General features: G+C 39.9%; 2 protein-coding genes across 4 annotated transcripts; both read left to right on the forward strand.

Annotated features, from left to right (window-relative positions):
* The first annotated feature begins 5629 nt into the window (after nucleotides 1–5629).
* Nucleotides 5630–33700, forward strand: CEP78 (centrosomal protein 78). Of its 3 annotated transcripts, XM_074570597.1 has the most exons (17): nucleotides 5630–5760; nucleotides 8289–8565; nucleotides 8787–8962; nucleotides 9577–9649; nucleotides 10175–10278; nucleotides 11071–11245; nucleotides 13136–13249; nucleotides 13499–13563; nucleotides 17781–17889; nucleotides 18512–18529; nucleotides 19253–19388; nucleotides 20349–20394; nucleotides 21518–21661; nucleotides 27801–27878; nucleotides 29511–29677; nucleotides 31182–31335; nucleotides 32860–33700. In XM_074570597.1, exons 2-17 carry the CDS (start codon nucleotides 8313–8315, stop codon nucleotides 33382–33384), a joined length of 2337 nt encoding a protein of 778 aa, XP_074426698.1. In that variant the 5' UTR covers nucleotides 5630–5760; nucleotides 8289–8312; the 3' UTR covers nucleotides 33385–33700. The 3 variants fall into 3 exon arrangements, with proteins under 3 accessions (XP_074426698.1, XP_074426699.1, XP_074426700.1); XM_074570598.1 differs by lacking the exon at nucleotides 18512–18529; XM_074570599.1 differs by lacking the exon at nucleotides 18512–18529 and having other exon boundaries at nucleotides 5665–5741.
* Nucleotides 33701–40336: 6636 nt separating this feature from the next.
* PSAT1 (phosphoserine aminotransferase 1) lies at nucleotides 40337–59328 on the forward strand. The gene is made up of 9 exons (XM_074569949.1): nucleotides 40337–40466; nucleotides 42701–42761; nucleotides 43842–43911; nucleotides 45044–45249; nucleotides 46889–47061; nucleotides 48129–48298; nucleotides 51810–51938; nucleotides 54512–54649; nucleotides 55269–59328. Exons 1-9 carry the CDS (start codon nucleotides 40407–40409, stop codon nucleotides 55372–55374), a joined length of 1113 nt encoding a protein of 370 aa, XP_074426050.1. The 5' UTR covers nucleotides 40337–40406; the 3' UTR covers nucleotides 55375–59328.
* Nucleotides 59329–71739: the final 12411 nt, after the last annotated feature.

Below are 71739 nucleotides of genomic sequence, written 5' to 3' on the forward strand. Positions count from 1 at the left end.
GATTTTTTCATTGTGGCTTCTTGTTAAAGTTATAACAATAAATGACTTCCAGAATTGATCTTAGATAGTTTTCAGTACAAATTTTGGGGGAATAATGATTTATTTTCGAAGACTTTTGTAACTAGATGGTTGATTTTGTTTCACAGCAATTTTGAAAAACAGAAAATTTAGAAAAAAAAATGTAAAAGGAAGACAATGAATGAGAAGGAGAGACAAAATGGGAGAAAAGCTTTTCTGTACGTAGCTGACAGCGAGACAGAAAGAAACAACAAATTTATGCTGCAAGCTAGAAACCTAGCTTTTGAGAACAAAAAGCAAGCCAGTGGTAGACAAAAGGAAAAAAATCCTGTTTCCACTAAACAACTTCTGCTTTGCATTCAGGCTTTGTCACATGGACTTGGAGATCCCAGTCTACTGAAACGAGTGCTAATCCATGGAATGGATGGCATGGATGGCTATTGCAGAGAGAAAAGAACTGCATCTATTTGGCCTATATCCAGCTCAAGATTTCTAAAACAAAGACTATTTACCCTTGTGCTCTCCGCATTTTTTTTTTCCCTCTTTAATCTGTAAGCATTTTATTCTTCCATTTTGGCCTTTCTCCTTTCCTTTTCAGGCTGTCCAAATTGTATCTCTTTATCACTACTTCAGTCTCCAGTGCTCACTCCATGTTTCAAGAGTTTTTGTGCAAATGCTCATTATCAGAAGAACTTTCTTTATACCAAGTTTCATACCTCTTTGGATCTCTCATTGTGCCTTGCTATGAAAATTCACAAACAATGACACTTTTTTCTTTTTTTTTTAACTTGATGTGCCTTTGGACTGCCTTCAGTTAGGCACTAAGATTTTGTAGTTTGTTCTACACTTTTTGTGTATGTTAAAGTGTCATGTCCTGTTACAGTATAATGCAAATAATAAATAACACTGTGCACTTGTCATTATGCAATCATGCACTTCCAAGAAAAATATGATAAAGCTGTCTAATGATGACACAGTGAGATAATTGTTTCCTCCTTGCTTTAAGCAGAAGATTTCCAGGCTCTACCAACACATCTTTGCTTGAGGAACATTGCCACCTAGCAACAAAGTATCCTCTCAGGCTTCAGGACAAAAGCTATAAAGAACTACCCTAGCAGCAGTTCTTAAAACTTTTTCAAATAGTTTTGGAAATTTTGTTTTTGTCCTTTTGCCACTTAGCATTTAATGCCAGCTGGCATTCCGCACAACAGAGGAAAATTGCTAGCTATTTAGTCTTGGAAGCAGACTTTAAAAGGCTAGATACAGCCATAAAAAAAAAAAAAGACAAAATGTTAAGTTGTTACTTTAACACATACTTTGCAGTAAGGGATAATGTGGAAGAACACTAATAAAGTACGATGCCTGCCAGACGTCCCCATAAAGCCAAGAGAAAATATCCGCTGCCCACCCACTGACGGGGTAGAGCGCACAGCCCTTTTTTTCCCTGGGTGATGCCTGTAAGAAAGTGAGCATTGGCTACGGTGTGAGAGTGACAAATGATTGTGGTGCTAAATCAGCTTAAAAGAACTGGTATACATTAAACAAACAAACAAAATCCAAAGAGCATATGGCCTAGAAAGATACAGGAAGAAAACAGTGAAAACAAGAATCAGTTCAACAAATTCAGCAAAATGATGACTGGTGAAGAAGACAGCGTTTGCCAAAGTGACAGAACTAGGTCTGTTTTGGGACTGTTCTCTAGAGCAGAGACATCTGGTATCTCACCAAATAATTTCGTGTGTTTGAAGATCTAAGACAGTAATGGGAACTCTCTCTGACTGGAAAAGCAAGTAATGGTTACAGTCACAATTACAAAATATAGGGCATTTTACATAAAAATGAGAAATCTAGCCAAAGAGAAAAGATAAAACGCTACAGTAAAAATCCAAAGTCTCATTTTTTAATGCCTTAATGAGAGAAAATTAACTAAATAGCTTTCATAATGTTGTCAGAAGTGCTATGCAGGCAATGACTGAACATGAATAAAAGAAATACAGCAAAATGGCTTACTCCAAGACCTCAGTACCCTAAAAAATATGTTTTTACAAGCATGTCATATATATTACATGCTTAAAAATATTTAAATACTACTTCAACTGTATGGATAGTTACTGAGAAACAGAAAAAAAAGGTCTCATTATTGCTGAGTGAGTTGGGCTTCTAGATACAGCAATGAATAAATGCAAGAAATGAAGAAAAGCTACTAGAAAATGCGTTGTATTAGTATCTTGTCAATCACTAATAGTGTAAATCATCCTCTTTTCTAGTGTCCTGAGTAAGTATTGTTAAGTCTCAACTGTGGCAAACTTTGATGCTCTAATACATTTATTTTCTGTCTTTTATTCTATTTACATCGAATACATGACACTAGTATAACTATCTGGAAGTCTGTGACCACAAAAGACTATGGAACACTTTTGATGACAAGAAAATAATATGGCTTTTTTATCACTTGCAAAATAAGGGTGTAGTACATACCCCCTTTACATGAAACTGTGGTTCAGGTAGAGGTGGTCATAACTTGCCTGTATGGGTTTTTTTGGGGGTTTTTTTGTTGTGTTTTTTTTTTTTTTCCTAGAAATCTAGAACAGTTCTTGAATTACAATATCTTATTAAATTCTTTAGCAAATGATTGATGATCCAAACCTTTATGTTATTTTCAAAGCACACTGTGGCCAGAAAAGAGGATTACTTCAGTTTGTATGCTGTGAAAACCCTACAAATGAAAGATGGAGATGCAGGAGACACCTACTGCAGATTCACCATTACACATACTACAGCTGCCTACTGCATAGAGCTTGAATTTAGAGCCTACACAATGATTCATATACAAGAACACTTTTGACGCTTCCTCAGTACCCAGCCCCTTTGGCAGATGTGTCATATGTATCAAAATTTGATTTAAAAGAAAAAAAAGATGTAAAAAGGTATCTTAAAACTTAAGGGATTAAATAGAATGCAAAGCAAAACCAATCAATCAAATGCTGAGGAAAGGGATGCTAAGCGTTATTTTTTAAAGCAAACAAAGTTTGGTAGGGAGCAACTTGCAGCAGAGTCTCTGCAATATTATAAATTTCAGCTTTGCAGATGTCTATTTACTGACAAGACAAATTCCCTTTTAATTATAACTTAATTACGATCTATGCAGCCTGCAGTTTTAGAGATCTAGCATGATTGTTTCAAGGCTATATCCAATAAAGAACATAGACAATAGTTTTCACATGCTACAAAATAACAAGAGCTATATTAACAGTCTAGTCACTCTTCATCTTCCTTTTATTTCAGGCTTATTCTTGGTGCACAACACATGACTAATCAATTGCATATAGATAAGCTTCTTGTTTCATTTACATGGCAGTGACAGTGCTGCTGTGATTCAAAATTGATCTTGAAATCAGAGTCCCTACAGTCGACAGTGTAATTTACAACAAAATGCAAGGCTGGAGAGTCTCCATTATACAATGTCTGCCAACACCAGGTCTGTCCCTCATAGAATCTTCACAGATGCTTTCTATTTTTCATAGCTTAAAATGCATAGAATTCCAAGTTACTACTTCTGAAATACAATTATCAAGCATGTTAGATTAATTTTCCAAAGAAAAAAGGGACATGCCTAAACATTCCACCTCTAATTGATTTTAGAAAGCGTGGTTATCATCTTACACCTTTGATTTGTAGATAAAAGATGTTTGTAGACGTCACTCCACACAAAAGCAAAAGCCTGACTAAGTGAAAGGGCTGTCCAGAGAAATAAGACAAGAAAGCAATTAAAAGTACAAAAGTGATTATGGATATATTAATCAAAGCGAAAATTCCAAATGCATGTGCACTGGCAGTGAAGTAGTCCCCACTCATTAACCCCCTACCTGTTAAAAAGTGATTTAACTAAGTAGTACAAACAGTAAATCTTTAAAAGTAAAGATTCTTGAGAATAGTTAAATTTTATTTTGCTTAACTTTGGCCTGTGGCACCCAGAGGCACGACAAGCGGTGGAAATATTTTGAAATACAGTCAAGAAATGAAAAACTGTTGTTGCCATTTGGCTGATTATGGCCCTGTGTCCCTTGTATTTTATATTGATTCACGAAGTGTCACAGTGAAACAACTTGTATGGATAGCGACCTCAGGACTTCCTGAAATAATTCTTGTTCTGGCACATTCTATTATAGCATTCAGGCTACTTCAGTTGCTTCTGATTTCAGTTAAAGACAGCACGCAATATTACATCTGTGTGAACATACAGTGTTCTCACAGTGTTCTAGGGGCCTTAATCTGTTTCATTTCTCTGAAGTTTGATCAGCTTTAGTGTTTAAATCCTGCTGCCTACAAGCAGACTAGAAGCGTAACTTTTTAAATAACCAAATCACTCTTAGTCATGAATTTACAGTAATCATTTCCTTAAGTAGCTGGTGTCCTTATCCATGAATGAACTGCAAATGCTAGGATCTCGACTACATTTGAGTCATTTTGCCTGAAATGGTGCACCTTGTAATGCTCTCCACTGACTGCTAGTGAGAATGCTCTGATCTGAAGTCATAGCTATGTAAACAAACCTACCAAACCAAGGAGAAATGTAGCTGTGAAAGGAATTTGTTTCCTCTCCCTCAGACTGCTGAGACCAGATGCCTGCAGCTCCTGCTGTAATTCAAAATCTGTACAGCTCCTTACTTGTATGCATTGCTGACAGTAGAGCTACACAGCATGTTTAATGACATTCTGAAGGACAGTATGTTTGCTTTCTTCTAGCACTGCATTTAAAGCTTTTTATAGGAAACAGTTGAATCATAGAACTGCCTGGGTTGGAAGGGACCTTTCAGATCACCAAGTCCAACCCAACACTGCCAAGTCCACCACTAAACCATGTCCCTAAGCACCACCTCTACCCATCTTTTAAATACCTCCAGGGACGGTGATTTCACCACTTCCTGGGCAGCCTGTTCCAGTGCTTGACAACACTTTCAGTGAAGAAATTTTTCCTAATATCTGATCTACACCTCACCCTGGCGCAGCTTCAAGCTGTTTCCTGTTGTCCTATCGCTTGTAGTTTCCATTTAGCTGTACAATTTCTCTCTAAAACCTCTGCTGTGTTTAGATGCCTCCTGCCTAGCTCCGCTCTAGAGACACGACGCCCACTGGGGATGAGGGAGAAAGGAACGTATTAAGCTCCCTCCGCAGGAGCATTTATGCGGCGGTAGCGACTACGACAGCCAAACGTACCTGCCGGTTCCTCAGGTGCCGGTCAGCCGCAAAGTGCCCGGCCGGGGCTGGCGGCTGCCGGGCCTGAGGGAGAGCGGAGGCTGGGGGAGTCAGCCCGCCTCACCGCAGGGCTGCGCTCAGACACCAGCGCACGGGAGGAGGCGGGAGGAAGGGGAGCAGGCTCTGGGGGAGCGGGCTGGTCACCCCCGCGCCGGCCGCCGCCGGCAGTCGGAAACACACCAGTGCCGTGGGGACCGCCGGTGGGGGCCGTGCGGCCGCCTCCCGCCGTGGCCAATGAGCACGGGGCGGGGCGGAGCTGAGCTGAGCTGGCCGTGGCGAGGGGTGGCCGTTGGGCGAGGCCATTTTAAACGGTGGGAGGCGGGAGGCTGGCGGGGCGGTGGCCAATCGGGCTGGCGGCCTGTCGCGCAACGTGGCGACGGTTGGGCCGGCGGCGGTGGTTGCGGCGCCAGGGGAAACGGCCGCGCGCCTGCGTGAGGGGGAGCGCCGTGTGGAGGCGGGCGGCTGCTGTAAGGGCCGGCGGCTGCTGTAAGGGCCGGCGGCGGCCGGCGGGCCGAGGGCTTCGGGTTGGGGGAGGAGGCGGGTAACTCCGTCGCGGTGGCGTCGGTGCCGCCGTGGAGGAGCGGGCGGCGGCTGGTGGCCGGGCTGGCAGGGGCGAGCTGAGGTCCCTCCCGGGAAGGTGGGACCGGCTGGGGGTGGTACGGGGCTGGAGGGAGCGACTGTCGCTCCCCCTGTGTCCTACCCCCCTACCCCTCCCCGAGCGCTGCCTTTCTGTCCCCGTGGGTGATGTCGAGCAGCGCAACTCGCAGTTCACGCCGGTTTAACGGTGTGCTTCGTTGGGGTAGCGGAGCACTGAAGTAGTTCCTCGAGTTGGTGACAATATTAAGTGGGTGAAACATAAACCCCTTGTTTTACCCCAGTTATAACTAGAGTTGTTTGTTTACGTATTTATAGCAGCCTTCCAGTACCTAACGGGGGCGTACAGGAAGGATAGGGAGGGACTCTTACCAGGCAGGGAGTGAGGGATTGTAATGATAGGACGCTGGGTAACGGCCTCAAACTGAAACAGGGTAGGTTTAGATTGGACGTCAGGAAGAAGTTCTTTTCTGTGAGGGTGGTGAGGCACTGGAGCAGGTTGCCCAGAGAAGTTGTGGATGCCCCATCCCTGGCAGTGTTCAAGGCCAGGCTGGATGGGGCTTGGAGCACCCTGCGTCTAGTGGGAGGTGTCCCCTCCCACTAGATGATCTTTATGGTCCCTTCCAGCCCGAACTGTTCTGTCATTCTGTGTATGTTGGGTGGATGCTGTATTATATACTTAAGTGTTTAGTCCCAGCAGGCCATGCTTAATGAAATGTATAAGCAGAAAGTAGTAACGTAGTGAAGCTTCCTGTGTGTGACTGTCTTGCCATTCTGGGTGTGGGGCATGGTCGGTGTTAGTACGGTCAGTGGTCTTGGGTGGAATTTTTTTGCCTCCCTGTAAATTTGCCCAGCTGTTCCTTGAATTGCTATAAACTTACAGCTTCCTAAAAACTCTTAGCATGGAACTGGGTTTCTCTGTTTTACTATGTGCTTTTTTCTTTTTTTCAACTTTAATTTGACACTAGGTAGTATTATCTGATGGGTTCTTGCTTCTGTATTGAAAGTGATACTAAATAATTGTCCTCTGTGTACATTCTCAGAGCCAGTCAAGATATTCTAGGATTGTGATGGATGCACTAACTTCTGCAGAAGAGTTTTAGTTTACATACTTGTTTCTCAGTTGGAAGTTATTGTGGGTCTGGTATGTTTCTTTCTACCTGCAAGTGGGTGAAACGTCAGTACTAGGGCCAGGAGCTCCTTTCTTTACTTCGGTTAGAGGTGTGGTGTTCAAGTGTTGCAATGAAGGCCACCATGAAAGAATATTGCTCAGCTCTGGAGATAAAAGGGTAGTATGTTGTGCATTGATACATCACCTGAAGTCAGTAGTGCTATACTATTGATGGTCACTTTCTGAAGGTGAAGTGTTGCATTATAATTTAGTCTATGTTCTTGTGGTCGCAGTGTGGTCATTAAATAATGCTAGTAAATCAGAGCTGAAATAAAAGGGCGTAGAGGAACTATTATTTGAGTTTCTATTCCTATTATTATTACCGTCAGTCATCTAACTACTAATAATGTGATTTTTTTTTCTTAATTATATTGTTATGAATGGCTGTCCTCACATGCTTGTACATATACAGTAATTCTTGTCCCATGTTGATATTGGAGTCTTCTAGTCTTTAACAGTATGAAACAATGTTCACAATGTGAACATTGTTTGATATCCCAAGTGGGATACTTGGTGCTATCTTGAGTAATAAATAAATAGATAAATAAATGGGTCCTTTAAATATACTGACAAATATTCCTATTGAGACTGTGGAATTAATTACTCTTAGTAGGTGTGCCATAGCAGTATTTAGAGATTCTACTTGGGAGTTAGTAATGTTTTGCTACATGGGTACTAATGTGTAACAAAGACTTATAGGCATATATATATATATGCTTGAAAAGTGTTTTCTTGAATTTACCGAGATAAGTATATAAGGTATGCAATAGCAAAAATATTTAGTTACTCTGTATTTTGAGAATTTAGACTTCTGATTCAAGTAGCAGAGAAGCTCACAACTAGTTCTCTGTGGAATAGTCATTTGTATCCCTTGATGTTGGGTCAGGGAGTGTCCAAGGCTTTCAGGAGTCTGCAGACCCTGGCACTACGAAATTAACTTTTAAGAGGAAAAGAAGAACTTTACAGCAGTTAGTGCTTGAACATTAGGCCTTTTGTGTTTTGTATGGGAGAATAAAAATGCAGGTTTGTTGTTTGTTTGGGGTTTTTTCCACCCCCTTATTCATTCAGCTATACTTACAGAGTTGGTAAGCATCAATGTTTTAGCTGCCACATCAAAGACATGCAAATTCTATACAATATAAATGAACATACTCATGTTTTGGTTGTGCATGTTGAATTGAGATTGTTGTGATATCAATTATACATTGCAAAAAGTTTATATCTTTTTTTTTCCCTTCCCTTATTTTAGAGAGACATTTATCACATAAAAGAAATGATTGAGTCAGTCAAAATAAGAAGACAGTGCATGCTGGATTTCTACTCACATTATGAACATCTTTGTGCTCTTCAAGGCTCTGTCCCACTGAAAGCTGTGAAGGCTAACCTGAATCAGGGTGCTCTTGATCTAATTGTAGATAGTATCAAAGCTGCTGATTGGGCACCACTTCTGAATGCTGTCAAGCATAATAAGACTCTGACTTCTATTGGAATAAGAAGTTTTCATCAACAGGGTCTTGGAGAATCAGGTTTGTAGTAATGGCTATAAAAGATAAATATGTTGATGTATGCATGTTAGAATTTGTGGCACAAACCTTTTGAGTGATTGAATACATGGGGGGAGGAATTATAACACCTAAGGAATTATTTCTATTTAAGAAAAGCAGCAAAAAAGCAAGGTGTAATTATGATTGCTTTTAAGTCAATAGGGACTGGATTTTACTGATGTGTAATTTCTGTTGTTTACTAGGTGTTGAAAGATATAAAACTTACTTTAGAAGGAGAATTCCAGCAATTCGATCAAAAGACTTGACTGGCCAACTATGCAAAGCTGTCAAAGGCTGTCTCAGTATATCAGATGTACTAAAAAATTTAGAACTGCAGGGTTTGCTTCTGAGGGAGAGAGATCTAATACTTTTAACAAAGGTGAGCATATATTAGTATACAAATAAATGGAAAATATCCTTAGAACGTAGAGAAGTAGCAACTTAATTTTATAAATACTTGTCACCAACAAGGATGTTTCTCTTCTAAGATGTCTGTATTGTCTATTGTATGAATGATTCTGCTGAGACTTTTAGTGTAATCTAGCCTTGCTGAACCTGTTAAAGCACATAACTTTCCCTTGCCCTGATTCATCGAGGCTTACTAGAAGGTTCTTAGCAACATCTCTGCCATTCGTTCAGGGCATATAACTTGTGACTCAAACTACTGTGCATGTATGTGACAAAAGGAAAGTTGTGGGACACCAAGGAGATGAAAACAGGTCTTCAAGATGCGTTGGAACACTCTAGTTTGCTTGTTAGTGGCTTCTAGGAAAGGAGGTTGCTCCTCATTGCCCACAGGCTACGACTCCTCCTGTGCTAAAGAAATGAACCAGCTTAAAATGAGCTTTAAGGTTCACTTGACCTTCTTCTGAAACCCTTAGAGTTTCTTGTAGGGACCACAAAGAGTTCTGAGCAGTTTGGGTGACAGGGTCTTTTCTCTGTTTGTATTTTTCCTTTTCAAGCCAGTTAACAAACGTTGTTTTTATTCTGAAGGGCTTGGCCACAGCTTCATCTCTGGAGAGTGTTTCTTTGGCCCACTGTCCAATTGGAGATGGAGGATTAGAAAGTAAGTTCGGAATCAAAAGTGTGTAAATATACTTCTCTCTTTTTTTAGTCCTTTAAATAGATAAGAAATTCTTTCAGTATTTCCATTCCTGTTTTAAATTTGTCTATAGTGATTAAAGTAACAATCTTCACTTTATTGTACAAGAGTTAACAACATTTAAAGACTTGATTTTCTTCATTTGATGCTAATAAGTAACCATACTAATTAATAATGATGTTTATACTTTTATTTAAAACAACAGTCATAATATCTGTTTGAGGTTAACTCTTTCTTGATTTGTTAATGTCTACGTAGTAAACTGAAATAAAATATGTTCTAGCTTGTTCAAAACACTTGCGCTAGATAAGTTTAAAGTGTTCAAAGATTATATATATTTAAAATATACCTTGTGTTTCAATACTAGTTCTTTGTCAAGCCTTTGCCTATTAAAGCTGATTCAGTTTCCTAATATGACAACAAAAAAGTGTGTTCTGATAATCTGGCTGTGGTATGTGTAGATAACATGCATGCTTTTTTTTTCTTCAGCAATCTGTCAGAGTGTAAAGAATTCAGCTACTATCAGATATGTAAACTTCACAGGATGTAGCCTCACATGGCGAGGGGCAGAACATATAGCAAATGTATTAAAGGTAATTTAAACACCTTTCCTAGAACCAAATATTCACAAGAATTTAAATACATTTGGGGTTTTTTTTCTTTTACTTTCAAGTTCTAAATACATCAAACCACTTTGTGAGCAGCATATGTGAAGTTAAGCATCTGAAGTTAAGTATGTGAATAGTCCTTCTGAAATTTGTGACTTTGTATGCCAAAAGTAGCTTAGTTTACTGATGGGGGATTTAAATATGATATTTCTTAGTAAAGATCAGTTAAACAAATAACAGTTCAGACTGATGTATTTTCTTTAAATGATGATTACGACTGCAAGTGCCTGACATCTGTTTTGGGGAGTACTTCTTTCATTGTCACCAATTTTGAAAAATGTCTTAAGTATTCTTAAACACTGGGTAAGAATAATTGAGTTTACAGTGTAGAATCTACTAATTAACTGATTAGTAAGCTTGTGACTAGTACAATATTCTAATTAATGTTAACATTGGTTTGCATGAAAACACATGATTTCCTAGTGTGTATTTCCTATTCAAGATGTGTTGAAAGTGCCTGTCTGCCAAAAGAAGGTAATAAGATGTTTTGTAGCCCTATATAATAATTTGCATGGCGAATTGGATGATCAGAACAAACATAACTTAACTATAATATTTAGAAATTACTTGTATTTCTTGAACTCAGAAATGGTATAACCGTGTTTCTTATATCAGCACTCAAGCCATTAAACATCAGTTACAAAGATAACTTGTGATCTTCTTGTCATCATAATGGCTTTGCCTTTGCACTTGGTAAGAGCTTCTTTGTTTGCAAAGCACCAGGCAATGAAAAGACATGGTGAAGCTTGGGCTGAAAGCCTACGTTACAGGAGACCTGACCTTGACTATATGACCGGCTTGAGGAGGATTACTTTCAACTGCAACATGCTTGTTGGAGATAGAGGAGCAAGTGCCTTTGCAGACTGTCTAGGAGAGGACCTTTGGCTAAAAGGTATTGTGAAATATTGACTCTTTAAGATATCGTAGAGGCAGGGAGAGAACTTAAAAAACTGTCAATTATAGCAAGTGGAGCCAGAAGAGTAACTCACTATTTAGTTAGGAAAGAGTAATCTTTTTTCAAATGAAATTTCTCTTCCTCTTTTGAATTGTCAAAGTGTCCACATAATATTGTGTCATCTAGTATTGTCTCAAGTATTTCGGAGAAGTAATTTTTGCTACAGTGTATGTGTACAAAATGTCTAATGGTGGTTGTGTAAGTCATAGCATTCTGGAATCAAATATTTACCTGTTGAAATTATTTTTTAGCTTGAGCAAGGTGACCAGATAACGTGCAAACTGATGGAAGAGGATCAGATTAGAGAGTAGTTAAGTAAACTGGACATACAGAAGGCCATAGGCATCCACAAGTGCTGAGGGAGCTGGCTGATGTCATTTAGAGGCCACTCAATAATCTTTGGAGGATCATGGTGTTGGGGAGGTGTGCCTGAGGACTGGAGGATAGCAAATGTCGCTCCTATCTTCAGGAAGACTGGGAAGAAGGACCCAGGGAATGACAGGCTAGTCAGCCTTGCCTGGATCCCTGGGAAGGTGGGGATATGCTGCCATCCAGAGGGACAACAGGCTTAAGAAATGGGCTGATGGGAACCTCATGAAATTTAACAAAAGGAATTGCAAAGTCCTGCACCTGGGCAGGAATAATTCCATGCACCAGAACATGCCAGGCACTGTGTGGCTGGAAAGCAGCTTTGCAGAAACCGTCCTGGAGGTCCTGGTGGACAACAAGCTGACCATGAACCAGCAAAGTGCCTTTGTGGCAAAGAAGGCTAATGATAACCTGGGCTGCATTAGGCAGAGACTTGCAAGCAGGCTGAGGGAGGTGATTCTCCCCCTCTGCTTGGCACTGGTGAGGCCATACCTGGGCTCCCCTGTACAGGAGAGAGCTGGAGCCTACTGGAGAGAGTCCAGCAAAGGGCCACTAAGATGATGAAGGGACTAGAGCAACTCTTGTTTCAGGAAATGCTGAGGGAAGTGGGACTGTTTAGCTTAGAGAAGGTTCAGGGTGGGCCTCATCAAGGTGTATCTGAAGGGAGGCTGTAAGGAAGACGGAGGCAACTCTTTACAGTGGTGCCTGGTGACAGGGCAAGAGGAAGCGGGCACAGACTGAAACACTGGAGGCTCTTCCTGAACATCAGGAAACACTTTCTTACTGTGAGGGTGACCGAACACTGGCACAAGTTACCCACAGTGGTTGTAGACTCTTCATCCTTGGAGGTCTTTAAGAGCCATCTGGACATGGTACGGGGCAACTGGCTTTAAGTGATCCTGCTTTAGCAGAGGCGATTCGGCAAGATGACCTCCAGAGGTCCCTTCCAACCTCAACCAGTCTGTAATACTGTGCATGCACAACGTGAATTAAATAACAAAGCCATGATAGTACACTTCATGGCGACCACATGGCTTATTGATGTATGCAAGCAATGAACTTGTAGAAGCATTGGCTCAGACTTTTTAAACCTGAGTTGTGAGTTTGTACATATGATGTAACTGGGCAATTAAATTAATTGGTGCCTGGGAATATCATATTTACTAAGAATTGTCAAGAGCAGTGACTTAACTGTGACTTTTATATTGCCTCATTTGTAGTTGTTTAGCAGTTACTTCTTAATGTTGATCTATAGTACTGTTTTAAATTTCTAGTTTTCTTCTCTGAAAGTAATATTCTTGTTTTTACACATGGCTGTTACTGTCATGTCCTCTTTTTCTCATGCTTCATGTTCTATGAAATGTAGGTTTTCAGCAGGTGTGGATTTATTATATTAGATGTTGACTACAGGTTATGCCACTGAATATTATTTTTCTTTTACCTCCTTAAACTTTTTAGCACTTGATTTGCAGCAGTGTGGAATATCCAGTGAAGGAGCAAGGTCATTATTAGATGCTCTTCAAACTAATACAACATTAGTGGTACTTGACATAAGAAAAAATCCATTAATTGGTATGTAACTGTATCTACCTTTGTCATCTTTGTGGTTTGTTTTGTTTGTTTTTTTTTCCCCAGTAATTCTGGGGGGGAAATAAACCGCTTTTAAGGAAAAAACCTGCAACAGTATTTAGCTAAACAGTGTTAAAATGGGGGAAGGGAGCAGGGTGGGTAATGGGTACTGCTTATTCAATGATCTGTTTGTTTGCATAAATACTTGTCTCATACAGGAAATTCTTAATAAGATATCTTAATTCATTCTAGATCACGTTATGATGAAAAAAATTATTGAAAGAGTTCTTATGAATGGAAATAGTGCTAATTCAGAGGTATGTGTTAGGCATTCTGGAGTGAGTTTGGGGTTTTCTTCGTAGGTGCCATTGCATTTTTTTTTTTAAGGACAAATTAATCTAAAACAGTTATTCTGGTTATAAACAGAAGTCTGACTCTTAGGCAGTTAAAAAAACAAAAAAAAAACCTAGCAGCAACATGATATTGTACTGGACATTTTGTATGATTTCTTATGTAATTTAAGATGTAACATGTAATAAAACCAGGATATCCACTTAATGAAAAGAAAAATTGAAATATTTGTGTATTTGGGCATTACCATGGAATGTTAAGTAAATACTACTGCTGAACTGCTGGAAGGCTTTCTATGACGTGTCATTCTTGTTAACATGGTAATAATAACTTTCATTAAAAAGGAAAGGAAATCACAATTTAAAACTTAATTTATTTTTAAACTTCTTTTTTGTCAATAATTTACATAGTTAAAATTTTTTTCATTTACTCAGGACTATCCTTTCCAATGCAAACCATATAAGAAACCAGTTTAAAGTACAGTACTTGCCATCTTTATTAAATAGTTCATAGAGAGTTTACAGTAACGTGCATAAACTGAATATCCGAACCATTTATGATTAGATATACTGTTTAAATACTGAATCTTTTGTTTATAACACAGAAATTGGATTCAGTTCCCAAAGGAGACAGCAAACATTTGAGTGTACTGTTGTTTTCACAGAGCTGCAACAATGCCAGTTCTTGTTCTGGGACTTACTGATCTTTTGGTTTTGAAAAGGCTTAAAGTCAGATCTGTGGTTCTATGGGGAATATCTAATAAACTGAGAAGTCTATGTGTAGAATTCCTTGAGGATTAATACAGTTCCCCACTTCAATCTCTTAAAGATGTTTTTGGAGAAATTGAGGTTGATTGTGAAGGAGTACTCTTTTTCCTTGGCAGATGTAATCAACACTTGCAAAATGTTGCAGGGATCATGTGAAAATAGCATCTGCCTGGAAATGCTCAAGATGATTGAAAAGTTGAACTGTGAGAAGAAGCAACTATCTGGGGAATCTCCCATATACTAAAAGATTACTCAACTCGGGACACTGATTTTGTATTTATCCAGGCAGTGCAGTATCTTAAGTCTTTGTGGTGAAGCTAGTCATTCTTCGTACCTTGTTAATAGTATAAATGAAAAAGGACTGGCCACCAGCTTGCTAAGTAACTTTGCTTCTTCCACAAATAAAAGCAGCATAGATCCTTTATTTCATAAGCTCTGTGAGTAGGCTGTTGTAAATAATATTTGCTGTTTATCGTGGGAACAGTGTAGACACCAGGGATAATCCACCTGTTCAGCAAGATGAACACAAACATTTGATTTTGATGTTGATGATCTTTTCAAACTGAAACATTTACTATGCTAATCTAGGTTTTACAGTTGGTCTTGAGATAGTTAGACAAGCCTGGATATTATGAAGAGAAAAACAGTTGAGTTTCTTTGAGGTAGTATCTTGTGCTCTATATTGAAAGTCAACAGTCGTTAGGGGATTTTGTTTTGTTGTGTGTGGGTGTTGGTGGTGTGTTTTGGAGTGGTTTTCTTTTGGGGTGTTTTTTTTCTAAGGAGTCAAAACTCAGGAATAAGTAAATCGTAGGAGGTGTTAATGAAGAGAAACAGTTGGTCACTGAGCTCTGTTGCAGAAAGAACTGCAGGGGATGTTTCTTCATGCTGTTAATAGTCAAAATTCATCTGTATGATTTAAAAGAAAGATAACATACAAGTAAAAAGAATTTAAGAGTGTTTTTGTGAGAGTCCTAATGACATATTCTAAATTCTGGATGTAACTAACACTCTAGTTTGGTCTGTTTTTAACAGATTTTAGTTTAATACAAAAATTTCAGATTTTCCATGATTTTTTTTATGGACGGTCCATTATAGCCTAAATTTACAAATTTGAAGAAGCAATGTTTCTTTCTTGTAACTTAAGTTTGTCAGACAGAATACAGTCAGCATCTATATTGCTTCCTTTTGTCATCTGTGTACTGCCTCCAAACCTGTGAGGCTTTAAAAGGATGTGCTGGTACATTTTTTGTAGTGGAGAAAACATGTGTACCTATCTTTCAAATTATTTAATTTACTAGGGATTTTTAATTTCTTTTACCTATATTAGTTGCTAGAGGTCTAGATTTCATATTCATAGAAAATGAAGAATAGATTGGACTATGCATAGCCTATGTCTAGAGACTTGTTGAACACAAGGTATAAGGTGTAGTTTTCTGTATGAAACTAATCTGTTGCTTACTCTTGCACACGTGACCTAAGTCATACCATATCTCACCCACAGATAGCTAAAGAGTTGCATGGATGATCATCCCTAGTACTGCCTCCTGTTTCATCTGCCTCTAGTTTCAGCTTTTTATCCTACCAAAGGCTAACTCTCATAATTCTCATCAGTAAAACTCAGCAAAGTGTCAAATTTGTTTTATCTGAGAAGTGGCAGAGATGCATTCTGTACCATCTCATGGCACCTGTTGTGTCAACTCCATGGTTTTGCTTATGCAGAAAATATATAAAGGTGCTGCTGTGTTGCTGTACAAAGAGAAGTTTGGTGGGCTTTTGAATGGCCTTATAATGATAAGCCATCACACCTACAAAAGATCACATCTTGGCTGCCATAAATAGCCTGTAATGTACTGTTGCCACTTGCTTAGTGGATACCAGTTACAGCAGCCCTTCCATCCTGTTCTGCATAAAAACTGGTTGTTTCTCTTTGCTTTTCAATAGCATGTAGGTGCTTGCCTTATGGGTTGGGTTTTCAAGTTTGCAAGAAGAGCTGCTACTGCTAATTGATGCCTTTAAATTTGGTGGGCAGCTAAAACAGAGGAAAGTTGTATTATCCTAGCAGCACTGTGTAGCTAGTATAATTGATTGTAATTGTAGATATGATTGAGTGTAATAGGTGGTGAAAGTTTGTGTAGATTCTGAGAGAGACTGAATAACTTAAAGGAAAAATTCACTGAAGGTGTCTATAGAACAAGTTACCTCCATAGTCTCAGCTCAAGGACTTAGTCATTTTTCAACATTGTCTTAGTATGTTTGCTGTCTTTGTACTTAGATGTTGTACAACAGGCAGCAGGCAGCTAGACAAGAGACAGGCTACTGGGCTAGACAAACTTCAGGTTTAACCTAGTATAGCTGCTTTTTTATGTGTGTAGTAAAATAAAATTAAGATACTCTTGCTCTGAAAAGTTTACAATTTAATATTAATCTTTCTGTCTATTTTTTTAGTTTAAAATGAACAGTTCATTTGTCTCAGGAACTAGATCCAACTGTAGACCCAGCAAAACTTTTACAAGGATTATTTGAATCCAAAGTGTTTTTTTTTAAAGTTTTTCTTGCCAGTGATAAACTTGGACTAAACTTGATTAGTTAGAGCACAGTAATGCATTTTAACTTTCTTGTGCATTAGGTGGGAAAAACTTTGGCATGCTGTTCCTAGTACTCTGATGTGGGGTTTAAGGCCCTCTGAGATAAGCTTTGTGTTAATATCAACTGCATTTCCTCTGTACTAACTAAAGCTTGATGCACACTGAAAAATAAGAATATCTACCTGGAATAATAAAACTTTCATTGGGGAAAGGGGAACCTTTAAGAATAGAGCTGTTGCTGCAAGGAAATGAAGTTTGAAGTACAGCAATTGCCTTTGATTATCACTGTGTCTTAATTTTAGTTTGGAGGCTTTTACTGTGTAAGAATGAATTTTTCATTACAGGCAGTGAAAATTAAACTTTGTATTTTTTAAAATACTAACTTTATTGGTAATACAAAAATCATGTTAGGGAAGCTTTTATTACTCTGGAGACTTTGGCCTGAGCCAGTCATTCCTAGCAAGCCAGCTTTCTGAGAATGAAAAGCAAAAGCCAGAGTTTCCTTTTTATAGGGTCAATGCCGTTTTTTTTACTATAAAAGGAGAAGTGTTTCGCACAGGAGAAAGGAAAATATTGGATGGGGTATTATACTGGTGTTCTGGGAACACTTTCTGGTAATGTAGCACTCAGGCTCGCATTGAATCTGTGTCTGAATTTGGGCTTTGTGGGATTTTTGTTTTTCCTTAATTTTACAGTTTATTATTAAGCTTTCTGTAACTAGCAGTGTTCTCCATATATCTGACAAAAACCCCTGTAGTCTTAAATGAGCACCTCTTTAAATGTCAGTTACTAAAACAATTTGTCTTTCTTTAAAAAAAAAAAAATCTCCAGTATAAGTGGCTGACATCTCCGTCTTCCAAGGATGCTTTGAAAACTAGACCAAAGAAAAGAACTATTGTCCTAGGAAGTGGTCGAAAAGGAAAAGCTACTATTCGTATTGGTAATGCTGTTTTTATTTTCTCTGACTATAGTAAATTTTGTCTACAAAATACTGTTTCAGTGTTTAAGAGCTTTAATTATAAAATACACAATGTGTCTAAATGTCAGTGTTCTGCAGCGTACTTACCTTAAAAAAATAATTCCATTTATTCTGAATTCAAGAATGTGTCTTCTACCTTCGGTGGTTTCTGCAGGAAACTTGATCTTGTTTTTAGTGCTGCTAGATATGTGGCTGGAAAAATGGTAGTATATGCTGACTTAAGTATGTGGAAGCATTGCATGTATTTATTCTGAGTGCATCCTCTCCACAAACTTTCACTTCTAGGAAGCTTTGTGGTAGTAAGTTGTCTAGTTCTTCTGATGTTATAACCTTTCTGTAGCAGACTGTCCTCTGCCAGGACAAACAAGCATGCGCGTTTTTTTACTGATGTACAAAATGTTCTAAGGTTTTATTTTTTTTAAAAACTTCATATAAATCTATTATAAATAGTATGTTTGAAATAACATAAGTATCTTGAATATTTATAATTAAGTACTGATAGCTGCAATACACTAAATATTTCTCAATGAGTTACTAAAAATTTCACTGTAATACATTTGGCTGTCTTTCATTTTTGCTCTAGTTATCTGGAAGCAGAGAGGTAAGCATAAATCATATCGAAGTTTTTGTACAAATAGACTGTGGTGATCAGGGTTATGGAAGAAGAAAATGCCTGACTTAATTATATTTGTGGTGGTTTCCTGTTTAGTTGTTGAGAACGACCTGAAATTTGTAATCCCATTATCACGGTTATGCATTTATATACCATTAAAGAGTTATTTGTTTTATTGGTTTCAGAGAAACAATAACGCGAGTTCTCACTATTGCTGGTATTCTGTAGAAGCAATCAACACGAGTACCAGCTTTAGCTTCAAGCTTTGCCAGTTGCAAAACCAACATTCTTCACACTAAAGCCACTAGAGGGCAGTTTGAAGCACATAGATAGCCTTATTGTCTACGTGGACTAAGATTCCACTTGAGGCAATGGAGTTAGGTATCTGTAATTAGTAATGTGAATAAACCTCTTCAGCTACAAAACTTTGCTTTCTTTTTTGAATAACAGCATGTCTTACATACATCAACCTAACGTAGCAGTTAAGTATACTGGCTTATAATTGCAAGCAGATAAGCTGTCCACCCTTCTTTTTGAGAAGAAAAACAAAAGTTTTTGAACACTTCAGCAAAATTATGCTGAAAAGTAGATTTCCTACAGTCCCTTTTATTACATAGGAGATTTTACTTATGAACAGTAAGCTGTGAATTTATATGTAAATAATTATGTATAATGAATTCCCTTCTCTTCTGTTCTTGCTGTTCAATACAGGATTACCGCCTAAAAAGTCTGTAAGTCCTGGGAAGAAAAATACATCTGTGAAAGATAGTTACTCACCAAAACCACTACCACCTGGCACAAAAGGCTTCCTTCCTTGGCGGACTGCAGAACGTGCAAAGAGATGCAGGTGAGGTTTTCATAGTACGAGGGAAAATATTAAAGCATAAAACCTGCATGATAACTGTAGTAGAAAGCAGTGTTAGTTTTTTAAAATAAATATTTGAAAGTTACCCACAGAATTCCATATTGCGTCCATAATTTTTTCTGTTTATATAAATTTTGGGGATGTTACATAAATTCTATTCCAGTAAGTTTTTAAAATACACAAAAAATACTCAGGTGTAGCAAAAAAACCAGCAAACAAAACACAACCAAACCCACCTTGATTGATTGTTCTCTTTTTACTAATGTTTTTTCAGGCTTACCATGGCCAAAGATGCAATTTAGTTTTCTAAGTTTGTAGTATAGTTGATTTGGCATCCAGTTCGAGATGCCTAGGTATTTTTTCCACCTCTTCTTTCTGCTCTATCTCCCCCAATGCCAACATAATTATTGTAATCACCTGAGCCCTGTAAAGTAAAATTAAAAAAAATAATTTAAATTGTTACACATGGAAGTCGAAATATTGTTATCATGCTGCCTTTTGAAACAGTTTTTGTTTTGTTTTTTAATGTATTCCCTAGACCTTGGCCTCTCAAAATGGAGGCTATAAAAGTGTTTAAACAAGATTACTTTTGCTCTGCTCTATCATAACTATTTTTATTAAACTTGTTTTTCAAAGTGCTGAACACCAAATTCTCGTATTGGCTTTAGTTCATAATAATTAACTAAGCAAAATTGAATTAACTAAGCCTATTGACGATATTAATGTTAACATCCAGTAATGTTGCTCTAGTTCATGGTTAAGTTGGAGTACTAATAGAACAAAATGAAGATGTAATGAGTGTTAAGGTTGTATCGTGCAGTGTCTGATGCAGTTTTTACTCTTACTGCTTCACCTGTGCTAGAATCCTGTGTTTGGAAATGGAAGTAGCAATATTGATATTATAAACTTGCTTTTCTCAAAAGTGTTTTTTTCTAACTTTAGAGGGGGACAAGTGGATAGTACTGAAGAATTACCAGTGAAGATTCAGGTACATTATCTCTCATATGATGGTTTATTTAGTAGATGAATACTTGAAAGATAAAAGTGTTCTCGGCAGAGTCTTATTGTCTAAAAGTTAGACTGGAGCATACTTTTAAAGTTTCTCTCTCACAGAAGTGCAAAATAATAGTTTATGTCAGCATTTGGTTGAAATTTCTTTGATATTTAGTTTACTTGCATTTCTGTATCACTACCTTTTGGTTTCTTAGCCTTATGAGCAAGCTGGGTTGGAGTATGGTCACAATCCCTCCCCAGGCAGTAGGGAGAATTAACAGCATTTTTCTCTGAAACATTCTGCTTCCCCCTTCCTCTCTTTCCTGCTTTTGCTTTTGGACTACATACTTGTATTTGCACCCATCTGTGAACCGCTGTAGTAAACATACCAGAGGAAAAAAAAATCTGCTCTTTTCTTCCTTCTCCTTCACATCCGTTTCCGTCTTCGCCCCCTGCCTCACCCTTCTGAGAAAAGATGGAGAAGTGTGTTAGTGTGTACGAATGGATTAAAATGGCTCACAGAAGGGTCTGATGGTTGCTGAAGACAGCACACGTATCCCTTGCTCTGGCATAGGCTTTCCATGGGTTGCATTCCCTTGGGGAAAACGTGCTCTGGCACAGGCTGTCCACTGGTCAAAGCACCTCCGGCCCACCCCCCTGCTCTGGCATAGGTCTTCCCTGGTCTGGAGCATGGGTATACCCCTCATGCTCCAAGCCTGGGGTTCCCTCTGCTCTTTGTCACTTTCTTGCTTCCCTCCTCTTCTTCCTATTTGGCATTTTTTACCCTTTTGTAATTAGGCTTTCCCTAAGGCGCTGCCATCTTGGCTGCGGGGCTCAGCCTTGCCGTGCAGTGGGTCAGTCAGAGCGGGCTGGAAGCAGCCCTGCGGCCCCCGCTGCCACCAAATCCTTGCCATGTACCAAATATATGCACACGTATGATTTTTTAAAAACATTGGTTTATGCAAATTTATTTCAGAATGGCATAGCTGGATAATGCGTATGCATTGCAAGGGACTCTGTGAAATTTAAATTAAGCTTTTGGTGCTATTGAATCTTAGATTTTTATTGCATAGTGTCATGCTGTGAGTGGGTGTGTTTTTCTTTTCTGATGTAATTAGACAGGTATTCCTGTGAAAGTGACAGTAGAAAGCGCTTCTACATCTGAAACTGAAGACACAGAAGATGTAGATGATGTCATCCATCATCCTGATTTGGCTAAATCGATAGATAAGATTAATGTAACAAAGTATCAACAATTACAGGTAAGAAGCATGTTCTGTGCCTTGAATTCTGTAAAGGCAAATTATATCAATTAAACCTAGAAAATTATGGTTAAGGTAATAACCAGTCACAGAGCAGGATTTCTGAATAACTTTTAATTATTCTTTATTATGTGACACGGGCTGCTGTTTCAAAAGATGCGTGTCAAACATGCACTGGATCTCCAATCTTGGAATAGTTCTAATGAAGTTGTGTACACTATAAGCATATTGTCAAATCGGGGCCATAATAAGAACTTTACTTAATACATACAGCTGCAATATGTGTAATTTTTCTGTTCCAGTCTGGAATAATGGTTCACAAATCTTTTGATTGATGTTATTGCCTATAGTATTTCCTTCCAAGTATTTAATTTATAAGTGTAATTTAATGTTATTTCCAAGAGTTAAAATATTGTCATGATTGTAGTGTAAAAAACCCCAAAATAAAATAACTGAAAGTGTGTTAAAGCTCTGTTTTATCATTGAGCTTGGTAACAAACTGTTTTAATTTGCTTTTTATTATTCCCTCTACTTTTTTGATGGTTCTGAAAAACTAGTAGTAGCAAGACTATTGCTGCAAATGTCTTGACAGGGATGGTTCTTATAAAAGGACGGGAAAACAAAGAGTGTGTTTTCAGTTGCTCAGTAACGCTTGCTGAGGTAATCAAGCACTATTATAAAGTAACACCTTCAGGCAGAGTAACTGCTTTTTTTTCCTGAAGTGTTAGGATCTGAATTTTGTTTGGAGTTTTGTTTTTGTTTTGTTTCATCTGCACTGCCTCCAGATGAATACTGCTGAAAATAAGACCTGTAGTCAGTCTGGTTTTGGTGGTGGTTAATATAGAGCATCACACTCGGTGAATCAACTGTTCATGCGTATAAATATTAAGACCATACAGCTGTCTTTATATAGGCAAAGTGTAGTTGAAACTTAACTTGTTGCAGACCTATATGTCATGGGAGAGTTAGGGTGGCTTAGAGTTGCCATGGAAGGCAAAAGGACTGTACAAATACTGCATAATTAACTACCTGCTTTTTTTTTTTTTCAGCTGATGTATACTTTGTCTTTAGACCTACCCTTTTTCTCTCTAGCACTTTTGTTTTAGGAAGATTTTCAAGGTTTTCACATGTTGCTGGGACCTAAAGTTGTATAGCAGCTTTCTTCTTTGTAGGTGATTCCATATTACTGTTGACATTGTGCTGTACAGTGGCTTCAACGCTCTCATCAAGAGCATTGTGCTTAGAATCATGGAATTTCATGTCGTATGCGTATTGCACCAAAAACTTCTATGCAGCAAGTACAGTGCTATCAGGAAACACTTGATGTATTTATGCTTGGTGTTTGGAGAGGGAGGAGTATTACTTCCAGGACACACTGCAGAGGCAGACAGTGTTTTGTGCTTTGGGGAAGGGTTGTCATATTGACCTATGTTGTCAGTGTTACCTGTAGTATTACATATAGAGCAACTGTAAAGAAGGGATAATTTGTGATTAATTTGAGCTTCCTGGGAGGTAAAACTACAAATTTTAGGAACCTACCCCAGAAGTGTTTCTAAATTTCCTGTGCTTGTAAAGGTCCAGATTTTCCTGATTTTCTGAATTCGAAAACCAAAATGCTTTTTTTAGGCCATGGTTGCATATCTGACAGCATTGTTTAAGCAATCTCAGACTGTTTCTATGCCTCACCCATCCTTTTTGTTCATTGATGCAAAGCGCAGTTTCACATAATGGCAGAACCAAACCAATAACTTCTCAGCATTGAATGGTGAGGTCTATTTCCTTTCCATGCCTTTGTGCTTTTCCATTTCTTGCTTCAGTCTTTATCTCTCTTGTGTCTTTTTCACGTTTATCTGATCATAAAGGCAAGTTGATTCCACTTGCTAATGTGGAGAAAACTCATGTCGTTCAACAAGTTCTGCACCTGGAAAAGAACAGCCCCATGCACCAATATATGCTGAGGGCAGACCATCTGGAAAGCAGCGTTGTAGAAAAGGCCCTGGGTGTCATAGTGGACACCAAGCTGAACACGAGCCGGCAATGTGCCCTTGTGGCAAAGAAGGTGAATGGCATCCTGGGCTGCATTAGGAGGAGTATTGACAGCAGGTGGAAGGGATGTGATCTATCCTTCCCCTGTTTTCAGTGCTGGTGATGCCACACCTGGAGTGCTGAGTCTGATTCTGGTTTCCCTAGTACAACAGTGACATGGACATACAGAAAAGAGTTCAACGATGATCCACAAGGATGGTTAAGGGACTGGAGCATCTCTGCTATGATAAAAGGCTGAGGGCGCTGGGCCTGTTCAGCCTGCAGCAGAGAAGGCTCAGGGAGGATCATATTAATGTATATAAATACCTGAAGGGAGGGTGCAAAAAGGACAGAGCCAGGCTCTTTTATCTGGTGCCCAGTGATAGGTTGAGAGACAGTGGGCACAAACCGAAACACAGGAGGTTCCTCCTGAAGATCGGGAAACACTTTTTCAGTCATTGTGAGGTTGACTGAGCAGTGGCACAGGTTGCCTAGAGAGGGCTGTGGAGACTCCATCCTTATGAGATATTAAAAAAAACATCTAGACCTGGTCCTGGGCAGCTTGTTGTAGGTGGCCTTTCTTGAGCAGGGGGTTGTACCAGATGACCTCCAGAGGTCCCTTCCAACCTAAACCAGTCTGATTCTGTGATATTTTTCCACATTAGTTTTCTGCCATCATAATGACTCACATTGGCTTATGTGATTGGGTGTGTTCCAGAGCTGGAGTACAGTAAGTAGCAGAAGTCTCTGGCTGAAAATGTGAGAGGGAAAGTGGAGGACCCTTTTTATCTGTGTTAATTGGGCTTAGGTACTGTCATTAAACAGCTCTTACTGCAGACCTACTTGAGTGGGGAGCTAACTTGGGGAACTGATCTAGATGAAAAGTAATCCAGTGTGTGTGGCTGTAGCAGGCCTTAGCACAGCCTTTCAGTAGAGTGGGACAACCAGCTTTGCTAGAACAATGATAGGATTGCAGAATGGGAATGAATACTAAGAGGTGGGAACTCCTTAAACTGCCACTGTGTTCTCCCCAAACATCCCTTGATGTGACTAGACGACCAGACTTTCACTTTAGTATGTAAGTCCTCGAGAACTTCTCTGCATCCTTCTACTCAAAACGGGGCTTTAAACTTACTACTTAGTGAAACAATATTAGTTGTGTTTTAATTTTTTAAAAAATCCCTTGGCTAACGAAAAGCTTAATTTCTGCTTACACGAAAAATAACAAGTTACAAATATTCTTTCCTTCCGCTAGAGGAACTCTGAAATGTCAGAATTGCCTCTGATGAAGAAGGTAGCTGAGGAAACTCCCAGATTTTGAAAGTTTAATTAGGGATATAAATGGTGAACTTCACTTAATACAGTTAGAAGGGTAGCTCTTTCTACACATTAATACTATGTTAATTATGTAGAAGTAGAGATTGCACTATAACCTTTTTAAAAATAAGGACAACAATGTAATCAAGTAGAAAAACATGCCTAATTAGTTACTGAAGTTTTTTCTATATTGTTAGTTTTTAAACTTCAGTTTTATACCTCTGTCTAGTGTTGAGTAGTCATATTGCATACAGTAATTCTGAGGGCTACAGATATATTTGCTATTCAGCTTCACCTTAAATGGTGTCAGTGCTGTCTTTCTGGACTACGCTACTAGAAGGCTCAGTCTTGTATCTTGGATGTATATTTAGCTCTGGTGTATTTTAATAATTTTTTTCTGCATGAAGACAAGCAGATTGTGTAGGCTAGTGAATTTCTCAAAAGGAAATGAAATAATAAAGCATACATAAACTTGTAATTTAATGGTGACAAATATGTTTGCAGAGGTGCAAAGCATCTTCCTTTAAATGTAGGCTTCTGATACTGCTTATGAGGAGATGTGGCTGCAGTGTTTGTCAGGTGTTTTTTGTGAAGTCAGCCCATAATATTGTGTACATCTACACAATGTCTGTGATAAATCAAGTTTAAACAAAACTACAAAACCTCCAAATTTCTGTTTAAAAAAATCTTGATAATTTAACTGTCTGCTAAGCCTTTGCCCTTTGAAAATACAAGGGCATTTGAAAATGCCCTTGAAAAAAACAACCTGCAATTTAAAGTGCTATGAACTTTAGAATTGTCAAAAATCTGTGCACAACAAAAGTACTATAGAACTAAGGTTTCTAAAGTAGAGTTGCTTGCCAAGAAAACCCTGCACCCTAGAAACTTTAAAATACATGTATACATATGCGCGTGCATACACAAGAAATGGAATGGTAAGAATTTTTCAAGTCTGTGGTACCTGTGACTGGTCTTCAAAGCTAGGTTATAGGATTTCAGGTTACATGTCAAGTTGTGAATGTAGAATATTATGGTTGCTACTTTCTGTGCTGTGCTTCTGTATCTATAAAATGATTTCTAGCTGCTATTATTTCCACAGGTAAATTCCAGTGAGATTGTGGTATTTGTTGAGGGTTCTCCTTAGAGATTCCCCCGTCCCCTGCCCCTTGCCTGGAGGTGATTTTGTTGCATCATGGCAGTGAGATACTGTTAAATCTCTTCCCAAATACCGTCTTTGAAATGTGGTTTTTCTGTACCCTCTGACCTCTGAGAGTCTTTCTCGTGTGTTCAGATGATAAAGAGATGCCTAGCTTTAGCTTGGTTGTTGCTAGTCTAGGGATCTTAGGTGTGGACTTCACTAGACAGTAGTGACAGACCTATTACCTTCACTCTGAGTGGTTGTCACTGTGAGGGCTGTATCTGGAATATTTTAGAACCTGCATAGAATGCGTTTGGTTGGAAGGGACCTTTAAAGGTCATCTAGTCCAACCCCCCTGCAGTAAGCAGGGACATCTTCAACTAGATCAGGTTGCTCAGAGCCTCATGAAGCCTGGCCTTGAATGTCTCCAGGGATGAGGCCACCACCTCATGTTTGAATCAGATGCAAAAGTCCCTCGTGTCCTACAGGACCTGTGAGGACCTCTTTGCATTTGTAGAAGGAGTATTTTTACTATGCATTCTGTCGTACACCAATCTTCTCAGTTGATTGCTTGTATGAACTGCACTATTAATGCTCTTGAATAGGCTTTTGACAGTAAACAAAGGATTTCAGTATTATTTGGATCTTTGCTCCTCTGTAGAACTGATTGATAATGTGTGTACAAAAAGCAGTGTCCTGTGTTGCATATATGTGCCTGTATACAAGGTGTATAGAGAAATGAAGAAGCTTTGTATACTGTTAATTCTGAAAAATAGAGCGGCTTGATAACTTTAACAGTTTTCACCTTTGGAACCAGAAGGCTGTGTTAAGGCATGCAAGAACAAAACCTTCTGTTTGTTCCTCCACTTGAAATGCTGTAATTAAAGATGATAATGCACTGCTATCATATGAGAAAACGTGGTGATTGCTTGTCAAATCCTGACTAGTGTTCACTGAAGCTGAGAGATTCACTACTTAGAACTGAAAGTTAAAATACAAGTGTAGGCATCTCATGAATAAGACTAGAATATATTTGTTAGATGTTTGGGTTTGTTTTTGTTGTTAATTCAGCACTAGGCTGCCTAACTCACTCAAACAGTTTGGGATTGTGAAAAATTTACTTTTCCTGCTGAAGAACTAAGTGAAACCAATTGGAGAGAGTACAGTTCTTACAGTTCAGAATTTTGTTTTCTTACTGCTGTATTAAGCAATAAAATCCTGGATGAAGAATGCACTCTGAAAATCTAGGTATAGCTACTAAGGAATTTTTAGAGCCCAATTTTAATTTTTAATGAGGTAGATGTATTTAGTTAAAAATGAGGTCTGAAAAGTCAAAGGGAAAGAAGTAGAGAAGAACACACATTCCTGACAGTAGTGTCGTAGGCCCAAGAGACTTGTGCTATAGTCTCACGTTATTTGTTGCTATATTGCAAATCTGTTAAGCGCATCACGCTTATTTACACTTTCCTGTGTTAATTTTTTTGCATCCTAGAGTTACATACTGGTAGGCATCTGTCATGTATTTTTGTAGAAGATATGTTATTGCTTGGAATGCTGTGTGTTAGTTGTTAATTGGACATGTTGACATTTTGTATAATATTGCATGTTGATCTGACATTTTGAGATAAATTTCACGATGGTTTATCTGTGTTATGATAGTTGGAGCTGGAAGAATGCATGGAAAAATTAAAGGAAGAACAAAGAGCCAGAGTAAAGGCTGAGGAACGCATAATGGAGGTAATGATACTTAACTGTTAATCATCTTTACTTTTAAAGGAGGCACCAATCAAACTATCCACTTGCTTAAGTAGCAGTAATTATCCATGACCTTTAATGTGGTAGCTTCCAGAGTTTCAGTTCAAAGTCACATGGATCATTTACTAGTCTAAGGGCAATGATGAAATCTGCATTAAGTAATGTGTGTTTGTTCTCCTGATACTATTCCAGGGCCTTGAACTCCAGGTCAAACTACTCTTTAAATGTATTTCATTCATTTGGTGTATTACTTATGGTCTGGGGCATCCTGATGTTTGCTTTTCTTGAGAAAGTGACTAAATCTGTTTGCAATTTGCAGCAGATGGGTAGTTCTTTGAGGTCTCCCACCTTCTTTATGATGACTTGCACCGAAAAGCTTTTTGTTGCAAATGTTTAATTTGGCTTATTCTGTCCCTTTGATTTTTAAGTTTTGTTTCTGCAGGCAATAAAAATGTCAGATGTTTTTCTGCATAGCATGTTGGCTGTAGCCATCAGTTGTTGCGAAGCGGAGTTTCGCGTTATGGAACCAAACTAACAACTTGTCACAGTTAAATTGTGAGGACCATTTCCCCTCCATGCATTGTTGCTGACCTAAAAAGATCCTTTTTCATCGATGAGCAGAATTTCTTGTAAAAGTTGAGTGTAAGATGGTGTAAACGAATGCATTTGGTTATTAGATGTGATCTGGAGTGGAATGAAAGTGGTGGTACCCTTTGGAACTTGAGCAACAAGTGGTGCCCCACAGTACAGGGAGCAGATATCCACAAAGGAGTCTGCACTCTACAAGGTTCATTGTAGTCCTCTGGTGCGGCCATCCCCATCCTCCTGTAATGTGAAGTGCACCAGTCGGCTCTGCTGGATATCTGTTGTTTGAATACTTAAATGGTTTTTAGGCTAAATACCTACTGCAAGAAATCTTTCTCTGTCATGCAAGACTGCTTGGACGTAGCACCTTGTTTCAGGAGAAGGGATAAACTAAGTAGCAGTAATCTCTAAAATTATGCATTTTAATGCTAGTTTAAGTTACAGTACACTACAGAGATCTATAGGTTTTTGTCCTTCTCTCATAAAAGATGAAAGAAAGTAAGCCTGTGGGATCAGTGCTTGCATAGCTGTAATCTTAAATGAGTATCTGAGTTAATGTTTCCCTGAAACACCAAATCCTGTGTATCCTACAGTTATTATTCAACTTTCAGTTTGTTATTGATTTGATTAATGTTCAATGTGGAGAAAAATTGGATCATCTTAAACTTACAATTTTGGGATGCACAGTGCAGGGGAGAGATACACTAGTATGCATTCTTTGTGATACAGATAGGTCAATATAAGGAGACCATTGGTCTTCATTAAGGATTTTACTAGTAAAATAAATTCTTTGGTGTTAATGTGTCCTATAATACATGCAAAATAACATGATATGAAAGCTAATTTTTTGCTCGCACTTGCTCTGCAACATTCTGTACATACTGAAGACAGTGCTGGGCCAGCAGTTTTGAGTACCTGCAGTAATTTCACTACAGTAGCATAGAATTGCAGCAGTGGATAAACAAACCTGCACTGAGCTCAATGTAACTGCCCTGAATATTTCCTTTTTTTTTTTTTTTTCCCCCATAGCTGGAAATTGAAAATGCAAGATTAAGGAATCTAAATATCTCCCTATCTGATGTTCTTCATGCACAGTCAGTAACCAACATGATTTTGGAAGATGAAGGTGTTCTAGGCAGCATTGAAAACTCTTTCCAAAAGTTTCATGCATTTTTAGACCTCCTTAAAGATGCTGGGTAGGTTGTCACTTTAATGAAGTCTTACTGTTTCTGCTGAGATCTCTTTACAAAATTATCCTCCTAGTGACGTATGCTGCCTTCTTCACACAGATCTCTAGCACTGTACTTGCAAAGAATAAAGGAAGAAAAATTAACGGTGTACCTACTGTTCAGTCTTTTCTCAGTGGCAAATCATGATCCAAGCGCTGTCCAGCTGAATTCATGTATCTGTCCTTAGGAAAGGCTTTCAAGAAGCCCATTCCAAAGGAAAAGAAAGCTTCTGTTAAAGCATGCTTCCAAGTCTTTATTGCATTGCCTGTGGCTCTTAGCATTCCCATGATATGAAAGGCTCAAAATGCAGTTGAACTGGCTTCAGAAAGTGACCTGTTGCCTTGGGCCCCCTTTTACTAATTGAAGTACAGAAATCTAGGTGGATGAATCTGACCTCTGTACTTAAATTCTGGATTATTTATTATTACTTGAAATATTGTAGAGACTATGGATGAAAGTTTGTTTTAAGGCTTTACCACTGTACCTGCAGTTTCTCAGAGGATGGTTCATCCTTCCCATTTGTCAAAGAATTTCAGCTTAAGTTCTCTAACGTGTTTTGTAAGGCTTATGTAGCCAGCCATAGCAATCTTGTCCAGGAGAATGAAGGAATGATATGAAGATACATTGTAGTCTACTCTGCATGTTCAGAGAAGACCACAAAAGAATTTATTTGCCCACCCTGCTTCCTGCATCCATACACCTCCAAATTTTAGTAACGTAACTTACGTAAAGTTCACCCTGAGACTGTCTAATTTTGTGCCAATCAGTTGGTAGAGTTGCCATTACTTTAAGAACGAATCTCAAACTTTGGAGGAAGGGAAAAATGCTTTTACATGACATAAAAAAATACATTTTTCAAATGGGCCCTGCATCTATTCATAATAATAGACACAGAATCCCAATCACAAAGACTGCACTTCTTAATAAGCTTCTATATATAATATGCTGTGCTATCAAATGATGGCTGCAACTTCTCACTTCTTATTGAGGCTTAACACACCCAAGTGTTACATTTGGCAAACTTGTAAGTTGGCAGGTGAAACAACATGACTGTATTTGTGAAGCATTTGATTGGATTTGGCTGTTAAAAATTATGCTAGTTTGGGAGATGTGCACCAATCCTCTGATTTAATGATGGAGTTTTAATCTTTGTTGCGCCTGACAAGGAATCTGCTTGACAGCATCCTGCTTTGAGATCAATGCTAACTGGGAGAACTCCATTCTTAGTCTCATAACACTGAGTGAAGACTGACGGTTTTGAACCTGCAGGCTAATTTGTGCAAAGATAGGAAAATACCTTTGGCTACTTGTTTTCATCTTTATTCAGCTATTATGGGCTTCTCAGAAAATAACGGAAAAATTAACTTCAAAACTTCAAACAGATTTTGTTTCTTCTTCTGGTTTTGATCATTTAAGTCTTTCACAAGCTAAGCATTTTTTGTGTCATTTTCTATTAAACGTTATTTTACAGGCTTGGACAACTTGCTGCATTAGCTGGGATAGACCAGTCAGATTTTGGTCTTTTGGGGCATCCACAAATGAATTCTACTCTCGCTAAGCCAGCTAACATGCTACAGGAGAAGTCCTTTGAAGAAGAAAGACAAGAACATACCCAGAATAGCAAAGTAAGTCTATAGAGGCAATGCTAGTGCCAATGTACTTGACACTATTTGATGTACTTTTCAGCTGTTGTCCCTCTCTGACTGAAAGTAATGGCTACCAAATGATCCATGAAGTTGTCATTGCAGTCTTTTGCTGTAGCTGTATTTATACAGATCATAATAATATAATGATTAATGTAAGCTTTTTAAGTGATTACCATTTGGAACAGAAACCATAGTATTTTATAAGGTACTATATAAAGTGCCAGTGGTAATTATGTTGTTTCTTATTCTGAAATATGAATTTCAAATAATGATATGCATCCATTAAAAATGGAAAAATACCATGACTAGGTTTTTTAGAAACATTTAATAATGATGTATAGTTGTTTAAAAAAACTTAGTGTGATAGTAGAGGGTAGTACAATACGCCTATTGAAAAGTGCGAATTTTCTTTTAAGTAATTGTGTATATGTCCAGTCCTGTTAGATTTCTGTGTGGGCCATGCCATGAATTTCAGAGAACTACAAAATTGCATTACTAACAACATAAGGGTTTTTCTGGATTTTTCAAGGGAGACTCAAGTTCCCTTAAAAAAAGTTTTTTGACTTTTAACTAAAAAGTTAAAAAAGGCTTAAGTTTTTAAGGCAATTAAAAATTAAGATACTGGCAGCCTACAGCCTTGTCCAACATGGATAAAACTGTCATGCTAAGACTCATTCTGCATTCCAGTGTGTTTCTTACGCCCAATATCTTCCCCATTAGGTGTTCCAAATTCCTCAAGAACACCATGAGATTCTGAGACATGATAAAAAGTGTTGGGTTTTTTTAATGGCGTGGAAAGCAATTTCCAGTTTTGCAGTTTGAATCCGCTAAAATCATTTGAAGTAACAGAGCAATTCTCATTAAAGGTTCTTCGACATTTGTTATAGTTTGGCTTGCCACAGTGTTTTCAGCTGATGGACTTTTCTAATGCGCTGTGCATTAACTTGTTCATGCAGTTTGTTTGAATCATTGTTTTTCTAATTCAGCTACATTTAGAAGCCTGAGCTTAAAGTGTTTTTTAAGTATACATGGCAAAGGACGATTACGAAAAGCTTCAACTAACAGTTATACTACTCTCACGCTTATCTCCTAGTATTGGTTAGTTCGGATTCTTGTGGCAGCTACGTATTGTGGGATAGACTATTGGGACCACACTACTGTGAACTGTGAGCAAATATAATGAATTGCAGGTATTTCAGAATGATAGGCACGATTAGGCCTTGGCCGCTTCAGTATAACTGATGCATTTGTGTAGTATAAAGTTCAGGCTAGATGTGAAACTGTAACATACCTACTCTGTGTCATTATCACCCTAGCAATCTTCTGAAACTTGCTTGCTTTGAAAGGTAATAAAGGTTGTGTGACTGGTATTATCTCTGAATCTTTTCTATATTATGTAAACAGTTTATTTTGCTATGCAGATTTTAGTATATGGCAGTTGCAATACTGGATTTTTTTTTTCTCTAGTTGCATCAGTATCTTCATTGGAATCTCTTGTTTCAGAACAGAGCTGGGGACCTCCAGGTTCCTCTTCCTGGCACGTTTCAATCCCAGATGTTTGTGAATAACGCCTTCTCTGCTGTCAGAGAAATACAAGAACTTCAGACTGCTGGGCAACAGTACCAGCCAGGCTCATGGAAGGAAGATGAAGCTCAAACAATTAGCCAAAATAGGGAGGATAAGCCTCGAAATCGTACTCCAACGTACTCTGAGAGGAGAGTCAAACAAAATGAACCAGCAAAAGGACACAACTCAGCAAGGCATTTGGTTACCAGTCTGCATTCATTTTCTGATTCCAGCGTACATATTAGAACTAATGGTAGCAGAATATCCAGTGGTGCTTCTGGTGAAAAAAGCAAAAATTGTTCCTCGAAGAAATATATTCCTAAAGCAAATGAAACAGCAATTCCAAATGATGGAGCAAGAGGAGACCAAAGTAGACTGCAGACAGTAAACTGCTCTGGAACTGATACTGTAGGATCTGGCTCCGAAATACAGGAAAGTATCCAAAGTGTTAGCAGCATTTGAAGTGGTTCTAAAATGTTTGGACTGTTCTTTACACTTATAATATTAAAAATAGATTTTGGATGCTTCAGTATAGTTTGTGAATTTTTTGTAAAGTAATGTAGGCTTTGTAACCTTTTAAAGGATTGCATGCTGTTTAGTATTCCTGTTTCATGCTTGCGTCATTTGTCACTAGATTTTTATTTTTGGCAACATGTAGAATGGTTCCCTTCAGTTTGTACTACATAAAATGGTTTCCTGGCATATGGACTTTATTGTGTACCACAGATCTCGTTATAGAGTATAAACTGTTTTGCGCTAATAAAATTAATTTGAGTACAATTTTTTTTTTCGGTGTTTATTTCCAGTGTATTGCAATGGAAGTGGAAAAAAATGGTTTTAGGGCAAACATCAATTCATGCCTAGCAGTGTGTGAATATGACATTCCCAAAGGTAGTGTAAGTTTCAGATTAAAAAATAAGCCCATATACTTCTTTTAGAAGTATTTAAATACAGTCATTCTTCTGTATTGCTATGACTACAGATCATAGAATAATACATGTTGGAAGGGACCTCTAGGTGATGTCTACTCCAACTCAATTAGGTTGCTCTCAGGACCTAGAGAAATGCGAGAACATAAAACTAAAAGAATATAATTGTTTTAAAACTTCTGGGGTTTTTCCCTCGGCTTCTTGTTCCTGTCCTTTTGCAGCTTCTGAACTACGGCACAAAGTAACATAGATTTTGATTTGCCTCACACGGCACAGAAAATCATATTGTTTTGCACCAGGAATAATAAGAAAACACACTTCAGTATGGCCCTGAAAAATAAAGCAGTATCTTTCCTTATTTTTTCACACTTGCCTGAGTGCCATGAGAAGGCAATCAGTCAAGAGGCTAATATAATAATTTCATGATTATTAGTTTCCTTCACTAACTACTGTTTTGTATATAAATGGGAGTTCTGTAAAATTAAACTTGTTAGGAAGGGTTGTAGAAATGAGGAAGATGTTAAACGTTTAAGCAAATTTTAGGAAAAGTGGTTTTAATTAATGGCAATTTTATTTTGTTAAAATAACTTCTTTCTGTGACTTTTTTCACATGCATGTGCTTCTGTCAGTCCTTTTTTAAAGGAAATTTCTGAAATTGCAGTAGCTATTGCTGGGAGACTAGGTAGTAGAACCAGACATACAATGCTTATCTTGATGAGAAGTTCAAGTGTTGAAAATTCATGGAAAGCTGCCCTTTAGAAAACCAGATAAAATTTAAATATTTTGCCTTTATTTCACAATTTACAGTGTTAGCTGAAATTCTGAATTATCATAATATTTTAACCTGTTTGATATGGACTATTTTTCTTGGCAATGTGCATTCCATTTGCAGAGTGAAGGGGACAGAGGGTGATGCAGCAATGTAAGGTATTTTTCACATACAGGAATTAGGCAAGATGATTTGGGCTGAACTCGGTGGTGTCGGAAATACTGTGTAACTTTAATTTTACTCTGTCATCTGTCGTGAGAGCTCTGGAACACAGAAGATCTGCAGAAATTCCTGAGTCCAATTGCTTGACAATTACAAAGAAACTCATGAATCCTCAAATGGAAACTTTCTACTGAGCAAATAGCACGAGATTACCTTGGCTATTGCAATATTGCACAAGTAATTGCACAATGAAAGTACATTATTTATACAGAGTTTGTCACTTCAGAATAATAGCAGGTAATATATTAATCTATGCAATTTTTTAGATATTTTTCCAAACATTTGAGGTCTATTGCTTCAGTCATGATTCTTTGCTTGTGATTTTGGTTTGATTGAACAATTACATGCAATCAGTTTCTTCAGCATTAAAATACTACGTGTTCCCTTTATAAAACTGAAACTCTAAAGCTAATCACTGAAATCGTGGATAAAATTATAAATTCAAAACGGTTCGGATTTGTGAGGTTAGGAATTATGAACCTTTTATTTGTCCCTAAAAATACCATAAGGATCTCAAAACAGTTTATGTATTGTGTGCCTATAAGCAGGTGGCATAAATAGCTTTTATGTTAAATACTACTAGTATTTGCTTTTAAAGTATGAATTATGTAAAAAAAATCTTCATTTAAAGAAAAATTGGCCAGGCAATATATAACTTAGTTACTTGGACATATTTTTTTCAGTGGGATTAGTACTTAACTGTCTTTTTTCTTTTTTTTTTTTTTTTAAATCAGAAACATGGACGATTCTCCATCTTGTCACTGGTGCTGTTGTATAGCACTCTTACTGTGAGAATGTGCAGTGCACACTTTGTATACAGTAGAACATTGGATCTGAAGCCAGTAGAGATTAATGGATGTAAGTTACCTGGGGGAGAAGTATTTTTTAAGGGTATCATGAATATTTGAGAAGTTTCAAGGTTTTCACTAGAAATTTAAAAATGAATTTCCAAAAATTATTTTGTATATATAAATAAAAATTATTTTGTATCTATATTTAAGGATAAAGTATTTTAACAAAGAAATAATAAAGAATTCGTGTGTATTTATATGTGCATTTTAAATTATTATGAAACCATTTCACCCTGGTTTTGGATACAAACTGTTTTAACCTCTTGCTATTAGTTAATGTTTTACATATTTGTCTGTGTTCTTGTTTGACATAAAAGCCTGAAATCGATAGACCAGCTACTTGCTAGTGAACATGTTACTGTTTACTTATAAAACTCCAGCATTTTTTTGTCTTCATTTGGGCTTCCCACAAATTATTTCTCACACTTCATAATTGCAATATTTGGAGACAGATCTCTGGAAAACAAAATAACCCCAAACCCTTGTCTGAACTACCTGCATCTTGTTTCAAGTCCCACCAAAACTTGCTAAGTGTCACTAGTTTGCTGGACCAGACATTGCAGCTGCCTCCTGAAGCAGCTGCCAGGTTGTTATGTAGTCAGCGTTATTTGTCTTTTAATAATGACGTCAGTTTGTCAGTTATTGTACCAGACAGAGAACTCGTATGTGCTTGCTCTCCTTGAGTGAGCTGATTCTTTTCCAGCAGCACTCATGAAGTCACGATGAACCCAGTAAAAGTTCACTGAAAACTCTGAAATGTTATTTAAATATTACACTTTCTCTGATTTTCTATAATGCTTTGTTTTGTTTTTCCATTTATGCATCATAGTAAATACAGCTCGTTCTGCTTTTGTGTGAATTATGCAAATTCATGTTCATCTGCAGGTACTTGTGACACTTGAAGGGTCAAGTGCTAGAAGCCAGAAGCATTCCTGGAAGTCACGGTTTTGAAATTCTGTACTTTATATTCAATGACTATGAATATTGATATAATGAATTTGTGGGGTTGATGTAACAAAAAATATTGAATCATAACTGCTGGTAGCAAACTATTAAAATAGGAGAAATCTTGATTCAATAGAAATGAAACTGTGACCTGACCTTTACTATTCCTCTTTATTCTCTCCAAATGAAAAGCATAATAATCCCTTGCATGTACCAGAAATGAACTCTTCTTTGTTCAGAAACTTTCTGATTTATACATACTTATGAATTTTATTTAGTCCCCATCAATGTACAATGTGAAGTGGATTTTCTAAAGCTCTGGGTCCAAGGCTTCCAGCAGAGTTGTCCTCTGATCTCATGGGAGCTGCTATTTTTGACCCGATTGGTCAGGATGGGACTTTCCTGAACTGAAAAACAATACCTGATATATACTCCTCATGCTCTCAGCCGATACCAGCATCAGCCTGCCTAGTGTTCTGCATTTTGTGTTCTAGCTCTTTGTGCCAGAGCTTTGAACTACACTTTTAATTCCAAAGTTTTAATTTACATTGTGGTTTGTGCCACACAGCTAGGATTGAAGTCTGATCCTGCTTGGATCAGTCGAAGAACTTCCCATAGCAGTGGCCAGCTTTCCTGACCTGAAGTATCAACCTAAACTATTTCTGACTGCTTCCACCACCCCTTCTTACCCTGGACACCTTTTTCTCAGCCTGGAGAAGAGATGGCTCTGGGGAGACCTTAGAGTGGCCTTCCAGTACCTGTAGAATCATAGGGTTGGAAGGGACCTCTGGAGATTATCTAGTCCCACCCGCCTGCCAGAGCAGGGTCACCCAGAGCAGGCTGTACAGGAACGCGTCCAGGCGGGTTTGGAATGTCTCCAGAGTTGGAGACTCCACCACCTCCCTGGGCAGCCTGTTCCAGTGCTCTGCCACCCTCAAAGTAAAGTTCCTTCTCATGTTTAGATGGAACTTCTATGCTTGAGTTTGTGCCCGTTACCTCTTGTCCTGTCCTCCTGTAGGGGGCCTACAGGAGAGATGAGGGAGTGTAGCGACAGGACAAGGGGTAATGGTTTTAAACCGAAAGAGGGGAGATTTAGATTAGATACCAGGAAGAGATTCTTTACTGTGAGGGTGGTGAGGCACTGGAACAGGTTGTCCAGGGATGTTGTGGATGCCCCATCCCTGGAAGTGTTCAAGGCCAGGCTGGATGGGGCTTTGAGCAGCCTCGTCTAGTGGGAGGTGTCCCTGCCCATGGCAGGGGGGTTGGAATTAGGTGATCTTTAAGGTTCCTTCCAACCCAAACTGTTCTGCGATTCTATGATTCCCCTGCAGCCTGGTGTTTGAAGCTGCCTCTCTGGGCAGACGGAGATAGTCTGGGTTTAATATTGGGAAAAGCCCATACCTCTCTTAAGCCTGTTTCTGAGACTCTATTAAAAATAATTATGTTGTAGTCACATCTATGTTGTTACTGAGCATTTCAGTTGAGGCTTCTATTTAATTAGAACTAATTTTAATAATTAAAAGTAATGTAGTTGTTCTGGGTGTTGTCGTCTGAGACATACTTCAAAAACACGTCTGCATTTTGAAGAGAACGTATCCAGCTTGTAATGTCCATGAAGTTTGCTATTATCTCTTTAGAACTGAGGAGGGTTCTGGTGTCTGAAAGCGAGTTTCGTGGGTTTTTCTTAAGCTATAGCCATTATTGAAATGAAGGCTATCTTTGTTCTAAAACCACCGTCTCTGTTTATGATCTTTTAAACAAAATAACTTGCGTAAGACAAAAATCTATTAACTAAATACCAGATCAGGCTGTAATCTGTAAATTCTTTTTATTGTTCTCAGTATCACCTGGCTTGACAGCAAAAGGAACAAATTCAAGTAGTCAGTATTTCTTCAGCGAAATAATTTGTAATGAAAAATTACCTTCTATATAAATCTCAGTGTTGACAAAATGATGGTCATCAACACTTTAATTTCTGAAAAAAATCTGGATTGGGTATACAGGTGATTAATGTTGATAATAAACTTGGTGAACATGCACAGGACTAACGTGGGATCGGCATTACGGGTAACCCTGGGCAGACTAAGGTGTTGAAGAGCTCTGCTTCATGCAGCCACATGTGAGAACCATTAATTTCATCCAAGATATTTGAAAATCGTGGGACTCCGCAAAGCCCATCTGTTTTCAGTCATGCTTGCTGTCTTGTTTCGTCGATTTACTGCTACTGCCTTGAATATCAATTCTGAAAACTGGTTGTAAGGCAGTAGTATATCTCTCACTGAAAAAATTAAAAGAAATTGGATGAGCTGAAGCCTTTCCTTCAGTTAAAACAGCTTAAGTGTATCAACTCTGCGTTTACAGCAAGGTATCTGTGGAAAGAATGGTTTAGTATTTCTGGATATTAGCCTAGGATTTGGCAGACGTCAAGGTAAGTCCCAGCTCTGCCATCCATCCTGTGAAATTAATTAAGTTTCACAGCTCTCCTGGTTTTATTCCCTTTCTATGAAACCGAAGTAGCAATTTGCCTGCAGTGGGCTGTTTGGGGAAACAGCGCACCTTAGAGAAAGCTGGGAACCTGCCTCTCCATGAGGAAAGAACTTCACAGAGAACATGAAGACACTTGGGCACTGTAAAACCACCTCTTCCAAGATTAAATACCCCCTGAAATTCATTGTAACTACGGATTACCGTTTTTAATTTCTCATGCTTTTGTACAGATTACTTTTGGGACAAGCGCCCCAGTTCTGCAGCAGCAACTGCATGGGGAAAAAACCCACAGTAAAGTTACCGTAGGACATTGTTTGTTTGTTTGTTTCTTTCTTTCTTTTTTCTTTCTTCCTATCCATTTATCTATCCGTCTATTTATCCATTGATCTATGCATCCATCCATCCATCCATCCATCCATCCATCTGTCCATCCGTCCATCCATCTACCCATCTATCTACCCACCCATTGATCTATCCGTCTATCTATCCATCTATCTTTCTATCACCCATCCATCTATTCATGTATCCATTGATCTAACCATCTATGCATCCATCCATCTATCTATCCATCTGCTGATCCATCCATCCATCCGTCCATCCATCCATCTATCCACCCATCTATCTATCCACCCGTCTATCCAGCATTGATCTATCCAACTACCTGCCTACCTACTTACCTACCTACCTATCTATCTGTTCATCTATCCATTGATCCATCCATCCATCCATATCCTTCCCTTTACCCATCTACCTACCTACCTATCTATCCACCCACGCGCCCACGGCTCTGTGTACACGCCTCCCCGGCCACGCACGCTGAAATCCCCTTCATCCCTTTGCGTCCTTCCCCGGAACCCACCGTTTTTGGCTCATTCGTGTGACAGAAGCCCCCCCGCCCGTGCCGCTGCCAGTGCCGGTGCCCGCGGTGGCGCTGTCGCGGAGGACGATCCGCCCGGGGGCGGGGGGTGGGCGGTGGCGGGGGCGCGGCCGCCTCGCGCGCCACAACCCGCTCGCGCCGCGCCCCGCCCCCGCCCCGCCTCCGGCCTGATCACGCTGCCTCCTCGTGCACGCGCTGCCTGCCAATGGGCGGCGGGGGCGCTGCCCGAGGGGGTGTGGCCAATGGGCGGGCCGCGCCGGCCTCAAGCCCCGCCCCCTGGGTGTATGTGACAGGAGCCAATGGGCGGGCGGGCGGACGGCGGGGGGTTTATATGGGCGGCGGCGGCGGCCGGCCCGCTGGTGGTCGGCGGCGGAGCGAGCGGGAGCAACGGGAGCGGCGCTAGCATGGAGTGCGGGCGGCAAGTGGCGAACTTTGGGGCCGGGCCGGCGAAGCTGCCGCGCTCCGTGAGTAGGGGCTGGGGTCCCTTTCCGGCGCGGGCAGGGGCACTGCGGAGGGCTGAGGGGGTGTCCTGGTCCCGCCGGCGCCGGGGCGGGCGGCCCTGCCGGCGCGCTGAGGGGGGGTCTCGGCTGGGCTGAGGCGTTGCGGCAGCGGCGGGGGCGTTCTGCCTCCCAGCCCCGCTCCCCGGGGGCTTCCACGGGCGCTGGCTGAAACTGGAAGCTCGAGTAAATAGTCATAAAAAGTGTTGCCGGCGTAGCAGTGAAACCTCAGTTCTTCCCTCCTCTTTCCACACAATTAACTGCCCCGGTAAGTTAGTGGGGGTTTTTTGGAAATGCACCCTAATGTGGTTTTAGGGCAGCTCTCCCAGATTTTTTTATGACTCTGATCATATGGCCATTCATCAAGTGCTGTACCAGTTTTGGGATGGAAAGAAAGTCCTCAGAGCTGCAGGGGTAGCTATGCTGTGTATATTATTTCTCAGCTGCTAAATAACATGGTGATTCCCTGAGAAGTCTTTACTTAAAAAATGATAATGAGGGTAGCGTAGACTCAACCCTCTGGAAAGTTGCATCAGCAGCCATGGATTATCCAGTTACATACGGAGAGGGGATGGCTTCTGCCAGATTGTATGTGTCTGACTTTGAATTTAAGAGTTATATATTGTGGAAGGTTTTTGTTCTTTTCTTAGTTTCCTTCATAGTTTTCTTCATTATTTTATGTATTATTTCTTTAACAAATTTTTTAGGGAAGCACACTGCAGGCTTTTTTTTCCATTTCTCTTCTCATGGAAACATCCTTTGTATAGTGTATGCGAAGAAATTCCCTGTTCTGTCTTGAACCTTTTGGTCTGAAAGGGGCTCTTGTTGGAACTGCTGCACTATCAGCGAGTTCTGAGGACTGGGTGTAGGGTTTGAGGAGCGCATAGCTGAACTCCATATTATTAACCTGTTTTCCCCTCTTGCAAATGCAGTTCCCTTACATGGACTCCTGTGTCACCTCTATTGTTTTTACTTTGGTTGTGGGCTGATGCCGCATATGGAGCACTCGGACTCGCTGGAGCAAGAAGGTGGACAGGGCTCTTCATGGCCATTAAAATGGCATATCAGATGTCTATTGTAAGGCATGTGCAGATTGTCAGATAAAGGATGTTACTAACAGAACTGTATCTTATCGAGCAGTTTAACAAGCACTTTCTAATAGTCTGTGTGTTCCCTTTGACTTTTCTTTTCCCCCCTTCTCTGGCATGAATAAGCTTGCACATGCAGCACAGTGGTTAAAACTTCACAATCTCTAACATAAAAAGCAGGACAGTTTTTTTCTGTTGACCTCTTGGTCACCAGCTGTTACAGTTGATGGGCCATAACAGATACCCTGTCAGCATGGTAGATTTCTTGTTCCTGCACTGTCCAGAGCATGAGGTTTCTTGGCAGATCCTGGGTGCATGCTTTTCTACTGGGGCTCCCTCTCTTCCTTCTTCCTTAAGGAGGAACTAAAAATGTTCTGGCTCTTACACGTGAGTGTGCTGAAATTGGAAGCTCCAGATCTGATGGTTAGACTCTTATCAACACTTTGTTGATATGCGAGAGCTACGGGAGAAGAAAGAAAAATGGAAGGCTGAAGCAGCAGATGACCTGGCCAGGGCTCCTAGGAGTGATCTGTGTTTCCTGTCTGTCTCAAAATTTTGCTTTATTTCTTGACTTTGAATAACATAGAGAAGGCTCATCTTCAAAAAATGCAGGACTTTATTCAATGAAACCAGGCCTTGTCCTGTTGGGTCAGCGTGAGGTATCTGATTCCTCAAGCTGACTTTTCTCCTTTGTGTTCCTTAATAACTTGGTTGTCCTCTTTGCAGAAGTCAAGTGAAAGAACACAGGGTGGAGGGGTAGGGATGAGGAGTTAAGATGCCTGATTAAAAAGAGTACGCATATAAACATTAAGTGTTCTGTAAAAGGTTGGGAGTTTCATCCAGCTCCTAGAAATCATTCTGAAATCTGGAAATGTAACTGTTGAAATAAAACATGGTCTCCACAACAAGTGTGTGATTTTATCATGCTATCTTATGAAAAGCCTTCAGCTACTGGATGCAACAAAATTATATTGGTGACTATACTTCTGTTAATATCACTTGCCAAGTGTCAGGTTATTGCAATGTGGAACAGCTGGCATACACATGATGCATCAGTGACTCCAGATAATGGAAAAGTCCCTTAATTTATTTGTGAGTTTTTTCTTTTGTTAGGTATTATTAGAAGCACAGAAAGAATTGGTGGACTACAAGGGACTTGGTATAAGTGTTCTTGGTAAGACTTTAAAAATTCTATATTTTTCAGAATGTAAATGTTAATAAGAGTTCCAGATCTTGGTATTTCATCTCCTTTTCTTTTCTAATACCTTATTCTGGTAACAGGTATGTCCAGAGAATACTTCTTCATAATACTATTCAGCGGGAGACCATAAAAATGATACATAGCCAGATGTTTAGTGATCTAAAACAAAGGACCAGAGACATAAAAGTTAACTAATAATATGTAAAACATTAGTACTTTTGGATCTTCAGGAATGTATACACAGATATACACATACTATACATGTGTGTATATATTTATATAGATACCATATATAGTGTCTTGTATTCTATGTGGCAAAATGCTTCATGAGTATTTGTTGTATAGCATCCTTCCCATCAGGAAGGCAATGCTGTCCTTTCATAAGGAGGAAGTGTCTTCTGTGCCATATCGGTAGCTGACTGGCTTTCTGGCCTCAGTTGCACAAAAATTTCATGCAAGAAGATGGTTGGTGTTTTGCTAGTCCTGTGAAACTATTTGGTTGCTAAAAGTAGAATGTGCAGTGTCCCTCTCTGCAGGACTGTGATTCATGTTTAAATTGTATACTCTTACAGATGGAAGAAAGAATATGGATATAATAAAAGGAATTAGTATTAAGTGTCCTTAACATTTAATTAGGATTACTGCATGAAGAAGCCTTGTTAAAATTAAAAGAATAAAACAAACCCTGTACCTTACTCTATACTTCTGATGGCATTAGTAGAAGAAAACATCTGTAGAACAAGAAAAACTTACGCCTTTCTAGGCAGTATTTTTTTTCACACAGATGTAGTTGTTCTTGGGGGTAGTAAAGTCATGTGAATGCCAAATGTGAGTGGACTGGATTTGCCTGGATCTGGACAAGGCTGGAGGTATAAGTCTTCTACGGGTATTTAGGAATGCTCAGCAAAAACAGTACGATTTGGAACTGGGAGTGGCAGCCTTTAAGAATTTTAGGTCTGTAGTGTAAAAGGTTTAAAGCTTAACACAATTTTTAAATAGCATTCATGTATTACCATTTTGTTTCATGTTACTACTTCTTCCTTTCCACCCAAGAAATGAGCCATCGGACTGCTGATTTCACAAAAATTTTAAATACCGCTGAAAGTCTCTTGCGTGAATTGCTGTAAGTGAATTACTTTCTGCTTATTTTTGGTTTATGCTTGTGCCAGTTGCATGAATAATGACTAATGTGGAAACCTTTCCTTGAAAGCAGCTGTTTGTGTGGTGGGTTTTTTGTTTAGATATTGTGTCTGATAGAGTAATAGTCTTGGAGAGGACATTGGTGTTTTCTTTGTCTGAAGCGGATTTATTTGAATGTGAGAAAGGGCTTCTATGAGGCTAAGAGGCTCTTTATGTATCTACTGTATACTGACTAGTTGACTTTCCTCTGAAATTTTAATTTTTGCCACCTTCATAGAATTCATGAAAGGCAGCATCTTTCCTCAAGAAATGAGTGGAAACAGTAGAAATACGTTCTCTAGTGGTAGAGGTGATCTGTACATTACTTGTCAGTCTGATTTTACTAACATAAACTCTATGGATGTGCGTTAGAATCACTGATCAGAAGCCTTTTTCCTATTTGTAGTATGACCCAAATTTAAAAGTTTGAAATAAATATATTGTGTATTAGAACTAATGTTCTTATAGTAGTTAATAATGATGATCATATAGTATCAAGGCTGACTCTCAGTCACAGCCAGAATTATTGACAGAGGGGTTTTTAAATTAATAGTTTGAAGAAGTAATTTTGGGGAACTGTATGAACAACTCCTTATGGCACTTGCTCTGCAAGTACGATTTACTGTACAGTTGCACTTCCAAATTGAAGGGTATCAATGCTGAATTCTACTGTGGGCACTTTGGTGTGAAGCTCTTAGCCTGACAGAAAAGCCACGAAGCTAGCAATAGACAAAATTACAAGTTAACATTAATTCTGCTGGACTATTTTTCAAGTTTGTGTGTACTATGATAGTAGAGCTACTCAAGAGTAAACTTGTTTAATGCTATCCAAGGGGGGGGGGGAAGCTTGTTTTCAGCAAATTTTTATCAGTAACATGTATAGCATTACTCCTAATACTTGAGTTGTTACTCAATACCAGTGCTGAAATAAGTTAATGGGGTTTTGTCTAATCTCTTGGCAAAGAATCTTCTAAAATGACAGTGTTCTTCCTCAGTTGCTCTTAAATGTATAATATCAAGTAGTATGCATCCTTTGTCTTCTGGGAATAATATAAATGGTTATTTCTTGCATGCAGAAATATACCAGAAAACTACAAAGTCATTTTCCTCCAAGGAGGTGGATCTGGTCAGTTCAGTGCAGTCCCACTTAATCTTATCGGTTTAAAGGAGGGAAGACATGCAGATTATGTGGTTACTGGAGCTTGGTCAGCAAAAGCAGCTAAAGAAGCAGAGAAGTATGCCAAAGTGAATATTGTTCATCCAAAACTAGGAGCCTATACAAGTAAGTTGATGATTACATCCATCCATGTGAATGCTTAGCTTTTAGAATCACTCTGAAAATTGGTTCAACTCAGCTGTTGGGTTACTGAATATTAACTAGTTATAGACTTGACTGCCCAGCACTCAAAAGATTGCCTTCCACGTCTCTCCATGTTCATCACTGGGATATGCGTTAGATGGTTTAACTGTCTCCACTGGAAAAGAATAGTGAAACTAGACTGAGCAGAAAATAAGTAGCAGGAAGCAAATGTGTATTGGAGGGAAATGGTCTGGGCTGTCTGATTTTTTTTTTTTCTTTCCTTTTTTTAGTTAACTGAGCTCTTAAGCTATTTGCAGGGATATTGCAAGGTATTTCATTTTCGGGTACACCCAATAATGACATTGTTCTGAAATTTAGAAGTATGTCTAGGGTGCTGACCTTAGTGGCTGGGGAGATTAGAGACCTGCGTTCTGTTACCTTCTTTCAAGGGTTCCCAGGTACTTATCTTCCCCACCCATGTATTGGAATAGGCAGTTGGCTCTGGAATAGAAGGGCTGTTTTCAGCTCCTCCTCTTGAAGCTTGTTACTGGATGTGACATAATCTGAATGACCACAGGTTAGAAGGAAGAAGGTGGTTAACTGTAATTAAGGCATTGGGAATTTTTATGAGAGTGTGTTTCAAGAACTTTTTAAGTGCATAATTTGTCAATGGATATACATAAATAATTCTTGCAGCAGAAATACAAGTTCTGGTTTCTACTCCTGCCAGCCACACTTACTTTTCTTCCCTCTGGTCCTAATTATAGTGTTTGAACTGGGAAGAGTGGCAACAGGAAAGACAAAGAGTATCCCCATACGAGTTAGTGTTCTAATCACCAGTTAGTATAGTAAGTTGGAAGATAAATTTATATCCTATGAGGCACAACAAGGAATGGAACCTGCCACTTACCAGTCTCGGTGAGCGTATTCACCATTTGGTAGCTGTAGATAAGGGGAAAGGCAGTAAATAATGGTGGAGGCAATAGCAGCATTTCTTCCTCCTCATGTTTTGGAAGAGAGAAGAAAGGAAGAGCAACCATTTGTTCTGTGCAAAACCTGTTCTGTGCTGTCAGGGCGTGCCTGTATATTGCCTGTTGACAGAGGAAATCTTAGTTTTGTAAATGAGTTGCAAAGCTTAAATGGTAGGTAGGTAGGTAACCTCGTGTTCAGCTTGGACAAGACTGAAATGTTTCTGGGGATGCACAGAAGCACAGCTTTAGGGAACTTTGCCAGTGAGAATTTGTGTGCTTCAGTGGTTCCAAAGGCATCAGGAGGATTGTTGGAACCAGTGCCTGAGTTCCTCTGAAATGGTGTTTTGGATCCCTAGGGCAGTAGTTTGTGGTCTGGGATTAAAAACATGATGAAAATCCCTTGAGGAGTAAGGGCTGAAAACTGGAAGGGTGTTTGCCAGTTTAATGATGGCTCGCCACAAAATTTTGGGAATGCACTGGTGTATTTTCTTTGCAGATAAATGATATCTTCCTGGTAACAAGACAATTAATACTTCATGCTGCAAAATTGGTCTGGGTTTGCACTGAATTCCCGTGTTCAAGTAAAATTGCATGCCAGGAAAGTTACTTGTCTCTAGTGACCTTTGGCTTTTTTTTTCCGTCTGTCTCAGACATTCCTGACCCAAGTACATGGAATCTTAATCCAAATGCATCTTATGTCTATTACTGTGCTAATGAGACTGTTCATGGTGTGGAGTTTGACTTTGTACCTGATGTCAAAGGAGCAGTCTTAGTTTGTGATATGTCCTCAAACTTCCTGTCCAGACCTGTGGATGTTTCCAAGGTACAGTATTGGACACAGTGGCTGCACAAAGCATTTTTGAACTTGAATGCATATAATTAGGCACTTTGAAATGTCCGGATGGCTAGAGATGCTGAGCAGTGGAATTAAGGAAATAAAATTTCTTAATCGGGTATCTGATGGTGGAGACAAATGTTGGAATTTAGACATTGAAATCTCAAGCTTTATCTGTCTTTTTTTTTTAAGTACAAACATTGAACTATGTTGACATTGTTCATGTTAATAGCTGTCAGAGATTGTTTGTCTCCTGTGGTCTTCACTAATGCTGTAGCTGAAAAAGATATCTTCTGAATCATATTTAGTCTGTAGATAGTGTATATGGCTATAGCAGGGATACTGTGAATCAGAATTTTTGATCCTGCCTGTTATGTGGAAAATCTGTAACCCCTTTTAAACTGCTAAAGGTTCCTGTGCCTCACCATTACTGTGTCTGTTTCATAGATAATACAGTTGCAGAACATAATACTTACTTATGTTTGTAAAGTGTGTTATAAGTGGGAAGTGTTACTCACTAGTGAAGTGGTGCGTCTGACCTTTCTTACCTGTCTATAGCAAAAATAAGGGGCAATTATTAGTGTGTTGATCTTGGCCTTTTCTGATCTGCCTCTTTGAACAGGTGTATTATATGATGCCTGTTCTGAAATACCAGATTGGCTGAAAATACTGTGATCTATGTATTAATTTATTTTAGTAAATTTTCTTCAAGTAGTGTGAAATGGCGACAGGCTGTCTTGAGAATTATTTGTGGCTACTAAATAAATATTTAGCAAATCATTGGGAAATTTGTTGTGATGATCTTCCTCAGTTGAATGAAGATACATGATTCTGATAATAGACATACATGGGATAACAATGGTAGCTGTAAGTGCACTTTGAAATCAGAGCTTCTAACTCTTCTTTAACCTACAGTTTGCCTATTTTCAACACATTCTCCAAGCTGGTCAGCTGAGTTGTATTCCTGTTGTATAACGATACTAGTGTATGACTCAGTTATAAGATCTACTAGTCAATGCATGTAGCAAAGCGTTCTTTTCTTTTTTCTGTTAAAGTTTGGAGTGATTTTTGCTGGTGCTCAGAAGAATGTTGGCTGTGCTGGAGTTACTGTTGTAATAGTACGTGAGGACTTGCTGGGATTTGCACTGAAAGAATGCCCTGTAGTACTGGATTACAAAACACAAGCAACGAACGGCTCTTTGTATAACACTCCACCATGCTACAGGTAATTTAGCCAACTATTCAGTATCTCTTATTCGGAAAGCTACAGCACTGCCATCTGCTGCTGTTACCGAGAAAAGTTTCAGAAGTTCAGTATTTGCTTTCAAGTCACTGATATGTTGCTGTTTCACATGATTCCTTTGAAAACATGGGAAGTGTCCAGCCATGTGACTGTTGTAGGCTTTGATGTTGTTCTGTGGGACTCTGCCATAAAGGACATAGTATTTTCAGAAGTAAATATTATATTGTCATAACTCTGGTGTAGAAGTTTCAGGATCCAATTCTGACTTGCATGAACACAACTCTGATCAATTCAATGGTGATGCTTCTATCATTGCCAGTAGGTAATTTGGCACTTAATCTTGCTTCTTGAACACTCAGTACAGATTTGATTCAGTTTTTTCCTGACGTTGTTCTCAGCAATTGAACCACCAAATCCCTGTAAAATATTTATTTTTTTTTTTCCTGAAAAGGCATTTAATCATTGTTTTGCTTTATTCTTAGTAGAACGTTCCTTATTTAAGTACAACTTCAGTGTCTGACTTGGAATCCAAAAATAAAATTGGTGTAGCTTCAGAATCATTGCTAGCAACCAAGATCATAAAATTGTCATGTACCTGGTGATTTCATATATGCAAGAAGCAGAACAGACTACAGCTTGCTCTTTTAAAATTAGTATCTCATAGCTTGTGATAGCTAGTGAAATGATGCTTTGCTACTGGAATATTTAGGTGTTGAGCCACTAGTATTTACCTATTCTTAATCTGGCGCATTTTTGTACCAATGTCCACCAAATGGTTATTTTAAAAAAGAAAATCTTCAAACCAGGTGTTCTTTTTTCCAGAATTATCTTTAATTACTTTGAAAATAATGATTTCAACTTTTAAAGATAAGGTTTCTTTTTGATTCAGGTAACTTGATAGTGCAATCTTATATTGTTGATGTTTAATCTCAGCTTTTATAGCTTTTTTTTTGTACATGCCAGAATTTGCAAACTTAAGTTACCTACTGATGTCCAACAGATATCAAATGCACTGTATAGGTATAAAGTACAGTGATTTCTGTGTGTAAAGCCTACCTTAATGCCATCACTTACTTAAATTCAGTAGAATTTTAAGTGGTACTAATTGTATCTTTGAATCTGCTGATTCTCACTATGGGGTTTACTATTGCAATGACATAGAGAGTTATCAAAAGAACAGTAAATCTTGTGAGCATATGTCTATTTTAGACTTTGCAATGCACAACTAGTTTTCACATGCATACTGTAGAGTATGTAGTACTCTTGCTGTCAGCCCGTCTGCCCTATTGGCTGAGTACCCCTAGTTTCCTCAGGGCTGGTGTCTAAGACAAGAATTAACCTTAAAATGTTTCCAGATTTTTGTCTTCTTTCTGAATGTAGCTTTGTAATGTGGACAGTATGTGTCTTTTTCCCCCAATGATTGATAAAGCCTCTGTTTCATGATCAATTATTTTTCCGACTGCCGAGTCACACATACTGTTTTGGACACTGTGTACTTGTACGTGCTGGGTTTTAAATCCAGCCATTCATGTTTTCCAAGTACAAAGCTATTTCCATTTGAAAAACCAAAGTTCCACTTAATCTCAGCACTGAACGTAGTATTGCTTCTCTGGTTTGAAAAGCAAAACAGATTAAACTCTTCAGTTTTATTTTAGTCACTGCAAAGAACTTCTGGAAAAAAAAGTGCTGCCTTAGCTATAACTCAGTGTCTGCTAATGACGTTAACAGGGTAGTCGTAGATTAAGGGAGAAGAAAATGAAGTTGGACTTTCTGGTCACTGTCTTGCCAGACTTCACTGCATGCTGCAGACCCACATTGGAGTACACTGCAGAATCCAGAATGTAACGCACACCAAAATGTTGGCAGGGTGCACATCTGTTTGGCTTAGCTCTAAATGCCTGTTTCAGTTTTTGTAAGGAACTGGCAAAGCTTCTTAGTTCTCTCTTTCTTTACTCCTTTCCTTGCACTCTCTAATAGTTTGCTGGCAAACAGGCAGGAAATATTAACTGAATTAGCAAAAGCTACTCCAGCAGGATGTTAAATTAAATTAAGGTGATGCTAATGGCTTTAACCTCTTGGCGCTACAGAGCTTGACTTCTTGACCCAAATCTGTTCTGCTGAAATTAACAATGAATTTGCTATAAAAGTCTCATTTCCAAGCTCCAAGGGTTTATTTTGCACTTAAAATTGCCCCGGAAACATTATTTTAACTGACATGAAAGAAGGGTAAAAGACTTCAGCTGGCTGGGTTTTGTTGATGACTCTAAGGCTGATGTCATTAAATCTTTCTTGTCCAAGAATCTTCATGCAAGGAAGTGAGGGAAAGAGGTAGATGTGGCCTGCGTATTTGGCAACGGCCTAGGCTATAATTCACTGAAATAGTTTACATTGGGGTAGTTGGCAGTGTGCTGTCATAAAGGTGGCAAGATTGTTCTCTCAAAGCTATAAGGTGCTTTGCATAAAAGACAGTCTGTAACCTCCATTATCCTGCAGTCTTTCTGCAGTGTTCAAGGATTTGATGCTGGCATCCACTGAGAAATTAAAAGTAGCAAAGTTTAAAACAGCCTCCTGCTAAATTTTGTGTTAGGGAAACTTGTAGGGTAATGTTCTCTGAGCACTCCCTTGGAATCTGTAATGAAGGGATTAATAAAAGCAAACTTTTTGGAAATATGCCATTAAAAACTTGTGAACAGTTTATTATGTAAAGTGTTGCAGTCGTGGGAAATGCCTGAACTTGAACAAGCTGAGTTTTGTAGCAAAAGCACAAAGGCAAAAGGCCTGGGGGATTTTTTTATGTTGCGCTTAGTAACTAGCATTGAAATACTTGGTCCCAAGCCACGTGATGCCAGTAGGCTTCCAGATCTCTGCTTAGAACTTGAATGGTAATGAATAATTAAGTGTAATACATCATCATTTGTTTTGCCAAACTTCACTGTTCATGTGGTGAAAAAGGTCTTTTTAGGCAGAAATGGAACTATAGTTTTTATTTAACATTTGTGAAAATGGGATTAGATTTCTGTCGTTATTAATGTATGTATATTCACCCCTGCATCTTTGCTTGAGCAGCTGCACAGGGTGGATGCTACTAACTTTTGTGCTAACTCTGGCTCTTTCTAGGACTTGACAGGCAGTTGTGTGGTCAGTGAACTGGTGGTCTGTGCAGCATGTTGGGAATGTCTTTGGGAGCCTGGCAGGGCTGCAGGAAACCTGCAGGACTTGTCCTTCTGTGGTACAAAGGATTAAGTTTGGTCCAGCAGATTTGTGTAGCATTTGAATTTCAGGATACTTCATCTGTGTCCAAAAAACATTACCTGCTTGTAATTGTCATAATTAGTAAAATAGTCCAGATTGAATTGTTAATCTTAAGCACACTAAAACCGTATATAACATTTTGTTGCGGAAACATCTTGTGGGCTATTAAACAGGACTGTTATTTTTTCTGTGGTGTGTCTTTTTTAAATAACCTGACTGAAAATGTTCTTTCCTCTTGCAGTATTTATATCATGGGATTGGTACTGGAATGGATAAAGAACAATGGCGGAGCTGCAGCTATGGATAAACTTAGTTTAATCAAATCACGAATGATTTATGATATTATAGACAAATCTAACGGATTCTATGTGTAAGTTGCTATGCTTTTCCCTTGGTTTCAATATTTGTTGCAGATCCAAACATATTCATAACTTTTAAGAGTCTGATTGTGGCATATTTTTCAGGTTACCTTTTCAGTATGTAGAAATTTTGAGGAATCCTACAGGAATTATCTGTGCAAACCATTCCCTTGACAACTATCCAAGGATGAGTCTCATTCCAGTAGCAAGAGCTATTTCAAGTTATCCTGTATGGCTAAGTTGTGAAGCATATTAATAACATATGTTCTAAACGTAATAAAATTCAGGAGCCTAGAAGAGTACAAAAACCAGATACACGGATTCTGGCTTGTATGCTTACTGAATCTTAGGGAAATACAGGCCAGGGAAATAAAAGTGGCTTGTAAGAAGTTGTAGAGACCACTTTTGCATCGTATTCTTCCTACCATCTCTTTCGGTAGTCAGAGTGTTCTTTTTCTCTGTCAAGCAGAGCATATTTATTAGCTAATTGTGCAAAGTTCAGAAACACTTTGCACTTTGTGAAATAGAAAGAGGAAGATCATACCTAGATATGGTCAAAATTTAAAAAATTTTCTTTATGTAAAGTTCAGTTATTTTTGATGGTTTTCCAAAGCAGATTTAACCCTCTGACTTTTACTTAGTGTTGCAAGGTACTTTTGAGCTCATAGGACCAAAAATATATTGAGTTAAAGGTTGATGCTGTAATTCAGAATAATCCTAATACTTGCCAAACTCAAACTAGGAATTGACTATGAAACTACAAAATATTTTCTTCTACCTTTGGTATAAAACCAACTGTTTTGGGACCTAATTAACTTTCAAATCAGAGTTAGGATAGGGCAAATTAAATGTGGATTTTAAAGTAAAGCTGGCTGCAACCATAAGTGGCAGGGGTGTAGTTTCATCGTAATATTTAATACGTTCTGCTTATCCATCTAGCTAATGAGAACAGCTTTGCCTTTAGCGTTGTCCTGATCAGGATTGTGATCCTACTCAACTGAAATCCTGAGGGTGTTTTTGTAAATGTCAGTAAGCAAATGAAGCTTTCAAAAAAAAAAAAAAAAATTTTGTGACAAATAGAAATCTGTTTCTGGCAAGATGGTCTGTAAGGCTGTGAGTGGGAAATGCAATGCAGATGGAATGGTAAATAGTCAATTGGGAAGGCAAAGCAAGCTTTGTGAACTGAAATGTATCTTATTAAGCAATACAGTTAAGACTGTAGGTTTTTTTTTTATTGTGCCTATGACTAAAAGGACGACTTATCTGAAGCTTCCTTCCCAGCTTAAATGTGCTGCCTAATCTCTGGCATACTCTACTGGGTAAGCAGTGTAACAAGCCATTTAGTGAATGGAGACTTTCTTCCACAAAGCGCTGTGTGCCATTTTCAGTTTGCTTTCCAAAGTCTGTGCACTAACTGCATTACATTGGATTGCCTAATAGCAACTGGATCTTCTAAAAACTGTAGTGTAGCTACAGATATTCAAATACGGGAATGCTTACAAGAATAGTGTTTTCTTGGTTGCATCTGAAGGAGAAAATTTGCATAGGCAGATATTACGATTGATCTTCCTTTTCTCTTCATAATGGAGATCTCTGTACGAAGGAACAGGGGAAAAACTAATAGAAGAATTATACCCATTCTTTGTCAAATAGAATGATAATAGGTATGAAATTTACATGCAGTTTATGAGAGAACTTATTCCTAATGAATCCTCGCAAGAATCTACATCACAACCTTAGGAAAGAATAAATCTTCAGGCTTCAGATCTCCTGTGTTAATAAAAAAATATATAAATATCTCCTTTGTAACTACAAGCATAAGAAAATATCTGTGTTGTGTCCCCCGCTCTCCTGTTCTTACCTTCACAAAATAATTGAAGAGAATTTTTGCTTTAAATGTATCTTGAATTTTCTGCTTTAGGTTAAAGGGAATTTTAAGTTATTTGAGCTATGATGCACCTGATACATGTTGTGGCCATGTATACAATGCAAGGTTTATTCTAGAGATATCTCTTGTCTAGTATTATTCAGAACCATGAACATAAGTAATGTAGAAGGTGGACAAAACCCACTAACAGAAGTCTCTAACGTCCATGGAAATTTCCTTATGTTGTGTTCTTATTTTTCCTTTATCTCTGTTTAGCTGAGCCAAGCTCAATTCTGGTAGCACTTGTGAGTAGCTAAGTAAAAATAAGTGTGTCAGTCTTTGAAGATAAAGACAAGAAACTGCTTGAAACTTAAAGTTCACTGTAACTAACCTCACTTACTCTGGAGAGTGGAACTGTCTGCCATGGGTGGGGTGGTAGTTTTTATTATGTTTTTTTAATGAGGTCTGTTTACAAGCCTCCTCTGCCTTCCTCTGGGGCAATTTTGAGTTTGTCAGGAAGGGTTAATAAGCCTTCCACTTACTGTTTCTGTTATTATACTTGGGTAAAAAAGGAAGGTTGCTTTCTTTCTTTTCAATTACGCAGGAATGATTTTGGTGCTAAAAAGATGCAATTATTCACTTCCTGAAATTGTATATAGCTGAAAATGTAAATTTAAGACAAAATGGGTTAATCATTACATTCTGCAACTTTTCTAGGTGTCCAGTGGAGAAAAAGAACCGAAGCAGAATGAATGTCCCTTTCCGTATTGGCAGTATCAAGGGTGATGAAGCACTGGAAAAGAAATTTCTTGAGAAGGCTGTGGAACTTAACATGATATCTCTGAAAGGGCATCGGTAAGTATTAGAGTCAGGTGAAACCCTTTCCTGTACAGAATAAACTGTTACTACAGTGATACAGCAACAGACACTGTGCCTTGGCTTACCAGCACTTCTCACTCATAAGCTGTTCCTCATACTGTTTTGGCATCGCTTGGGAATAGCGATCTAGAGATGGTAATCAGAGACTGCTGGTGGATCAACTACTGCTTAGGTCTTTCTCCTTAATTCTATTTTCTTCTCCAATTTGATAAATCTGGCTCTGCAAATGCCAAAGAACGTGACTCTTGAGGTTAGATTCTGTCATTAGATTCTGTCATAAAGCCTTTAATTACATGGCTTGTCAACCTGGTTGCAAGAGTTCCTTCCCACGTTCAGTGGTGTTTGTGGATTAAAAAAGATGACTTTTTAATGTCACGTGGCTACAGTGTTAGACCTGTAAATAACTAATAAATACTGAATTTCTCTAGATTGCAAGCTTCCCTTGAAGAATTAAATGTTGCTTCTCATTCATACAAAATGTGAATCTTATCCCTTTGGAGTAGGCGTAGGTTTGCATATCTGTGAATGTTATTAACGTTTTTAGATTTTACAAAGTCTTTCTCTTTTTTTTTCTCCCCTCCTCTCTTCAATTCAGATCTGTGGGAGGAATCCGTGCCTCTTTATATAATGCAGTGACTGTAGAAGATGTTCAGAAGCTTGCAACATTCATGAGAAGCTTCATGCAGATGCATCAGTCATAAATGCCCATGGGCTGGAGCCGTGCTGCGCATCTATGAAATAAAAGCTAAAGGGTTTGAAAGTTACTGTGGTACTGCACAGCTGTAGCACACAAGTTATATTTTCTTTTTGTTCCTGTAGCTATTTTAGTTAACTGCATGGGATTGATGCCCAATCTTGCAATTGCTTGGCAGCCTTGGCCTCACTGAAGGTGAGGATCCCCAGACTGATCAAGATTGGTTCCAAAATTTGCAAAACAGTATTCTTAATGTGTAGTTAAAACGTGAATAGCATTATAAGATGCTATGGGTCTGAATCAGTTTCATGCTTCTAATCAAAAATGACTTCTTCAGTGATGCCTTGTTTTCAGTAAACTTCAGGAGGCAACATTTGTCATAAGCTTTTTGTAATGATTTACAAATAGTCTGACCGCACAGTGAAGCGAGAACTAACATCAAGTGTTCTCTAGCAATATCTAGTTGGTTTATCAGATATATTCCAACATTATACCACCAGCAATATTTAGGAGTTAATAACTGTGTTCTTAACTTGAGGACCTTGCCTTCAGCCTTCTGCTCCCATGCTTAACTATTAGCATAAGTTCCTTCTAGTAATACACATTATGGTTAAAGTCTCTGTAGAACTGAGCCTTTTTTCATATTGTCATTTATTGGTTTAAAGCTAAGATACATGAGCCTGTAATTAAATCAATTTATAAGATTTTTATTTGGCTATGCATTTTGTATGTTAAACTTCTCTAGGTTATTAATTTTAGATTCTTATTTTGGAGTGTGCGTATTTTGCTTCTACCAAAACCTTGTTTTTAATTTGTTAACCTTGTGCCAAACTGGATTGCTCTATTCTGCTCAATAGGTCTGTGGCTTTCTCTGCACTGACTTCCTAGCCAAAAGTGCAGCAGACTTTCTTGTCTGGAGCTTCTTAAATGTCTTCTGTTTCTAATAGCTCTAGTATTTTCCCTGCCTCTTCATTGCTTCAGTTCTGTAGCTTTCTGTCTGTGGAGTTTTGCCCAGCTGCAGTAAATACAAGTTTTGACTTCTGTGCCTTTTCCTGACACTACATCACACTTCTTGTCCAGCTTTCTTACTTGATCCCTCTGGCTTATTCCAGACTTTGGTATTTTGGGCTAGAGAATGAACTGTGGTATGCGAAGGTCTACTGTAGTACCCTTGAGGTGCTTTTTTCCTTCTCAGCCTGTGAATTTACTGCCAATGACCATATAGTGACATTAGCCTCCTATTGTAATGTATGTGGAAGCTATCTGCTAGTATCATAGTGTTTAGTATTACTGCAGCTGGTTTCAGATTGTAAACTCTCCGGTACAGGATTGATATTTTTTGATTTTTATGTAACACTAGTACACTGGTAACAATTATAATAATGGCCTGTCCCTTTCTTGGTGGAACTTCACAGCAAGTTAGTGGATTTGTGCTAGGCTTGAGTTACATTCGTATCCGAAAAGTCATCATTTTATGACTACTGTTTTGAGATTTCTGTCAACTTAGTGTAACTCAAAGTAATTAAACAAATCAGATGAAGAAAATAAGACTTAATCACAGCATGCTGTGAAGTACCAATGTTTCTGAAGCTTTTGGTTTTCTCACTTTCAGAAGGATGAGAAGTCATGCATAATGTGTATTAAAATTTTAGATTCCAGTATCATCCTTTTCCCTAAAAAGTAAGCTTTCCTCATCTATGTTTTCTTTCTGAAAATTTTCTTTCCTACAACTAGCACAGAAACAAGAGTATGAAAAGGCTTTGAGAACCCTTTTTGCCCTGCCAATCATGGAGATCTAATTCAGGTTCCATATTAAGCTTTTTAATTTTCTAAAATTCTACTTTCTCCAAACTTTGTGTACTTGTTTTTAACAGTAGCTGTGGTTAAAAATCCCTCTTTCCAAAAGTTAGTCAAGCTTTCTATTTTATAATAGCCTTGTGTTTGCCTTAGCATGCACACTTTTATATGTGATTACAAAAAAGCTTGCACCTGCTGTATGCAGCTGGTTCATGAACCAACAGGGAACCTCTTTGCTGCTTCTGAATTGTGCCTAATATCTTGTCAATTAAAGACTTTTTTTAACCCAGAAATGCAATAGTTGTTAAACAGCAAAATGCAGAGTGAAGACTACAATAGCAGGTAGTGATTGACTGAATATCATGTGAGGGGGATGCAGGAATGCTGGGAAGACTGTAGCATGTGCTGAATGAATTAGTTACTTGATTTGTTTCAGACTTAACCATGTTGTACCCTTCCAGGCTGCATCCCTGAAGATGTAATCAAGGTATTGAGCCATGATGGATGGAGAAATCCCACTTTTTCCTCATCAGATTAGGAGGAGGAATTTCAGCAGAGGTTGCTGAGAGTCCTGGTCTGTTTCCCTTACGTCAGCACTTCCAAACTGGGTAAATAATTGCAGTGTTTGGAAGCAGGGGCTCTCTTTGTGCGATAGGAATGTTCCTAAGGCATTCAAAGGTGTTAAAATAGAAGTAAAATATCTGAGTTTGTGCATGTAGAGAGGGCTCTGTGAGATGAGCTCTTCTCAATGAACAGTGCTTTTGATTCCCCTTCTAGTGAGTTGTCTCTATTCCCTCTCCTGGTTCTTGTTCTTGTGTTTGATTTCAGAAAAGCAGCTACTGCTGTTTTCTTTAGTTTGTGGTATAGAAGTCCCTGGCCACCGTCTCTTCCAGGCCTGGCCTAAAAAGAGAAAGCTGCTGAGGAGGTTGTGCACTCCCTCTCTTCCTGCTCTGCACAGTGAGTAGTGCTTTAGCCCAGGTGAGAAGAACTGTAGATCAGGAAGGTACCCTGTCACAGGAGACTGTTGCTTGTCAACAATAGGGTCTTTCTGTGGCAATTGTGATGCCATCTCTAAACCTGGCACAAAAGAATTAAATAAGAATTAGAAGTCTGGATTGCTGCATCCTTATTCTAATTCTAGTGGGGATAAATAATTCATGTGGACAACAGTGTGGACAGTCCTGACGGTGTGTCAGCTGACACTCTGTAGTTATATTTTCTTCCTTTTTTGTTTACTCCTGTTTTTCTTTTCAACTTGTAACTGGCTTAATATTTTCAGATGTACCTGGGGATGTTTGGATGTAAAAAGTTTTAGCCTATTCTTGACTTTCAAATAAATGTTTGGATGAAACAGGAATAAAAGACATCATACACTGATGGATTAGAAGTTGTCAAAGTATGCCAAAAGCATTATTAGGTCTGGCGCTATATTGTTGTATGATTAATGTTTGCTGTATTTAATTCTCTGGATAGAAAATAAAATGAGGGTGAACCTCTTTGTATTTGATAAGGATGTACCTAATTAAAAAGTGAAATGTTACAAGGTTTTACATTAAATCAGTCACTTTAATTGGAAAGTGGTATCTCCATTCCTGTTGGTAATTGGACTCTTGATAATTTAAAACCAGGATTCATGACAGTCTGTGATAAATTCGTCCCTTTTAGGCTAAAGAAGCTAAGAAGTTATAATTACTGATGGATTACTGAATGGTTGGAGGAGTGTGATCAAAGAGATGCAAGGAGATACATGGAAGAACCAGTAGCTTGTGAAGATGTATTTATTTTTTTAAGTAGCTAAAGGATAAATGTGTATTTGATGTGACAAAACAAAAGCTGTACCGTTTCTGAAGGATTTGAATTCAATCTCCCACCTTTGCATTATGCATAAAAAGCGAAAAACGGAGTGTTTTAGTAAATGGATTAATTACAAAAATGATATGAAGAAATCACATGCGGAAGGTTGAAACTTGTTAAACTATTACAAGAGAAATTACCATTAAACTGCTTAGAATTTATAATGTAATGAACAAATCTGAGTGTGATTCTTTGTTTTAGTTCCATGATGTAAACTGAAGACACTTGAGAGACATATTGCTAAAACTAGGGATTGTATTAACAAATGCTTCTTGCTGTATAACTGAATAAATATTTTTCCATAGCATAAGCAGTTGGTTTTGGATTTCAAAGAAACTGTATGAAACTTTCAAACTCTGGTGCTAAACTTTGTAGCTGGGCAAACCAGAGCTGTGTTAGCACTTCCCTGCCAGTGTAGGGTCATGCTGTCTTGCAGCTTTTCCTCCCTACCAGGGCAGCCCTAATCATGCTGGGTTTGGACACATTTTTATTGTGAAAACAGACCTCCTGCCTTAGAGCTAAGCAGGTGTTAATGCTTGTCACAGTTGTGATTGTGCTTCACCTGCTGCCCCAGTACTGAGAGTTGTGTGTCAGATCTGGTCCCTGTATCAGGACTGAAATTAAAGATTTTGGCTGTGGAGATATTTCAGTGAGCCACCTAAACTGTAACTCATCCTTCTTGGTATGGCATGGAAGCTTGTCTTCAATCCCGTAAATCTGGCTGGTGATGTGAAGTAGTTTGAGCTAAGACAGGACATTGCTCTGGTGGTGCGAGGGGTCCTATGATCTGTCAAGAGAAAGTCTGACAGACATTGACAGCAGAGTTATGTGCTCTGTGACTTCTGTAGGAAGCATTGGACCAAACTGGTGGTGAAGTATGTGCAAGGTAAATGCTGGGTGACAGCTGGTGAAAAGGAGGATATAGAATCATAGAATAGTTTGGGTTGGAAGGGACCCTTTAAAGGTCATCTAGTCCAACCTCCCCTGTCACGAGCAGGGACATCTTCCACTAGACCAGGTTGCTTGGACCCCTGTCTAACCTGACCTTGAATGTTTCTAGGGATGGGTCATCTACCACTTCTCTGGGCAACCTGTTCCAGTCTTGCACCACCCACACTGTAGAAGGAAAAAAAATAAATTGTCCTTGTATCTAGAATGAATCTACCCTTTTTTAGTTTAAAGCAATTACCCCTTGTCTTCTTGCAATGGGCCCTGCTACAAAGTTTGTCCCCATCTCTCCTATAGGCCCACCCTTTAAGTTCTGAAAGGCCCCAATGAGGTCTCCCTGGACCCTTCTCTTCTCCAGGCTGAACACCCCCAACTCTCTCTGCCTGTCCTCATAGGAGAGGTGCTCCAGCCCTCTGGTCACTTTTGTGGCCCTCCTCTGGAAGTGCTCCAACAGGTTCATGTCCTTCTTGTGCTGGAGGCTCTAGAGCTGGATGCAGTACTCCAGGTGGGGTCTCACCAATGTGAAGTAGAGGGGCAGAATCACTTCCTTCACTTTGCTGGCTACGTTTCTTTTGATGCAGACCAGGATATGGTTGGCTTTCTGGGCTGTGAGCGCATGCTGTCGGCTCATAGAATCTTCAAGGTTTGAAAGGACCTTTGAGATCATCCAACCATACACACACAAAAAAAGCCCCTACAATCTCTGCCACTAGAGCATGCCCTGAAGTGCCAAATCTAGATGTTTCTTAAATACCTCTAGGGATGGTGACAAAACCACCTCCCTGGGCAGGCTGTTCCAGTGCCTGACCACTCTTTCAGTAAAGTAATTCTTCCTAATATCTAACATGAACCTCCCCTGCCACAACTCCAGACCATTTCCTCTGGTCCTGTCATTATTCACTTGGGAGAAGAGGCCAACACCCACCTCTCTACAACCTCCTTTCAGGTAGTTGTAGAGGGCAATGAGGTCTCCCCTCAGCCTCCTCTTCTCCAAGCTAAACATGCCCAGCTCCCTCAGCCTCTCCTCACATGACCTGGTCTCCAGACCCCTCACCAGCCTGGTAGCTCTCCTCTGGACACGCTCCAGCACTTCAATGTCCCTCTGGTACAGAGGGGCCCAGAACTGAACACAGCACTTGAGGTGAGGCCTCACCAGTGCCGAGTACAGAGGCACGATCACTTCCCTGCTCCTGCTGGCCACGCTATTCCTGATACAGGCCAGAATGCTGTTGGCCTTCTTGGCCACCTGGGCACACTGCTGGCTCATGTTAAGCTGGCCGTCCACCAGCACCCCCAGGTCCTTTTCTGCTGGGCAGCTTTCCAGCCACTCTTCCCCAAGCCTGTAGCGTTGCTTGGGGTTGTTGTGACCGAAATGCAGGACCCGGCACTTGACCTCATACAGTTGGCCTTGGCCCATCGATCCAGCCTGTCCAGGTCCCTCTGTGGAGCCTTCCTACCCTCAAGCAGATCAACACTCCCACCTAGTTTAGTGTCGTCTGCAAGCTTACTGAGGATGCACTCAATCCCCTCATCCAGATCATTGATAAAGATATTAAATGTCCAGCTTTTCATCCACCAGTACTGTCAAGTCCCTCTTAGCAGGGCTGCTCTCAATCCCTTCATCCCTCAGCCTGTATTGATACTGGGAGTTGTCCCAAACCGTGTGCAGGACCCTGTACTTGGCCTTGTCGGACCTCATGATGTTCTCATGGGCCCACTTCTCGAGCTTGTCCAGGTCCCTCTGGATCGCTCAGCTGCACCACTCAGCTTGGTGGTGTCTGCAAACTTGCTGAGCGTGCACTCGATCCCACTATCTGTGTCACTGACGAAGATACTGAACAGCAGTGGTCCCAGTACAGACCTCTTAGGGACACCGCTTGTCACTGATCTCCACCTGGACATTGATCATTGACCAATACCCTCTGGGTGTTACCATCCAACCAATTCCTCACCCACTGAACAGTCCACCCATCAAATCCATATCTTTCCAGTGCAGAGAAAAGGATGTTGTGGATGACCATGTAAAAGGCCTTTGAGAAGTCCAGATAGATGGCAGCCATATCTCATCCCTTGTTCACTGATGTAGTTGCTGCATCATAGAAGGCCACTAGGTTGATCAGGCAGGACTTGCCTTCGTAAAGCCATGCTAGCTTGTTTGAATCACCTCCCTGTCCTCCACGTGCCTTAGTATAGCTTCTAGGAGGATCTGTTCCATGATCTTCCCAGGCACAGAGGTGAGGCTGACAGGATGGTAGTTCTTGGGGTCCTCCTTTCTGCCCTTTATAAAAATGGGTGCAGTTTTTCTGTTTTTCCAGTCACTGGGGAGTTCACCTGACTGCCATGACTTTTCAAATATCGTGGAGAGTGGCTTGGCAATTACATCAGCCGGTTACCTCAGCACTCTGGGATGCATCCTGTCAGATCCCATAGAATTCTGTATGTTCAGGTTCCTCAGGTGGTCATGAACCTCGTCTTCCCTTACAGGGGGAGAAACTTTGCTCCACCAGTCCCTGTCTTGCAGTCCATCCACTCAAGAGGTGTGGGAAGAGAGGGTGCCAGTGAAGACTGAGGTAAAAATGTTGTTGAGTACCTCAGCCTTCTTGTCCCTTGTTACCAGTTTGCCACTTGTGTTCATCAGGGGGAGCTTGCTTTCTTTGACTTTCCTTTTCTGGCTGACATATCTGTAGAAGCCCTTCTTATTCTTTGCATCCTTTGCTAAGTTCAGCTCCAGCTGTGCCTTGGCCTTCCTGACCTGATTCCTGCACAACCAGGTAGCATCCCTATATTCTTCCCAGAATATCTATCCCTTCTTACCCTGTCTGTGCATTTCCTTCTTGCCCTTTAGTTTGCCCAGCAGGTCTTGACTCAGCCATGCTGGTCTCTTGCTTTTCTTTCGTAATTTCTTACACCTGGGGATCCAGAGCTGTTTTGCTCTATGGAAAACATCCTTAAAGATCTGCCAGCTCTGTTCTTCTCCCTTGTCCCCAAGGGCAGGTTCCCAGGGGCTCCTATTGACTAACTTCTTGAAGAGCTGGAATTTTGCTTTCCTAAAATTCAAGGTCCTGACTTTACTCATCACCTGACCCATGTCCCTTAGGACTGCCACCTCCATCATTGCATGATCACTGCAGCCCAGGCTGCCTCCAATCTTGACATCACCTTAGCTCACATCCCCTCTGCTAGAACTCTCTATTACCTGGCTTAAGAAATTATCCTCAAGGAGTCTCCTGGATTGCCTACTGCTTGCCGTGCTACTTTTCCAGGAGGTGTTGGGGTGGTTGAAATTCCCCAGCAGGACGAGAGCCTGCAAGCACAATGCCTCCTGTGGCTGAAGTGAGAAAGCTTCGTCAATAGGCTTCACTTGATCAGGCAGTGTGGAGTTTACGCCAACCACAAGGTTCCTTTTGTTGCCTTGGTCTCTAATTCTTACCCATAAGCTTTCAACCTGCTCATGGCTATTCTTCATAGACAGCTCTTCACACTCTATGCATTTCTTGAGGTAGAGGGCAATGCCTCCACCCCTCCTTCCCCGACTGTCCCTTCTGAACAGCCTGTAGGCATTGATAGCTGCACTCCAGTCATGGGATTTGTCCCACCAAGTTTCAGTAATGGCAACTAGATCGTAGCTTTCTAGCAGCAGCATCTTCCAGCTCCTCCTGTTTGTTGCCCATGCTGCATGCATTGGGGTAGAGGCGCTTTAGCTGGGCTGTTGGCTATATCACCTTCTTAGAGGAACACCCCTTAGTTGCTTTAGGGTATTTCACTGGTGTTTCTCTCTTGGCTTCTGTTACCTCAGGAGCCCCTGGTTCCCCTCCATAAGACTGGGAAGTGTAGTGTAGCCAGCTGTGGAATAATTACTAAAATAATCAAAAATACAGCATTGTTCACACTTTAAGGGAAGGTATAAAATAAAAAAACTTCTAGGGTAGAATACAGCCGCAGCTGGTGTGCGCAGAATTCAACATCTGTGATTCCCTGTACAATATTGCTTGCAAAGCAACATGGGGGATGGAGTGGAACGGACCTTCCCTGTCCCTGCCCTGTAATAATACAGCAGATACAGGAACGAGATGGTACTATGGAACTGATAAGCTGCATACTTACTATCCTGAGCCAACATTTTGTCAAATTTTGATGAAATGCTGTCCTTTGTGTGAACTTTGCTCATTATAATGTCATTATAATACCAAAACACACCTCCATCCCAAAGGCTACCTGCCTCAAAGGTGTGACCACTCCTCCTTGAGTCTGTGCCCTGAATTTTTTGTAAACTATACCTTTAAATGTGAAGTGAGAGAATTTTACACCAATCATAATAAAAGTATTCATGACTAAGGTCACTCAAACTCCACCTTGAAGGTAAAAAATAGTATAAAAAGAGCCCAAGAAAGGGGGGATAACTGGGAAGACACCATCGTGAACAAGTCAAGGACGACTGCATCACAGACTGCCTTTGACTTCGGGGACCAGTCAACGGGCTGAGCCTTTCTTTCCCCCCATAGGGATGCCTGTGGGTAAGACTTAGACTATACCGAGTGCTTCCTCGGGAAACTTAGAAATCTCTATAGAGAGTCTCTTTCCTACATTTATAGCCAGGCTGTACTGTTTATAACTGTGTTGCGTGTTTTGTATAATTAACAATACTTTTATTTGCACGTGCTTTGCAGACAGTGCTTTTACCACCAGCAACCGTAAGAACCTATGTAACTGTTGCTTAAATAAACTGCACTGTTTAAGTAGATAGTCGTTTCGGTTTCTCATTGAACGTGACCAAAGACTCAAGAGTGGCCGTGCTAGTTCAGGAGCACGACTAGACTGAAGGTGCAGTCCACTATTAGTGTATCCAAATCGTAATAGTTTGACATATTAAACGCAACTGGACTGACAGTGGTGAATTGGGCATCACTCAGAATGTAAACCTGGCCACACCTAGCCTCCCACCTCGGTGAGGACTGTTAGAACACAAGGGGGTTTATTTTCTGCCAAAACCCCAATTTGCCCCTTAATGCAACATCAGCACGTGTTGGAGCTACAGGCTGAGGGCCCTTGCTAGCACCACGTCTTTCTAACCTTGGTGTGCCATCCCACAGCTTGTCGTGGGCAATCCTGGTTATCATCCCCCTCCCCTTTCAAGCCTAGTTTCAAGCTCTGTCAAGGAACCCCTCTAGCTTGTGAGCAAAGACCATCTTCCCCCTCTGAGAAAAGTGAATCCCATCTGACACCAGCAAGCCTGGTGTTGTGTAGGCCATCACATTATTGAAAACCCCAAAATTACGTCGGTGACACCAGCCACAGAGCCATGCATTGATAGACTGGGCCCATCTGTTTCTTCCAATATCATTTCCTGCAACTGGAAGGAGAGAGGAAGAAATAGCCTGTGCTCCAGATTCCCTTACCAGCCATCCCAAGGCCCTGAAGTTGCTTTTGGTTGAGCTTGGACTATGTGTTGTGGCTTTGTTGCCACCCACATGGAAGAGCAATAATGAGTAGTAGTCCGAAGGCCGTACCAGGCTAGGAAGTTTCCTAGTGATGTCCTTCACACAGACCCCAGGGAGGCAGCAGGCTTCCCTAAGAAGAGGGTCTGTCTGGCATACTGGACACTGTGTTCCCTTCAGAAGGGAGTCATGTACAACTATAACCTGTACAACTATAACCTTTTCTTCCTTGTAGAGGTGGTCATGATATGGGGGGGGAGTAGGCCCTTCTGACCTTGGCAACACCTCTAGTGAAGGTGGATTGTCATCCACATCATCCATTGACTGGCCTTCCATATCCAAAGCCTTGTACCTATTGTACAGAGGCACCTGGGAAGGTGAGGTGAGCAAGGAGGGGGCTCGCCTGCTGCCCTGAGCGTGGACTTCCCACCATTCACTTCTCTCCTTTAAGGCTACTGCCTTCAGCCTGGCGGGGGAGGATACAGGATCCCCTTGACCTTGGATTTTTTCTGGTGGCTGTTCCCATTTCTGTCTCAGTGAGGGCAGAGCGTGGTTCCACCAACCTATCTCTTTCTCAGACTTCCTGAGGCTCCTTAACCTTTCTGCTTCCTCTCATAGCTCTGCCACCAGGCTGAGCAGATCATCCACCTGGCCACACCTCACACCTTACACACACACACTGCCATCAGCTACCAGTGAAAGGCTCTGGCACTATCTGCAGCCCGAGACCTGGCTGGCTGCAGGTTTTCGTGGGAGCTCTGTCTGGGTTGCCATATCCATTCTGCCGAGTGCAGAGGACATGGCTTTCTGCTGGGTGGATACCATAGATAAGTTCCTTCTGAGAAGGTGATGACCACCAACCGAACTCACCTCTTAAGCTGGTAGGGTCACTACGCCCCTCCTGCGCGCCCTTCCATGTGAACTGCTGCCCAAACTGACATGCCAAGGCTTTGGAATTAAGTTGTGTAAAACTAAAGGAGAGGGATAGAAACAGATGAAAAATGTTAAGAGGGTAATACAGAATAAAGTTTTTTATTTTGGAGTAGCCATTTTACCTATTGGTGTATGAGTTAGAATCACGTTAAGAGGTAGTCCTCTGCCTTGCTTCCTTGCCTTCCTCATCCAGGAGGGGTACTGCTTATTTTGTGGCTCCGTGACTACTAATACCACCGTAAGGGATGTAGCAAAAATGTGTCTAGAGTGGGAAGCACAGCGGAACACACCTGTGTATGTTGGTTAAATGTGAGGGTAGAACTATGCTCTCACTTTGCATGCACAGCCATGTAATGTACCCCAATGTGCAATTTACTTGATCCATATGCGATAACTGCAGATGAACGAAATTCTCCATTCAATTACTTCTTTACGTCTCTGTTACAATTGGAGAAGCAGTCCCATTGTGTTCCGAATGCCCTCTAGCACTAGTTTTAATTATAGCATTACTGTGAAAGGAAATTGCTTGTTTGACAGCACTCGCTGGAATCTTTAACTGGCAGTTGAGCATACATTTCAGTAAATTAAAAATAATCCACCATATTACCAGCAAACCTTTAGCCTTTTCGTGCAAAATACACAAATTTACGTGTGTACAGTAAGCCAGAATACTATTTCTATCCCTAGCACAGTTGAGAGAGAGAGGGCAACCACATATCTGGGATTTTGGTCTAGCTCTCCGCCGAGTTTTGTTTGGTTTGATCTCTCACTAGGGGTTGGTAGGTGCTCCAAACCACACTTGAATGAAAAAACCCAACACATTTTCTACACATGTGAGGGAAGGCATCCAAAAAATCAGCCACAGATCCTTCAAGTTTTAAAAGATATCATACGTAGGTGAATATTTGGTACCCTTGTTTTTATGAAGTCTTAATTTGTATTCTGATCATGTTGTTTCCTATGATTTTACATATACACTGAAATCATCAAATAGTTAGAGTTGGAAGGGACCTTAAAGATCATCTAGTTCCAACCCCCTGCCCTGGGCAGGGACACCTCCCACTAGACCAGGCTGCTCCAAGCCCCATCCAGCCTGGCTTGAACACCTCCAGGGATGGGGCATCCACAGCTTCTCTGGGCAACCTGTTCCAGTGCCTCACCACCCTCACAGTAAAGAATTTCTTCCTGATATCTAATCTAAATCTCCCCTCTTTCAGTTTAAAACCATTACCCCTCTTCCTATCACTACTATCACTCCCTGATAAAGAGTCCCTCTTCACCTTTTTTGTATTACGATATTTACAAATATTACAAAGATTAAGTTGTCAATCTCTCCAAACACATTCAACTTTGGACTGAAAAGCAGGATGATGAAAAATATCTAAGTTCTAATACATATTTACATAATTTTATTTGAATTTATTATGACCCAGAAAAGCTCTAGTAAGACAAACTGAACTGACTTACCTATGTAATGTGACTTACTTATCCAATACGGAAAGAGTTCTATGGTTCTTCCACGGACATTGCTTCCCAGATGTTAAACTTCAACTAAAAAAAATATCTGTGTATTGGTCATGTATGAAATGATGCTCTTGTGAGACCCCACCTGGAGTTCTGCGTCCAGCTCTGGGCTCCCCAGCAGAAGACAGACGTGGACCTGTTGGAGTGATCCAGAGGAGGGCTATGAAGATGATCCGAAGGCTGGAGCACCTCTCCTGTGAAGACAGGCTGAGAGAGTTGGGGTTGTTCAGTCTGGAGAAGAGAAGGCTCCGGAGAGACATTATTGTGGCCTTCCAGTATACGAAGGAGGCCTACAGGAAAGACGGAGAGACACTTTTTATCAGGACCCTTAGTGACAGGCAACTGTTTTAAACTGAAAAGAGTAGGTTTGGATCGGACATAAGGAAGAAATTTTTTATGATAATAGTGATGAGACACTGGAACAGGATTGCCCAGAGAAGTTGTGAGTGCCCCATCGCTTGAATTATTCAAGGTCAGGTTGAACTTGAACAAGCAACATGATCTAGTGAAAGATGTCCCTACCCATGGCAGGGGGGTTGGAACTAGATGATCTTTGAAGGTCCCTTCCAACCCAAACCACTCTATAATTCTATGATTGAACAAATCTCTTATTTTGGAGTAAGGCTAGTGTAAATCTTAATTCAAGATCTGTACCACCCATGGATCCATTCTGCACAATGCAAAATGGTAGAAGTTTAGCATGATTTACAATCCATGCTGAGAAGGGGATAAATGAATAACAGGTGCAGTTCACAGATCAGAATAGCCTTGGCTCAACAATACTGAAATAACACCTGCAAATATTGAGCCAAAATGCTGCTGAGCATCGCTAATCCTTACTGAAGCAAAATGAACAGCATCAGAAGACTGTTGGGCGCAGTACATCTGCTTCCAGTTCTCACTTTCAAAAAACCTGTGTTTATTTAGACATTTTATTTAATTTAAGATTGTCCTTCCTAATTGTAGAATATGTGGAGCTTATTTTATTAAGAATGCTCATGCAGAATGAAAGGCATTGAGGAATTTACTTAAAGGCTCAGATGTCTGGGGATGCGATATGAAGCAGCACACACTTTGTGTGGCTCTCCCTGTCTCTGTGAAAGGCAGGACGTTTTGCACAAAGGCATGCTGTTAAGCGGTTTAGTTCTGGAATAAGGCTGAGTCAGAAGTAGACAGGAAGTATATGTCTTTGTAGAATAATAAAACTATATTCACAGAGGAAGATGCTCCTAAGAGAGCATAAACAATCTGGAGTGCTGATACCCATTATCCTCCGTGTTAACCCCCAGAGAATGTGAGAGGCTCCTTGTTATGCCTTTTACACACAAAGGATAACCTTGTATTTCAGTCAGATGTCTGTTATTGCCGATTAAGCCAAACAAACAGGCTGGCCTTCTAGAAAATGCGAAAGGCTGGGAATTTCTCTGCGTCTCAGGAGATGTTGATGGGAAAGATCCACAAGGGCAGAAGGGGATGGAATGTTCACAGCATCGCGCCTCTCCTCACTCTGCAGTGAAGTGTCTCACAGGGCGTGCTAGCACTCTCTGTGCCAATGAGGGCAAAGACATCGGGACAGGCCCCTAATTCCATGGTAAAAGCAAATGATCAATACTTACGTGTGAGCAAATCGGGAATGTACAACTCCACGCAAAGATCACAAAAGGTCAGTGTATGCATTACCTTGTTACAAGGCTTAACAACCTTGCACTTCACAGGGCAAATTGTGGATCAGGTCAGTAAGAAATCTATTCTGTGGGCTATAAATAGCTTAGCATGATTCCGCTTCATGTAGAGGTGAGATCCAAGAATGCAAACCAGAAACAGTTCGTAAATTGCACACGAGTGAAAAGCCACATGACCAGTATTTCACTTGAACCAGGGCATCATCAGAGATGGCCGCAGCTCTGATGTGACTTGTGAGACCTAAGTCTCCTGCCTCAGTTTCCCACTCTGGCTCACAAATGAGAAAGTTTCCAGTCCTCACAGCCAATCGGGGATTAGTTGCAGTACTTCTCTGAGAAATCATGAGCTCCTGATACTGTAGCATGGAACCATGAAAGAGAAATTGATTGCATTTAAGGATTTAAAGAGCAGTGAATAGGCTGTTACATGTCTGACTGACTGCGTTCAGAGAATCTTTAGGCTGTTTTACAGATTATATACATTGTGCACCCCACCTGAATTACTTGTGACCTAAGGGAGCTCATGGGATGATATGTCCCAGGCTTCTGAGTGCGGGGGCTTTTGGTGGTGTGCTCTTCCCCGCCCAGCCCCTTCCCCGGCTCCTGCTTAAGCCATAACTGTCAGTGGGGGTTGTGACAGGTTACTACTAGACTTTGGGGGACGCATGGCAACATAACAACTGAGTGCTGTCTGGAATACGGACCTAGGTGTCTCCTTGGTATGCAAATATGACTATAGGCAAATCATCTTTCTCTATAAATAGTGGGCAGCCCAAGAGGCCTCTGAGCTCTCCTGCACGGCAGCTGGCTGCACACCAGCATCTCCTCTTGAGCAAGGATGCCTCCCAAGGCTGCTCCTTGATGTTGGGAGATTCCTTGTCGCAACAGACCCTCGATAAGTGACTAATAGCATCCTAAACTTTGAAATCTTAGCTAAGTGATACAGCGGATTGATTGCGCGTATATAATCCTTTAGACATAAACCATGGACCAAGTCTGGGACTAGGTTGCACCCAGACTCCTCTCTGAGAAGGAGTTTAGAAAGCAAGGGGGTCCAGCCTGAACCTCAAGACTCAACGGGAGGGTCTCCCTGACAGTCCTGTCTGACCCTGCCCACTATGTAGTAAATAACCAAGTGTACCTTGCCATCAAATTTTGTTAAATTGCTGTTCTATATCAATCAATATTTCACTGCTTCTGTCTTACAAGAGAAGCTCCATCTGCAACAGGGCTGCTTTGAGTTTATTCTTAAAGCCATGCTTACCTTATGCTTTTTTTTATCTATAAGGGGTATTCTGTAGTCTAAATGAAATCTCAAAAATTCTGGTTCCTAGACTAAAATCTTTCAATAGTGTCAAAAGCTCAGTTCTAGAAAGTAGTGATTATTCTCTGAAAAGAATATAATTACTGTTAAAAATGGAGGCTAAAAGGGGATTTTATGACCCTCATTCCATTACTGCTTCTCATCTAAATGATTTGGATTACTTCTGTTTTACACCGCTATTAAGGAGAACTGATTGTTAGTTATAGCAACAAGATGTAAAGTTATAGTAGTTAAGCCAGAGACCTCACTGGCAGTGGGCCTTGGCATCCACGATACCAGGCATATTCTGAGTCATGGCACTTCTTGAATCTTCTTCCCCATTCAGACCTTCAGCCAGCCAGATTAGCTGACTGCAGGTGACACACTATCAGTTACAGTATTATTGCAGGATACTCTACAGTTCATCACAGAGATGACAGTGCTCTCAGAAACTGTGGAGCTGCTCTTAATGCTGCTGATGCCACTGTTTTGTCTATCGAGTGGGATACGTAAGGATTAACGAAGGGAGACCAATTCAATCAGAACTTGGCTGGTCACCTGGTATGTGTCCCATGCTAGTGTAAAGGAGAAGGAAAAGTCATTTCCATTACTTGAGGGACAATTAAGATGAAACACACTATAAATTCCGTCTGTGCGGCTTATAACAAAGTATGGTGCACTGGTGTATCATCCTGGTACAAAAATACTATTCAATAAGAGATAATAAAGACAGACGTAGTTTGGATTCACACTGAGACAATATTCTGGGTAAGGGAAGTTCAGGGAGTCAGAGATGGAGCTGGGAACAGCAGAGGCAAGGGGAATGGAAGAATAATAAGTGTCTGTCTTTTAATCATTGCCTTTTCGTTGGCCAAGGTTGGCCATGTTACAAAATG

Source organism: Larus michahellis, chromosome Z, assembly GCF_964199755.1.
Source record: "Larus michahellis chromosome Z, bLarMic1.1, whole genome shotgun sequence".
NCBI lineage: Eukaryota > Metazoa > Chordata > Aves > Charadriiformes > Laridae > Larus > Larus michahellis.

Excerpts from the sequence above, each read along its gene's own strand:
- CEP78 (XM_074570597.1), top strand. The coding sequence starts at position 8,313 with ATGATTGAGTCAGTCAAAATAAGAAGACAGTGCATGCTGGATTTCTAC. Across the intron at positions 10,279-11,070 it reads ATATAGCAAATGTATTAAAG|CACCAGGCAATGAAAAGACA; the intron begins GTAATTTAAACA and ends TTGTTTGCAAAG. Across the intron at positions 31,336-32,859 it reads AACATACCCAGAATAGCAAA|AACAGAGCTGGGGACCTCCA; the intron begins GTAAGTCTATAG and ends CTCTTGTTTCAG.
- PSAT1 (XM_074569949.1), top strand. The coding sequence starts at position 40,407 with ATGGAGTGCGGGCGGCAAGTGGCGAACTTTGGGGCCGGGCCGGCGAAG. Across the intron at positions 40,467-42,700 it reads CGGCGAAGCTGCCGCGCTCC|GTATTATTAGAAGCACAGAA; the intron begins GTGAGTAGGGGC and ends TTCTTTTGTTAG. Across the intron at positions 51,939-54,511 it reads AAATCTAACGGATTCTATGT|GTGTCCAGTGGAGAAAAAGA; the intron begins GTAAGTTGCTAT and ends CAACTTTTCTAG.